The 72,089-nt window shown below is 38.2% G+C and overlaps 3 protein-coding genes and 1 non-coding gene across 10 annotated transcripts; 3 read left to right on the top strand and 1 right to left on the bottom strand.

Moving 5' to 3' along the window:
• Positions 1-12,305: 12,305 nt before the first annotated feature.
• On the top strand, positions 12,306-21,576 carry LOC131323686 (probable trehalose-phosphate phosphatase C). Of its 3 annotated transcripts, none has more exons than XM_058355542.1 (10): positions 12,306-12,465; positions 18,592-18,693; positions 18,949-19,089; positions 19,268-19,339; positions 19,437-19,562; positions 19,779-19,835; positions 19,930-20,031; positions 20,178-20,255; positions 20,386-20,526; positions 21,051-21,576. In XM_058355542.1, the coding sequence occupies exons 2-10, from the start codon at positions 18,625-18,627 to the stop codon at positions 21,327-21,329; spliced, it is 1,065 nt and encodes a 354-aa protein (XP_058211525.1). In that variant the 5' UTR covers positions 12,306-12,465; positions 18,592-18,624; the 3' UTR covers positions 21,330-21,576. The 3 variants fall into 3 exon arrangements, with proteins under 3 accessions (XP_058211525.1, XP_058211522.1, XP_058211517.1); XM_058355539.1 differs by having other exon boundaries at positions 12,370-12,465; positions 18,596-18,693; XM_058355534.1 differs by having other exon boundaries at positions 12,386-12,468; positions 18,613-18,693.
• Positions 21,577-36,273: 14,697 nt separating this feature from the next.
• LOC131325624 (DEAD-box ATP-dependent RNA helicase 31-like) lies at positions 36,274-44,036 on the top strand. The gene is made up of 10 exons (XM_058357963.1): positions 36,274-37,495; positions 38,177-38,283; positions 38,928-38,983; positions 39,219-39,443; positions 40,573-40,779; positions 40,886-40,972; positions 41,080-41,175; positions 41,704-41,919; positions 42,217-42,399; positions 43,695-44,036. The coding sequence occupies exons 1-10, from the start codon at positions 36,408-36,410 to the stop codon at positions 43,920-43,922; spliced, it is 2,493 nt and encodes an 830-aa protein (XP_058213946.1). The 5' UTR covers positions 36,274-36,407; the 3' UTR covers positions 43,923-44,036.
• A 1,169-nt stretch (positions 44,037-45,205) lies between these two features.
• On the bottom strand, positions 45,206-61,651 carry LOC131317130 (uncharacterized). 5 transcript variants are annotated; one of them, XM_058346701.1, is made up of 9 exons: positions 60,910-61,650; positions 59,794-59,982; positions 56,669-56,761; positions 56,378-56,560; positions 56,177-56,279; positions 55,885-56,070; positions 50,347-52,631; positions 47,092-47,663; positions 45,206-45,829 (listed from the first exon to the last, which is right to left on the bottom strand). In XM_058346701.1, the coding sequence occupies exons 1-9, from the start codon at positions 61,120-61,122 to the stop codon at positions 45,733-45,735; spliced, it is 3,921 nt and encodes a 1,306-aa protein (XP_058202684.1). In that variant the 5' UTR covers positions 61,123-61,650; the 3' UTR covers positions 45,206-45,732. The 5 variants fall into 5 exon arrangements, with proteins under 5 accessions (XP_058202684.1, XP_058202696.1, XP_058202701.1 ...); XM_058346713.1 differs by having other exon boundaries at positions 59,794-59,918; positions 60,910-61,071; XM_058346718.1 differs by lacking the exon at positions 60,910-61,650 and adding an exon at positions 58,593-58,732 and having other exon boundaries at positions 59,794-59,930.
• On the top strand, positions 57,314-57,420 carry LOC131308767 (small nucleolar RNA snoR100). The gene has a single exon (XR_009194566.1). It is a non-coding gene; the product is annotated as a small nucleolar RNA snoR100 (small nucleolar RNA).
• Positions 61,652-72,089: the final 10,438 nt, after the last annotated feature.

The following is a 72,089-nucleotide window of genomic DNA, read 5'->3' as shown; positions in this document are numbered from 1 at the left end:
AGAATATAATGATATAAAGGATAGCTATTCGATGTAACGTGAAGCACGTATTGTAAAGGTTGATATCTTTGAAACCTGAAGCTGGGAATAAAATGTGTGATTAGATATACGGGGTCTCTAGAACCCGGAATGAGAATTGGATGTACGGGGTCATGATCACCCGGAATGTAAATTGGGTATACGGGGTCCTAATGCCCGGAATGTCTTTTGATTGATATCGTAATGTGACGATGTGAAGGATTTCTTGTGTGCCCATCAAGGATCCATAGGGAACTTATGAGATACTAAGAGGTTGGAACGTAACCATATGAGGTGGATGTGTGAAGATCGAAAGATGAGTAAAAAGAAATTCAAAGGACAAAATAGGTTAATTGACAAGAGTGAAGTGTTCGTTTACGTTCTGAATTTCTAATATAGTTCTTGTGTCTTATCCATGCTCCTTTGTTATCCGAAAGTCTATGTTTCATCGGCATCTTTCATCTCATTTGCATATAGAGTTTGCGTAGACTTTTCTACTGGGCTAGTGTAGCTCAGACCTTATAGTATTTTCAGGTGCTAACCTGAATCAGTAGCTTGCATGACTGAAACACTTGAAGTGTGGACATACCCTTTTTTTGAAAGCTACTCGACGGAGTTACCTAGTCATCTTTGAAAATTTATTTTGAAAGATGTATTTGAAACTTAAGTTGTGATTCTTTTGATTAAGGAATATTTGTAAACTCTTAACTCTCTTGACACTTGATACTTAAGTTAATTTGGGCCGTTGAGCCAATGATGTAATATTTTGGGAACTATTGGACTTTGAAATGCAATTACGGAAATGGGAATACTGGACTCTTTTGGGTATCGTACGAAATAATTGTGAGATCTTATTTATGAAAATCATTTGTAATTATGTTAAAAATTGAGGACGTGACAACTTGGTATCAGAGCGTCTAGGTTTGAATACTTTGAGACCGTGGGGAGACTTTAGTCTCATGGGTTCAAAATCATAGCAAAATTTTTACATGATATGTGTGCTTGCATTAAGGAGTCAGTACATTGGCATTACATCGCATTTACGATAATGTAGATTGTCAAAGCATGGTTGGCTTGTGTTGGGAAAGTCGGACGTTTAGTCTCACGATGGAGTCGTGGTTGTTATTGTTGATAGTTGTTGTCGTTGATTGTGTTATGTTTTCAATCCTTGTAGCGCGATGCCTTCGAGACGTGAGAATAACCTTGCTAGGGAGATTGTAGCAGCACTCGCAGAGTCGAATCTTCTGAACCCAGCACTTAGGGCTAACACGAATGACTGTGCCATGGAAGTAATGAGGGCATTCCATCGTATGAAACCACCAGAGTTTGATGGGGAGAGTAGCGATCCTCTTGTGGCCGACCATTGGCTTGCACAAGTTCGTAAAATCTTTAACGCTCTTAGGATTACTGAAGATGACCTACGAGTGAGTATTGTGGCCATTCAACTTACTGGCGAGGCGAATGAGTGGTGGGAATCGGTTTTAGGAGCAAGAAGAGACGCTAGGAGAATGGCAAGGGCGGTTAATCGAATAAATGAACCTGATGTAGAGAACCTGACTTGGGCTGAGTTTGAAGAACTCTTCGAGAATCAATATTTTCCAGAAACGTATCGTGAGCAACTTAGAGAACAATTTGAGAAACTAGAACAAGGTAATATGGCCGTCTCCGAATATGCTACGAAATTTCAGTCTTTGTCCCGTTTTGCGCCGGAATTAGTGGCGTCAGAGGAAAGGAAATGTAGGCATTTTGAGAAGGGATTACACCCATACATTAAGTTGTTGGTGGTGAGCCAGCGCATTGGAAGGTTTTCTGAGATTGTCGAATGTGCAAGGAGTGTTGAGAATCCAGTGGGTGCACAGGGAGAACTGAAAGTGTGGGAACCTAAGCAACCGACCTCTAGTGCAAGTTTGCCTTCGGGAAGTTCTGGGAGTCAAGGGAGGAAGAGACAACGGGAACCACCTCAATCATTTCACGTTCAGCAGAGTTTTGGACCACCTACTTCATCGGGAAGTCATGGAGTTTCTATCAAACAGCAAATAGTGTGCCATCGGTGTGGTCAGTCAGGTCACTTTCGTGCTCAGTGTTCGCAACAACAGAAGACATGTTTCATTTGCGGTGTACCTGATCATCTTGCGAGAAGATGCCCTCAAAAAGTAGGAGAGCATAGTGGGCCTAATTCAGTGAGACCAGGGCAGAGTCTAGTTCGACATCACTCCCAATTCCAGTCTACTTCGGGTCAAGGGTCACGCGTTGAGCGAGGATTGAGTCTTACCATTTCTCAAACTCCAGAGACACCAGATGTGTGGGGTAATTTCTCCTCTCTTGTTTAATCCTTTGCTAGGATTCTTTTAATTTGGGAACATATCATCTTTCCGTGGTTTGCATCTTTTTTTGACTTGAATTTGAACACCGAGGATTCCTAGACCATTCTCATTTGTTGAGTAACACCTCCAGATAGTATTAGCCGAGACTATGAGTTGGTTGTTTCAGGTTGTCGTTTTGTCTATGATCTCAGTGTCTTTCGTGAGGCGAGGTTATGTCGAGCGTGTCTTCATCCGAGTTTTTTTTCTTTCACCGCTCTTTTCTCTATGGTTTAGTTGAACCTTGATTGAAATTGTATATGAGCAAGTTATCCATGAAGTCGTTTATTCATTGGCTTAAATAGATTTTGACATCTGCATCTATTACCACACGATCCTTTCAAGTGCTACTCTGTGCTATACGAATCCTTGTTATGAAATACCATGTGGTGTACCTACTATTGATTTTGAATTGACCGTTGTTGAAATCCATGAGCACTTCTCATCTCTTATTCTCGTTCTACTCTTGATGCTATGGTTCATGGTATAAGATCTCGCTAGTAAATCTGGGATTTCGTTACTATGGTTACAAATTTTCTTAATTCGTAGTTGCTATTCACTTGATCTCTGTTGTTACAGCCTCTATCAATTAAAGCTAAGTTAGTATTGATGTCTTCAACGACATCGCATCCTTTTGTGTTGTCAAATTCAAATCTTGTTGCGATTGTGGCCTCTTTCGGGAGTTTAAAAAAAAAAAAAAAAGGTTTCTGAAGTACATGGTTTGACCTATATTGCTTCATTACGGCTTAGTAAGCGTATTACACCATCTGATATGGGATAAAGTTGGTTGTGCATCTGGTTGTCGTACCGTTAAATGTTGACCTTGTTGCCATTGTTGCCTATTTTGGCATCACAATTTGTTGTGACTCCTCAACTTTAAAGTTACATGATTTGAACTTTCTTTTGCTTCGCATCGGTTTGCGCGTTTAGACTTCATTGATTGGCCTGGATTCCATCGTTGCAGCCTCTGGTCTATTTATTGAAAATTGCTACTCTATTCAAGTTCTTGTGTCTTAACACTCACTTATTGGAGACAATTTTTTGGTGACCTATTGGTTGATATTGATTTATAGTTGTTGTTCGATTCAAATTCACTTGTTGTAGTTGGTCTCTGTGATGTTCAGATTTGTAGCCTTCGTGGTAGTCCCTTGACTCTGAAAGCATCAAACTCATTCTATATTGCTCAATTTCACTCTGTTAGAAGTTTTGCTTATCCTTGGTATTGGACACATTGTCGATCTTGCATCAGATCGTTTACTTAGTGAGCTGTCCTGTTGCTATGTGTTTGTCCTCAGTATTGAAATCTATCATTTGCAAGAGATTGTTCATAAACTCATCTGGCTTGTAGAGCAATAAGAAGGTTATGATCGGTTATTTCTATGTTCCTCGGTACGTTGAGTTGGTTGTTTAGCGAATTTAAGGATTTCATGTGTTCCTTGGATTCCGGATGCCTCGTCCCCATTCTTTAAGTCCTTGATCAGTGTTGTCTGAGTCTTGAAGCTCACTGTTTCGTTTGAGATAACCGAAGGACGATGTTAACCGTTGTTGATACCCATTTGTCATTCGAAGTGGGAGGACGTATTTTGTAAAGTATCGCCGCGTTGAGGTTAGTTTCGTTGAGGCAGAAAAAGGAGGAGCTTTTATCGTTTGAAGAATACGTTATGTATCGGATACGGTGCGTGTCTTTCGGATACCCAAGCGACAACCGACGAAATCCAGTTGGAAGAGGCGATTGATCACCGCCCATTCCAGATGGAAGTCTCGGAAAATCAACTGGACTATCAGGTATTCTTGATGCATTTTAATACATAGGTATTGAGGAAGTATGAAACGAATCTATTGCATGTGTTAGAGAGGTCCGAAATTGAGTTAGAAGCCGACGTGTCCTAAGGTGAGAATCCGACACGTATCCTAGATTTGTGTAGCCAAGTTTTGAGAGACAACACGATACGATTAGTATGAGTTTACATGGGAAAAGGGGGACGAAGTTCAAAGGAGATATCCACCTTCGTTTTAGTTGATTGATGTGAGTATGACGTAGCACTTTCATGATTATTGAACCGTTGCATATGTAAGTTGTTGTGATTTTGTGTATCTATATGATACTTGGTAGCGTTGGACCTGGTTTGGCAAATTTCGGGACGAAATTTCTTTAAGGGGGGTAGAATGTAGAGACCCGTAAATTTCTTTATTAAATTTTAATATTTTATAAAGGGATAAGTGATGGTTTAATGCGAAAATGGTGGTTGTGGGTGAATGTGCAAGAATGTGGGAGATGTGGGTGTCGGTGTAATTTGGTGTATATATGTGTGTGTGTTTGTGTGTGGCAGGGGATTTATTTCCCCTCTCCACCTCTCGGTTTCTCACTCTCTCTCCCGATCTCTCTCTCTTGGCACCTTCTCCATCTCTCTCTCACTCTCACTCTCACTCAAAACCCAACAAATCAACTTCAACCCTTCATCAATCAACCTCAAATCCTTCACCTCTATGCGTATTGGAGCTTGAATCGCGTTGGTAGGAGCTCGGTGACCCGTAGTTGGCTTGGTTTGGAGTTTGAAGTTCTAGAGCTTGTTCAATCTCTTTGGTTTCGGCTTGGATACTCGAGGTAGGGAATTCTACCTCTCTTTATATGTTATTTGAGTGTGCTTGTATCATTTTTGAGCTTGTGTTGTTGGTTATTGAGATTGGATCGAAATCTGAAAATCCTGTCAAAAATCGTCTGGAAAACACTCTCCCTACCGGTAGGAACTTCTTACCTACCGGTAGGACAAGTAAAAACTTTTTCCCTCAACCAGCTCAAACGTACTGCAGCAGCTCAAAAGCTACTCAAACAAGTTCTACCGGTAGGTGGATGAATACGTTGAGCAGCCGGTAGGCCAAGTACAAAGTCGTTTCGCCGGTAGGTCAAGTACAAGTTCTACCGGTAGGTGGATGAATACGTTGAGCAGCTTGACCTACCGGTAGGCCAAGTACAAAGTCGTTTCGCCAGTAGGTCAAGTACAAAGTCGTTTCGTTCAAAATGTTGGCTATTCTGTTTGCAGTTTCTACCGGTAGAACTTCTTTACCTACCGGTAGTCAAGTGCCGAATTCTTCTCTTCTACCGGTAGGATTCAAGCACCTACCGGTAGGTGATTGAGCTGCTACAGTGTCTTTCAGCAGCTTTTCATACGTTCTTCCAAACCACTTTTTGGAGTCTTTCATCGACTCTACTGGGTTCGTTTACGCATCATTTCTAGTGTTTGGAGAATAATACATATCTCATACCTAAAAATCGTGTCCGATGGACTTGAATGAACTTAATGGGTTAATTATCACGGAAACTATGATCGACGGATTGACGTTAATGGATTACGGATAAAATGTGATATGTTACCGCCTAAAATGAACTGAAAACCGCAGTGAGTAGTTGATGCGTGGGGTATGGGTTTAACTTGAAGTGAAAGGTTAGTAGATTGCTTAAAGGGGAATTAATGACGGTTTACGGACATGTGAAGAATACAATGATATAAAGGATAGCTATTCGATGTAACGTGAAGCACGTATTGTAAAGGTTGATATCTTTGAAACCTGAAGCTGGGAATAAAACGTGTGATCAGATGTACGAGGTCTCGAGAACCCGGAACATGGATCGGATGTACGGGGTCTTAAGAACCTGGAATGAGAATCGGATATACGAGGTCCCTAGAACCCGGAATGAGAATTGGATGTACGGGGTCATGATCACCCGAAATGTAAATTGGGTATACGGGGTCCTAATGCCCGGAATGTCTTTTGATTGATATCATAATGTGACGATGTGAAGGATTTCTTGTGTGCCCATCAAGGATCCATAGGGAACTTATGAGATACTAAGAGGTTGGAACGTAACCATATGAGGTGGATGTGTGAAGATCGAAAGATGAGTAAAAAGGAATTCAAAGGACAAAGTAGGTTAATTGACAAGAGTGAAGTGTTCGTTTACGTTCTGAATTTCTAATATAGTTCTTGTGTCTTATCCATGCTCCTTTGTTATCCGAAAGTCTATGTTTCATCGGCATCTTTCATCTCATTTGCATATAGAGTTTGCGTAGACTTTTCTACTGAGCTAGTGTAGCTCAGACCTTATATTATTTTCAGGTGCTAACTCGAATCAGTAGCTTGCATGACTGAAACACTTGAAGTGTGGACATACCCTTTTTTTGAAAGCTACTCGACGGAGTTACCTAGTCATCTTTGAAAATTTATTTTGAAAGATGTATTTGAAACTTAATTTGTGATTCTTTTGATTAAGGAATATTTGTAAACTCTTAACTCTCTTGACACTTGATACTTAAGTTAATTTGGGCCGTTGAGCCAATGATGTAATATTTTGGGAACTATTGTACTTTGAAATGCAATTACGGAAATGGGAATACTGGACTCTTTTGGGTATCGTACGAAATAATTGTGAGATCTTATTTATGAAAATCATTAGTAATTATGTTAAAAATTGAGGACGTTACAAAAACATTGTATATAATATGCATACCGGCGATCTCTAAGAAATAAGACATGCAATCCATTTCAAACACCGCGCAAATTGGTAGCACCATCATACACTTGACATTGCAAATGTGAATGTTCATATTGTAACGAGTGAGGTCATCAGAAGTTTATTTCTTAAGAGTTAATGCAAGTCTTTAACATGCACAATATGAAAAAAAAACGCTCCCTTAAAAACTTTTGGACATCAATAAATCTCAAAACAAATAAAAAAAAAACGCTTAGATTTTTTTGTTGTTGTTCCCTTGTAATTTAAACCTAAAAGGGTACGATTGTAAGAACCAATATTTTATAAAATTTAAACACACAAGTAAGTGTTCTGCATCAATTAAATCAGTTAAAATCTAAATAAATCAGTCAATACTCTTCACTTAACAACATAAGAGCAAATCTAAGTACACCAATCAATGCTATGCATTTAAGAACATAACTAAAAAATTTAAACACACCAGCTAGTGCTCTGCATAATAAGAGAATACTTACGCATCTAGAGTCTATTGATTTGACGTACTTGAAAATCGATTTAAGAATATTGAGCACCTAAGTATATTTCATGAAATTCCTTGAGTCGATTAAACTAAGTTTTTAGCTCTAAACAATCAACAAGAACCCAACCTTGACGGTAGTAGAGAGGGAGAGAACGAGAGAAAATGTAGAAAAGAAAAAACCTAGGAGAGAGGGAAAGAACGTCTGTTTACAGAGAGGCTGAGAGAGCCGGGCCAAAATGGGTTAGTGGGATGAATTGGGGCAAAAGAAAAAATGAATTGGACTAAAATTATTCAGAATGAATTAAACTTTTACATATAATTTTTTTTTTTAGTTTCCGGGAAACCCCGTGGGCTATAGCCCACCTTAGCCATGCATAAGGTGGTTCCGCCCTTCAGAATACAGTGGTTACACCTTACATGGTGTCCAAAATGTGATAACGCAAATATGATTACCATATCTGAGTAAAAAAAAAAAATGATTACCACAGCGTTGCTCCACGCGTAAGATACCAACCGACAAGTTGTGAAAAGAGTAGGAAAAAATAAAGAAATAATGGTCCACATGCAGGGGTCGACGAAACTGCACAAAGTCTAAGGACTACGGCACTTTTTCCACCTCACGCCGTGTGGGACTCGGAAAGTCTAGGACCACGGCCACTTTTTCACCGCATGGTCACCCTATATCACGTGGGCCTCACAAAAATACAGAAAAATATTTATAAGTTTTAAAATAATTATTGAAGGGGCTCTGTAAAAAATTAATTTTAACGGATATCAATATTTATGTTTTTTGAATTTGTGAGGATGAACTATAGAACTGACGCTTTTCCAAACAAGTCATTGTTGAACGTAAACCTCCTCAAAAATTCCGTTCAACTTACCGTTATACCCAGAAATTTTAGAACAAAAAAAAACCTTCCTTCGTGAAATTCTTCCATCTGCCATTGAAGGTAATTAACCACATCGATTAAGCCATGCTTGTAAAATGGGTATTCTCGTATGATTGACTATTTTTGAATTTTGTATATATTTAATTTCTGTATCTATACCACTTGTTCTTCAAAATGAAAATAATTTTTGTTGTTGGCGAAAGTTAGTATGATTAGAATAGTTAGAATAGCACTTTAGAGGAGTTGAACTCATGACCATCTAAGTTTTGTTGTAAGAAAACAAGCAGATAAGATGCCTCGCATGCGGAAAACAATTTTTGTGTTTAATTAGTGGAAATTTGGAAAAGGACTATTGATTATAATTTGTTGTCTGTCATTTTTCGTTAGCACATTGAACTATATAAATCTATAGTATTTTAAGTTTCTGATTTCATCAACCCAACTCCTTCCAAACCAAGATCTTAATATGAAGTAAAATGCTCAATGGTATGCCTGCGATTACACAGTTTCATGAATAACTTATTCATGGCTCTTCCGTGAATATGTTATTCTTGCGTATACTTATTATTGTGGTATTCTTCCATCGGCCCAGCGGGGTGGTTGTAAAAGTCCAAGTACCCAATAGCAAACTTGAGTAGTCCGCTTAATTGGTATAGATCAGGGTTCAATTTTTGAAGCCAAGCCGCATGATAATTTCTCCTGAATTTCCTAATTCTAGTGCGAATGGCCTTGATGACAAGGGAGGAAATTTGTTGATGTGCGTGTAAGATGATCCGGACACTTTTGACCGTAAAAAAAAAAAAAAAAACTTGACTACAGTAGTACTATTTTGGGCAAAGTCCATCTTCATCCCCCGTGGTTTGGCTATATACGGATACACCCCCTATTGTTCATAAGTGTGTATATAACCCTCTATGGTTTTCAAAATGTGCGGATAGATCATCTGTCATCATGTTTTTCATCCATATTAACGGAGGTATATCTCACACGCCTCTAGAATCTATTTTGAGTTGTTCATAATGTATTAAATACAGAATATAGCATCTCGGTAAAAAAATTATATTGATCAGACATTAATAACCCAGTGATCTAATTTTTGCTAAATTCAAATTTAAAATTTTAATTTCATAATAAATTCGATTTGGCTATGAGGTTTTCAAAACCACAAAGGGTTATGTGCACATTTTTAAACCATAAAGGGTGTATCTACACATGACCAAATCATGTACATGGTGTGAAAGCGGAATTTGCCCTACTATTTTCTAACCCAAATAATATTACACACTGCTTTAGGTTTAGGGAACTTGACTCGCTAATAAATTCATTTGACTAGTAATTTTCTCCATGTAGTCATAGGTCTTGAAAAGTTGAAATCATTGACTAGATTCCTCCAAAAGACTCGAACCGCGTTATTTAGAACCCACCGCGAAAATTCTTCCGAAAGTTCACTCTACTAGAAGCCGGCCCCCTGTTTGGTTCCAGGTAAAGGCAATCGAAAAGACTACTGTAGTAATTTTACAAAACAATAAATTAAAATGAAAAGAGTATAATTAAGTTACTATGTTAGATTTATGATTGTTAAATTAGGAATATAGTAGTATCATATATAAACAGAAAAGCCATTGTTATTCACCTATTGGCAACGACATTTGCGGCTGTAAACACATCGAGTTGAATTGAGTATTGAGTTCTTTTAATTAGTTTCATTCGAACCTGAACCCTAGCCAACGTTAAAATGTATTCCAGTCTACATTTTTAGGAGCTGGTTCAACAAGCTATGTAAGAGCATCAGCAGTGTAATAAGCAAATATGAATAATCAAAACATGTCACATCAAATTTTGATTATCCATTTAAAGATTACTAAAGATAGTAATGTCAAATCTCACATTGGTTATTTTTTGCCCATAATCAAAACCAATAGGCCCTCCAAACTTTTTCCTTTCATTTCACGCATATTTTTTGAAAAAACGATTTTTGAAGGGAAAAAAAAACAGTTTATGTTAGAAACAGTAAAAAAAAAAGTTTTTCGAAACAAAAACAGTTTTTCAAAAAACACAATTTGTTCACTTAAAATTGTATTTACACAAATAGTTTTGAAAATTTAAAAACTATAAATACAGTTTTTTAAAAACAGATTTTGTGTAAAAAACAGTTTTCTATAAAAGAGTTTTGAAATTTCAAAAAAAGATTTTTGAAAAAACACACTTCATTTACTTATAGTTTTTAAAATTTTTGAAAAAATTGTTTTTTGTAAAAAAAAAAAAGCTTCTAAAAAAATCTGAAAGTTACAGTTTTTTTAAATTATTTTTTGAAAACATTGTTGAGAGAGAGAGAGAGAATATGGAAGAGAGAAGGTTTTTGTGTAATGTTAGTGTACTTGATTGAGTGATAAAATTTGGTTATTGACAAAATATTGCTAGCTTTGATTATTGAAGAGCCAAAATTTAATGAGTTGTTAAGAGGTTGCTAGGCTTGGTTATTCTAATGTGAGCACTTTTTTTTTTTATCAAATATTGCTAACTTTAACAATTTTTTATTTTGCTTATTCCATTGTGGATGCTCTAAGCTTAAGTAGCTTGGTTTGTCTTAATTACAACTTGTTGAGCTACTTGAAAAAATGACAACTCGATCTCCAAGTGTATTTAGTTTGAATTAATTATCATGATTCGAGGCAGTTTAACGAGTCCAACAAAATAACTTAAATAACAAACTTATCATGTCAATTTGAGTCGAGTACATTTCGAAGATTAACAATCGAACTTCATAATTAATTGAATTTCAAACTATACTTAATTACGTATGAAGTTGTTCTAAAATAACATTTTAATGAGCTAAATACATGTCAAACTTGAGTAACTTGCATGATTTATTACATTGTCCCGTAATTGGTTGCCACTTGCCACAAATATAAAGTTTGCTAGCTGCGACGCAAATAATACTCATAGAAGAAATAGATGATACAAGTGATAGTTGCTTATTTGGTTTTAGATAACATATATGCATGCACATTTTTTTTCCCCGAAATAATTTAACATGTCACAAAAGGGAAATGTTATAATTCAAAATGGTGGATTACTCAAGATTAATTTGCCGGTTCATTCAGCAATCTATATCAATTGCCTGAAACTCATTCACATTATTTGATTGTCAGTTTTGAGATAAATTTTTGAATAGGTTTGCGTATCTTTTCATCTTTAGTCAATTTTTTACTTTACTTTTTGTATAGAGGTACACATAATGCTATATACACCTAAGAAGTTAAACATAAATTGAAAATTCTATAAAAAAATCATTAAAGACGAAAAAACATGAATAATGAGTTACCAAAAATTTTTGGAGATAAAGACAAAAATAGAGCCACTTTTCAGGTCCTGAGCCTTGTTTTGGCTCAATAAGGTAAGTGACTTTTTTTTTCTTTATTCAATTTATTTATTTTTTGCATTTGTTTGTTTTGCATCAAACTTTTGTAACTTATTGATTCGTCTCAATGAGAAGAGTCGGAAAAGTAAAAAATTACGATCAAAACTATTAACTCTTTCATCATTCATGTTTTGAATAAAGTGGCTCAATATTTGTCTTTTATCTCCAAATTTTTTGAATAAAGTGACTCAATTTTTGTCTTTATGTTAAAATTTCACTTAACTTCTTTTTTTTTTTTTTTTGGGTCAAGCGGAAAATCGTTTCACTTAACTTATTGAACCATAATATAACAAGGCTCATTCTGGGCCCCAAAGGTGAGAGACTACGCCTAACCACAAACAAAGTGGAGTCGGAGAATGTTTTTGTGATGTTTTTAACAGTTTTGTGTAAACTGCAGAGTAATGAGGGGATTAGTTTGAAATTAATTATTTGAAACTGGAAGTGGAAAGATCCCTTGTAAAATCTACTCCTTCCCTCTCACGCACTCAAAACCTCTATATATATACCCCTTCCTCTTCCATCACTCTCCCCACTGCATGTATCTCTCTCTCTCTCTCTCTCTCTCTCTCTCTATCTCTCTCTCTCTCTCTCTCTCTCTCTCTCTCTCTCTCTCTCTATCTCTCTCTCTCTCTCTCTCTCTCTCTCTCCTTCTGCTTCCTAGCTCGAGAGGACTCTCTCTCTCTCTCTCTCTCTCCTAGCTCGAGAGGACTCCTATAATAGGTGAACAACGGAACAGACACGCATACAAGAGCAGCATCAAAATTACGGTAAGCCATTGTTAAACTTAATTATCGCGTAATTGCTCCTTCAAATGCACATTAACCGTCTACGTTACTGGACCAACCCCCCCTCCTCTCTCTCTCTCTCTCTCTCTCTCTCTCTCTCTCTCAGAAGCTTACATTTTCGGAGTTCGTCTGTTTCTGACTACTACACGCATTGTGCTCAATCTCAGATGTCCGGAGAGCTTATACTTATCTCGATTAACTATGGTACTAATCTCAGGGTTCATTAGGTGATGTTCATTTAAAACCGGAACAAAGTCTCGTACAGTAGCTTTGAACTTGATACTTAAAGACCGAACAAATTCTATTTAGGCTAAATTCTGGTTAACTTTTAGCATTATTTTTGGAGGTTGTCCTTATTAAAAAAAATTGATTTCATTAGTTTTGAGCTAAACTTTTGTAGATTATTGAATCGTTTCAAAGAGAATATTCGGAAAAGAAGCCAAGTTTAAGCCAAAGAAGCCAAGTTTTTTTTTACTTGTTTTTTTTCTTCTGAAAAATGGATATTTTTCAAAATATTTGGGTAAAACTAATTTTTTATTTTTTTTTACTTTTCCGATTCCTCTCATCTAGACGAATCAATAATTCATAAAAATTTGGCACAAAATTAACAAATGTGATTTTTAATAAGGACAAAACCTTCAAAAAAAAAATCCATAAAAGCTAAGGAGAACTCAACTGCGTTTCTCTAGGCTTTTTGAGTTTTTTCTTGTTTTGTCCGTGTTTAAATTTTTTTTCTAAATTTTTAGTTTTGCGTCAATTTTTTTTGACTTTTTGATTCGTCTTGTCAAAAGTCAAAAAAAAATTGGCGCAAAACGAACAAGCACGAAAAAAATTTAAAAAAGGACAAAATGTTTAACTTCTAGAAAAAGTTAAGTGGAACATGACAAGGCTTAAGTTAAACTTGAAAATTTTTTCTGTATTTGAATTTTTTTTGCATTTTTTAGTTTTGCGCCAAACTTTTTTGGGTTATTGATTCGTCTCGACAAGAGAAATCGGAAAAATAAAATTTTGACACTTTTGCCAAAATATTTTGAGAAATAACCAATTTTTAGCGCAAAAATGACAGACGAATCAATAACTCAAAAAAGTTTAGTGCAAAACTAAAAAATGCAAAAAAAAATTTAAATAATAATAAAATTTTCAGATTTAAGTTAAGTCCAAAAGAACGAAACCTTAAGTTGATTTAGAATTTGCGGTTTTTCCTCTAGAACTTGTTGCATTGGCTTTTCATTTGCTATGATTTTTTTTTTTTTTTGAACAGCTGCATTTATTTTTCCTCTAGAATACAAATTGGAAAATGATTTTGTCACTCTTTTTTTTTGGTTAACGTCACTCTCCTGTAAAATATACTTACAGGGTAATGACGTTAAAAAAAAAGGAATGGTAAAATCAGCGGTCTACAAATTACCCAACCGTGTACCGTCGCTCTTGAATCAATACCTTTTCTAGAAGAATCTTAAAACGGGTCAGTTCTCTTGGTCCAAGTCAGCGTTTTTCCTTAAAGATTCCGTGGCTGTACGGCAATCAGCAATTAGACTACCAAGAAGAGGAGGAGATTTGGTCCACTGAAACTGCAAGGACAATAATGCCCTTGCAATGTCATGCATATTACCAATTAGGGAGTCATAGAAGAGCATAGGTGGTGTTAATTTTAGGGGTGAGCAAAATATATCTCAAACAGTGAATCCAGTCCAAATCGAAAGGTTTTGTTCGGTTTTTTAGTAGTATGGTTTAAAAAAATTAGAAACCGTGTCATATGGTTTAGTTTGTGGATTCACTGTCATGATTATGGTTCTAAATTTATCCGAATTGTATAATACATTATATATATTTATAGTTATATATATATATATATATATATATATATATATTATTTAATTATAAATTCACCAAATAAATATGAGAGTCTTAGTCAACTACTTTCCTAATTTATTGATGCTATAAAATCCGCCGCAATATTTAGTTTTCCTTCCTTGGCAAGATGTTTAGTAGTTGGTAATCCTTAGTTGATTCATTTAGTGACTTACCAATATTTCATTTTCTTAGTTTAAGAGTTGAGACAATTCTTGGTATTCTATTTTTATTTATCTTCGTAATTTTATGTACTTTAAATATTTTTTGAAGATGATAGCTTAATTTAAAGCAAACCGTGGTTTAAAATCAAAACCGAACCGTATTTTAATGGTTTGGATTAGATATTGGTTTGATTCTTGATTTACTATAATACCAAACCCATCCGGATCATGCTCATCCCTAGTTAATTTCATGGTTCCGGTAAATAGTTTTTAAACACCCATGTGCCAAAGCCAAAATTTGGCATCAAGAATGGTGAAACCCTCTTCACCCTTGTGCTAAACTCAATGGCAAACTTTGACAACACCATTCTTGGTGCCAATTTTGGCAGAAAATGTGAACATCATCCAAACCATTTAATTTGCATCGAAAAAATGAGATGGGTTTAATTCAATGGTCTGGATTGAGATTGTGCTAAAATGGCACTAAACCGGTACAGCGACATTGCTATTTTCTTTTTGACAATATTGTAGCAAGTAAAAAAAATCACTTTAGCAATTCCACTTTGGCAGCAATGGGTGGACTTGCTCTTAGAGATTGTGATTGCTTTTGGGGGCCATAACTTAGGCGGAAGCCAATTAAGTGGTTGATTACGATTGGCCATTGTTTTACGGGGACACGTAAAACTAATCATAATCTCTCATAATTCCATGTAGAGAAAATGTCAGGCCGGTCCTACTTTTCACTTTCATAGCCGGCCAAGTCCTATATACGAATGTGTGTTTCCTTACAGATTCTGTGGGCGTAATTTTACAAATTTACCCCAATCCCCACCTCTATAAATACTTAAACCTAAACCTAATTATCTTCCTCTCCTCTTCCCAAAGATCCCCCTAGCCACCACTGCTGCCCCTTTGCTGCTGCCGCCCTTCCCTCCCACTTGCACCAACGACGGCACCGCCGTCGCCCCGATCTCCTCCTCATCCGCCACAATCTCCTCCTCATCCTTCGCCCCGATCTCCTCCGCAACCTGCTGCAACCGCGCCGCCACCATCCTCTCCTTCTACCGCCGCCGTGATCTCCTCCTCCTCCGCCCCGATCTCCTCCGCAACCCATGTCGAGCCCCCGGCCTCGCCTCCGTCCAGATCCAGATCTGGATCCGGATCTCCATCACCAGACGCCGCCACCATCCTCTCCTCCTGTCGCCACCACCTTCCTCTCCTCTTGTTACTGCAACCGCGCAACCACCATCCTTTCCTCCTATCGCCACCCTCCTTATTTTTATTTATTTTTGGTTCAGATATGTGTTTTGTGTATGGAGCATGTGATTTTTGTAAGTTGAGCATGTGAATTAACAGTTAACACTGCTACTTAACAATAAAAAATCAGCATTTAGGGTTTGGAGATTGAAAACACTGGTAATTAACAATTAAAATTTAGGGTTATGGGATAAAAACGCAGCTAATTAACAGTTAAAAATTAGAGTTAGGGGCTAAAAACACAGCTAACTAACAGTTAAAAATTAGAGTTAGGGGCTAAAAACACAGCTAATTAACAGTTAAAAATTAGGGCTTCATGGTTATGGGATTGAAAACACTGCTAATTAACAATTACAAAATTAGCAGTGTTTTTAAAGAGCTAAATATATAAATTTAAATTAAAAAACAAAAAACAAAAAGGGGAGGAAAAAGGAGAAGAGAGAGGATAGAGAGAGATGAAAGGGTATTCTTGAAAAAAATATATGGCCAAGACCTAGTCAGCTATGCATTCTTTTTTATTTATGCGCTAGGACTTGAAGGGAAGAAGTCCACTCCCATAGGACCGGCCAGGAAGAACACCTTCCATGGGTTATATAGGTTATTTCGCCCCGGCCCCACCCAGTTTTATATTTTGGAGTATATTTTACAAATTTTTTTTTATAAATATTGATAAAAACTTATAAAACTTAGGAACATAATTAAAAGTAAGATCAATTTTCATTTTGAGAACACTAAATTATGGTAAATGATACGAGGCAATAACGATTATGCATTTGCCAAATGATATGATAGCAACAATACTTGAGATTAATCCTTCAATTTATCAAAATCGTCCCATAGAAACTGGAATGAGTGGATTGAGTCTTGAAAAAATCGTCAAACCAAAATTTCATTAATATTTCGGCCCCCTCCGATTTTGATTCCTGGGCTCCGTCACTGGTCACTTAGATCTTATTTTGTTTTATACTTTTGGTACACTATTAGTCTATTACTTCTCTCATAGGCTCATTGCATCAACTTGAGAACATTGCGTTTTAAGTCTTTCATATTTTAACTCCATATTAATTAGGCGTACTTGGAGATAGTAGATCCAAAAGAGTAATAAGCGATATAGAAATGGAACAAAAGTGCCATTGAAAATGTTTGCCTTTTAGTAGGAGACACGCTTCAACTTCTTCCCATGCACCACAAATTGGATCAGGGGAATTGGTAGCTGTATTTGTGGCAAGGGATCATCCATCTCTAAAAGTTTCGTCTCCCATGCTCAGTTTTATGATATCGCGAAAGTCTTGAAAAAATGATTTTAAAGCACAATATTGACATTATTACCTTCGCTTTCTTAACCTTGAAGCACAAGCCCTATTTGTTGAGTATCCACTGTTGTGTTGAATTAATAGATTGTAGATAAACGATCACCATGACTGGTGTTCACTCGTTTGTGCTGAAGCATTTCAAAAATTTACTGCATACTGTTGGTATCTAAAAGCAGAAGAACCCAATTATCAATGAATATCATTTCTCGATGGTATTTATTTCTCCTACTAGAACAAAGTAGTAGATGTTTCAAGTAGATTAGGCCATATTTAGGCTTACAGAACCACAATTTGGACTTGCAGCCCTTCATAATCATATCTTGCTTAATTGTCTATATACTTGATGCTAGGTCTTAATCAAATGTACGTTCTTTTACTCAATGGGTCTTAATCAAATGACTAATTCTGGTAAAGGGAAAGGAAAATCAAATGGTTAAAGCCAGAAATTAAAGTTCATTGCCATTGCAAGACAGGTCATTTTTATATTAACTTAACATGACCTTTTACCTAAAACTAATGGGCGCATGTGTTTTGATTAAACTGTTAGTATATGTCAATAATGGTTATGGGCCAACTTGATTAGGGATCTGTCGTTGCATGTTCTGATGGTGATTTGTTTGGTAACAGCGTTGAAATTGCATGCTTTCTGCTAAGTAATGTGAGTAAATGTTACCATATTTTTGGGGCATGTTATCAATTTCTGTAGAAAACGTCATTAGGATCGATGGATGTCGTGAACTAGTCAACTAGCAAAAAACTCCGAATTTAAGAATTTTGTTGGATCACTATATCCATATCCATTTTAGTGTCCTGTTTGTGTAGGTGGTTCAGAACGAAAATGATGAACATTCAAATGAGAGCCAAGACCTTGTTAGAATCTTACGTATCGAGTCTATTGACAATTTAACCTCTCTCTCTCTCTCTCTCTCTCTCTCTCTCTCTCTCTCTCTCTCTCCCTATCATTTTGCTGATCATGTAATATGAAATGTAGTTGAATGCATCCTATGAAGCTACATAACTTGAACTAAATATGGAAAATTCCCTCTGTTGTGCATGTTGAAGCTGCAGGACAAACTAAAATTGTAGGATATTATACTTAGTTGACAACATAAGTTGTACGTGGTTAAATGTAACCAAAAGCGGTATCAATTAACAACCTTAGTTTAGATTTCAAACCCTGGCTCAAACCGGTATCAGCTGACTCGGTCCATATTAATGCAACAACGACAATCACACGTCGATTCATTGAATTTTGCCTCCGCAAAGCTGTGAGATTTGTTCTACTACGTCTTTATGGTGCTATGCAATCCTGTGTCAGCTGACTCGGTCCATATTAATGCAACTAGCATTTTTGCTTATCGTTTCTTTTTTTTTGAGTCACCAAGTACTTACCTCAACTACACTGCAAAAATAGTTTTACTTTAGCCCCCCTTCATTCAATTAATTTACAGCTGTTATTTGAGGCCTCCTTTCTAAAGAATGAGCTTTATCAACTTAAATTTAACAAGAAAAAGTTCTTACAGGCAGAAGTGTATTCTGTGCTTGATCGCTAAGTGATGGGATTGCCACAATTACCAACAACAGAGGATGAAAGTTCTGTTTTGGTTTCTTACGACTCATGGCTGGTAAGTTTTTCATATTGATGCGATTTGCCAGTCAATCCCGCAATTTACCAGCTAAATCTTGTGATTTATTTTATACGTGGTTAGTTGTCACCACCCGAACTACTACCACCATCTTGCTCTCCAACTTTGTAAATCTCATAATTTACTTTTGCGAATCGTGAACCAAGTTTTGCATATCCCTTTTTTTTTTGTTTGCTTTTTAAGGTCTATATTGATCCCAAGTTTTTTCTATTTGTCTATTTTGATGTCATACAGTTAAAACATCCTTCTGCCTTGGACACATTTAATCAAATGTTGAGCATCACGAGAGGGAAGAAGATAGTTGTATGTTTGGATTACGATGGAACTCTATCAAATATCGTGGACAACCCTGAAAAGGCTTTTATGACCGATAAGGTAAATATTAATTCCTCACAAAAACTTTGTACTAGTAGTCTTGGAAGTTTCTTTTCTACATGGTTTGTGTTTAGGGGTCAGTGTATCATGCAAGATCACAGATTCACAAACTACTCCTGTCCTGTAAAGAATTAAATGACGGTTTTGACCACATTAGCGAAAATTGTGTGAATTACAGATGCGTATGGTATTGCGTGAAGTTGCACGGCATTTTCCCACAGCAATTATAAGTGGAAGGGGAAGAGAGAAGGTAATTAGTTTTATAATCAAGAAACAAATCAGTTGTCGCAAAAGCAGTGTGTTGGTACGTGTGTGTATTTGTGCATCTCATTTCTTCCCTCCTGTAGGTGTCTGATTTCGTTGACTTGGACAATGTTTACTATGCCGGAAGCCACGGTTTGGACATAGCAGCTCCATTGCGGTCCCCAACCTATGGAGATCCCAAGCACCAAAGTAGAGCTCTTGACAGAAAGGTGGATTTCACTTCTTCACCCAATTGCATTTGGTGAAATTAGTTTCAAGTTCTTTTTTGTTGGAAAAACAGTGTCCCAAGAATTGTTTGCTTTGAGGCCGGAGGGTTTTTTTCTGGTTGCATCGAATTGAAATAAATTAACACGCTGGATAGCAACTCAAATCGACCAATTAGTACTCGAATTTCATTCCATAATATGGTTGGTTCGTATTTGTAGGGTAATGAAGTAGTTCTCTTCCAACCAGCAAAGAAGTACTTACCTGCTATAGAAAAGGTATAAACATTACCTGCATTTAAATGATACTACTAGTTGAACCTTGAGCATTTCAAGAGTTTCCTCACGACGGATGTATTTCGTTTGCTAATAGATTTTAAGTACGTTAAATGAGAAGACTAGAAGCATACAAGGCGTGATGATTGAAAACAACAAGTTCTGTGTTTCTGTACATTTCAGACACGTTCGAGATGAGGTACGTGTTATTGTTCATCTTCCCTAATGAAAAAGGAAGAGTCTTCTAGTCCACCATAGTACTAAAACATCCTTTTTTGAAACTCCCATTTATAAGTATTCCTATATGAGGGCATATAGCTAATGGGTGCAGACGTTCAAACGCAGGATTTTTGCACCCTTGAGAAGCTGGTAAATTCTGTCTTACAAGAATATGAAGAGTTTCGCATCTCCATAGGAAAAAAGGTAATTGTTTCTTGTTCTCCATGCTGCATTTAGTGTTCTTTCATATTTTGTTTAGAAGTCCTAAGATACAATGATTAATTTTCTTATTTCCACGATTCATCTTGATCTGTGTTTTTCCGTAATTTAACAGGTTTTTGAGATACGCCCGGATATGGAGTGGAATAAAGGTCATGCTCTAAATTATTTTATTGACACATTAGGGCTCGGCAGCTCCAACGATGTCCTTCCTTTGTACATTGGAGATGATAGAACTGATGAAGATGCATTTAAGGTACTAGTTTGATCTCAAAATTGCTTCATGAAAACTACAGAAGTAAAGGTTTCTCTTATTTTTTCCCCACAAGTCGTAATTCTTGATCAACCGAGGATCAATATTACTAGACTTTTGTTCGGCAACATACCAAGGCTGCAAGGCAGATGATTCATTCATTCTGCGTAGAAACAACCGTAAGAATATCATTGAGCAATATGCACAACAAATCAATCGATCAGCTGAATGCCATAAAACCGTCTCAGAGAATTTCATCGCAAAGCAAATCGACTTCAGTTCCCCAGTTAATCGTACTCGTATCATCTAGGTGTCCATGCAGATAAAATATCGGAAGGTGTGTCATGCCAAATAAAGAGAAAATTCACATCACCTAACCTTTGAAGTTGGAACCATTTTCTTAATCAAACTGCTTACTATTTAAGCATCAATTTTTACTTCTTTTTCGTCGTTTGAAGCTTTATCTTTTTCCTTTTTCACTGAAGTACTGATCAGTTTTATTTTCTTTTGTATTTGGTTGCTAACAGGCCATAAGAAATAGAGGAGAAGGTTTTCCAATTGTTGTTTCTTCCAGTCCAAAGGACACCGCGGCTTTATACTCTCTACGGAACCCATTGGAGGTCAATAAATTCTTGATAAATCTGGTTATGTGGAGGAAAAACTCTTCTTCCAGCAAGTCTTTATGTCAGAATTTAGAGGGGAAAACCCGAAAAGACTGGCTACTAACGCCTACAAGCTGCGCGGAGCAGAGGACATTCGACCCTTTATACTCGGTCGGAACGCGATACTGGGACTGTAAAACTTGATGTGTATATTTAACACATTCATACAAAGAGGAACATACAAAAAGTAAGAGGAGGAAATTAGAAGCGCAAGAGATTTGGAGAATATTGTTGAGCAAATTAATTGATTCCTTGTAAACATTTGTTTTTGTTATTGTTTTCGTTTTCCTTTTCTGTGACCCACCCAGTGTGAAGTTTTGTTAATGAGAGAAGATACAATTGGTAATATCATCAAGCGGATTTGAAGAGTATTTTAGAGAAATTTGAGTTACACCCTCTGTATTCATTTGGTACGTACATCTTGCCTTTGCACATTTGTGAAATGCCAACATGCATCAGTTTTTGCAATCACTGATTAGGTAAAATGGCAAACTTGTTGATTTTCTTTTGTTTCGTAATGTGATTTAAAAATGAGGAGGAACGACACATATGGTATACATTATACCTCTAGAAATCACAGCGGCGAAATTGAATTTTCACCGAAGTACTAATCAAACAAGAGCATTACTAGGGCATGTTCGGACCTAATTCATATAACGAGCGTGTGTGCAGAAAATACAAACTCTTTCGGAAAGAAAAAGGCATTCCCACTCACTAAAATTTGCGAGGGAACACATAACATAGAGCAAGAATAAAGGTACTACTGGAGGATCACGGTACTACTAGAAGCCTAGAGGGTCATGTAACCTAGGTCCGGACAAGGATAAGATTATTTGATTTTAAGAAAGAATTTCACGACTCAATAGAGACACACATACTTACTTTTAGAGTTATCTGATGCACATCACATACGTTGGTGTTCCAAATCCTTCTTTTACCTTATTTTTGTGGAGTTTTTTTTTTCATTTTATCCACCAAACTATGCACATTTTCTCTACTTAGTCTATAAACTATTAATTTGACGATTGCATCCCTTCAACTATCATACCGTTACCTACTTAGTTCAATAGATAACGGAATTTAGGAATTTTGATGGAAAATGTCATGTAAGGCCTCTTTGGGAGCCTGTAGAGTAGATATTTGATTATGAGAATTTTAGAGATAAAAATTAATTATAGCCCTTTAGGATAAAATTATCAGAAAAATAAGATCTTCGCACTGGTTTCAACAGATTAAAAATTAGAGCACTTAATTTTTTAACCTTATTTTTTAGTATATAAACCTTGTTAAAAAAGTAAGTGCTCAAATTTTTAATCTGTTTGGATTGTTGCGGAGATCTTATTTTTCTGATCATATTATTCTAAAGAGTCATGATTAATTTTTCTCTGTAGGGCTATCATAATTAAAAATCTATTTTTTATTTGGGACCCTTTAGAGCAGATACTTGATTATGAGAGCTTTATAAACAAAAATTAATTATAACCTCTTAGTATAAAATAATCAGAAAAATAAAATCATCACACCGGTTTACACAGAATGAAAATTAGAATGCTTAATTTTTAACCATAATTTTAATATATAAACAGTCTAAATTCTATATAAAGAACTAAATCTTTAAAAAAAAAAAATGTATCTGTCAATCTCTATAAAATGCCTCGCAAGATTCTGATATATGAACCTTGTAAAAAAAACGAAGTGCTCCAATTTTTAATCTATTTGAACCGATGCGAAGATCATATTTTTCTGATCATTTTATCCTAAAGGCCAAAGGGTCATAATTAATTTTTATCTCTAAGACTCTCATAATCAAGTATATGCTATACAAGGTCTCAAATAGGACCTTACGTGACATTTTCTGTTTAAATTTCTAATTTCCATTATCCATTGGACTAAGTAGGTAACAGTATGATAGTTGAGGAGATGAAATCGTCAAATTAATAGTTTAGGAACTAAGTAGAGAAAATATGCATAGTTTGGGGGATAAAAAGATATATAAAAAAAAAACTCTATTTTTGTGTGAGCTCTACACACTCTATATGTATGAATACCACATAATTGTGTGGTGGAAAAAAAGTTCGGAACACCGACATGTGATGTCCCGTGGCATGGCATAATTACTCCACGAACAGATACATAGGGATGGCAATCTCGACTGAACCAATGGGTATCCGAACAGTAACCGTTTTTTTTCCCCGAACCATAACCGAAAAATTCCTAGTTGGTGCAGATATGGTGGAAGTTGGAAGATAATCGAACGGGTTCTGTTCTGTTATAGTTGAGAAGATAACCGAACGGGTTCGGTACTGTTATAGTTGAGCTGATAATCGAAACAAACTGAAATAGGTTATTTACAAAAATACCCTTATATATATATATATATATATATATATATATATATATACACACACACACACACACACACACACACACACACTTCTACCACTTCCCCACTCGGCCACTCCTCTCCAGACTCCACATCAATTATACCTAGAGCACCAGAGAGGCACCTCCAGTCCTTTCTCCCCATTCTCAGTCTCCTTCTTCTCACTAAAGCCATAAGTATTTCTCCCTCTACGGTTTCAAAGTTCGACCTCCCCTTTCACCTCTTGACATCGATCTCCCTCTCTCACGCTTCAACAGAAAGGCGAAAGCCGCCAAAGCCAAGCCCGTCCCAAGCTGCCACCCAGAGTGGTGGCGCAAATCAATTGCATTGGTTGCCCCTTGTCTTCACTTCAACATTTTGGCCATTTCAACTTCAAATCTTAGATGTTTCAGTCGAACGATTATATTGGTTTGTAGGTATTGATTGATTGTTGGTTCTTCTGATTTTTTGCCTTTAACTGCAAATTGCATCTATTTTAGTTGTTAGCAGATGGGTTTATTGGATTTTGATTGATTAATTTGTTTGAAAGTCTATGGATCCTTCTCTTTATCTCCCTCTCTCTCTCTTCCTTGGAGATCCAGGTCTATGGATCCTTCTTTATAATTTTTTGGTGATTATTTGATGGGTTTTTTGGTTTGGGAATCTATGATGCGGTTATCCGTTCAGTTCGAGGAATACCCGAAACCCATTTGGATGTTAGAATTTGGGGCAGATCCGGGACCAAATCGGGTCGCCCATGTGAGCATGACCCGGTGACCCAAATATAAGAGGGTCATATCTCATCTTGGAGATAAGATAGGAGAAGTTGAAGTAATTCTAATCTCTTAGTATTAGAAGACTTCTAAAGCATCTAGGATGCTCTCTCTCTATTTATTTCCTTCGGGATGTTAATAAAGAATATACACAAGAATATAGAAAATAATATACACCAGAGATATACAAAAAGATTTAGAGTTTTGGGAAACTCTCTCTCTTTGATAGTTCTCTCTCTAACATTAAAGAGCAATCTGAGCTTTTGCATCGTGGAATAGAGAGTGGTACTCGATCCTCGTAGTATCACTCCATCGTAGGAATTTGTCACTGATTTGGTACATGATCAAGAGTTCGTAATTCATCCACACCAAGGTCAGGTTCGGTTAAAGTTTGCTAGGTAACCCGAACCATCTGCTTCCGCACTATGGTCCTATTTATCTTACATCAGTATCAGAGCCTTAGTTGGATGTTTTCGTGCTCTTTAGTACTTGATTAGCCAAATGTATCATGTTTTAGACGTACGTATTGACTGATTTTCATGTATGCTGGATATGGGTTCGAAAAATATGATTTTTCAAAAGTTCTCGAAATTGCTTCAAAATTTTACAGAACATAGTCCATAACATGTAGATCATATCTAGAAAGTTTCGTGTTGATTAGATAAACTATTTGTGAGAAAAATCAAACCCTAGTTGGTTTTTTCGAAACTTTGATTGGACAGAAGTTTTTCTGTGTTTTGATTCAGCATGCGGGACTTACATCTCAGCATAGCTCTTGTTTCTAGCTTTGCAACGGTATATTATAAGCGTAATTTGGAGTTACGGATCAAAAATTACGGCAGACCCTAGTTTGGACATGTTTTGAAGAACTCTAATTGGAGAAGATAAAGTGCAGATTCTGCAGATTTTCACTCTCAACCGTGAGAGAGTGAGATTCACTCCTCTCTTTATAGTCGTCGTATGGAAAACCTGAGAGTAGCCCTAAACTCGAAATTGAATTTCCTACGTTTCTGTGTATTTATTTTATTTTTCTAAAATAAAATTATTTTTCAAAATTTTAAATACAAGAAAAATGGAATTTTTGACTCGGTTTATGAGAGAGTGGGGATGCGTGCCTCCTCCGTTGGGAACCAAATCTTTTTTGTGGCATATTCTGCTACTGTTACCTATTGTTTAAGGTATGAGGTGTAGTATTCCAGTGAGCGTGATTTTTTATTCTATTTTTTCTATCCGTTGTTTATTCGGGAAAATTAGAATAAAATTTTGAAAAATTATAAATTTTCAGATTTAACCTCCTGGAATCAAAAACAATTTATAGGAGTGGTTGGTGTAATTTTTCAGTATGCGTTGTATTTTATTCTGTATTTTCTATCCGTTGATAATTTGGGAAAATTAGAATGAAAATCTGAAAAATTATAAATTTTTGGATTCAACCTCCTGGATTCAGTACCTATTCATTGGTGTAGGTTGTGTATTTTTCCAGTATATGTTGATATTATTTGGCATTTTCTTCTTGTTGTTTATTCTTGAAGAATTAGAATAAATCCTAAAAATTGACAATAATTGCATGTGAGCAACTGGAAATGTATAAAATATTGAAAACAACATGTTTTATATTTTGGATGATTTTACATGTTGTATGTGGCATGTTTGGATAATTTTTGGCATTGTTCAATGTTTAAATTATTCATTTTGATAGCATGAAAAATACTTTTTAATGCATAAATTGTGTTATGCACTATAATAAATTTGTTTCATTCTTGTGATATGCCATATCTAGTGTGAGGTTGTTTGGTAGAGAAAATATTTTGATATATTTTTTCTGAAAATTGAAATTTTGCGCATGAATTAAATTAAATTGTAATAATAAAATACTTAAAGGCGCAGGAGATGATTATAAGCTTTGCGAGTTTTTGATCTTGCGACATGTATGGTATTATTATTTTCTAATTTAGATTCTTGCTGCAAAATAATTCTGTGTTGCGTTGTTATTAATAATCTCATGCGCATTTTTGTGACAGAGTTGAAATGGAAGCTAAGAAAGTTGTAGCTGATTTGACCCAAGTAATTGAGAAATTGACAAGCGACAATTATAATGTTTGGCGTTATGAGATACATTTTCTCCTTAATGAGCTAGAGGTCTTAGAGACCCTCGACCATGAGATGGTTGAGCCAAAGCATAGTGACTCACCGCAATATCTTCGTGATCTTGAGGCCTTTGAAAAATAGTTCAAGAAAGATCAGTGTGCGCGACTTACTATGGTACGCAGCATGCTGCTTCATTTGCGTCAATATATGGAAATATGATTATCCCAAGCGTAGGGTAAATACGTCATTTGAAGCATAATAATCCGGAAGATCGGGATCGTACCCAAGGGAATAGTTAATACGGCTTGGATGGATTTGTAGATGTAAGCAAGGTTTTTGGCCTTTAGACAGCCAACTTTGTTTAACTTTATGTGGTGGAAATTAAAAGGCTAAATTAAACGGATAATTAACCAATGAAAAGGCAGGCTAGGTCTAAGAGATCCTAACAGCCACGACTCAAGTCAAATCACTCTTCTCATCCTACTACTCGGTTTGAGATACTCACTAAGGTTCTCAACCCGAAAGATATATGGTTCAATTACCAAGTTAGCTCTAGAATTTATTTGGCAAACACTTCGAGCGACAGAGCTCCATGCATCAAGTGTGGTAAGTAGGCTCGCTCTTACCTACACATGATCAATGAGGTTAACACCTTAGCAATTTGACAAACAAATCCGAACTACACATCGATTTCCGAACTAAAGATTCAAACTTTATGATGAGAAAAGCAAATTTAACTCAAGTCATGAGGTGCTAATCACCCCATGACCTAACCTTGAAAAACAACTCATTCACATCTAGAGACATAAAAACAAGCAAAAATCTAGCTAACATATTGAAATAGCAAAGCATGAAATAAACTAGAGATTATGATAGATCGGAAGATTGTCTACAACTTTAATGAAGGAAGAAATAACAACTAATTACTAAAGGAAATGAAGGTTTTAATCAAGAACAATGAAGAACACTAAGAAGATTGAGCAACAAGTAAAGAATATACTCTCTAGATCTAAAAAAATGCAATAAAAACTATCTCCCCCCCGGATATGATGACATAATGGGGTATTTATACTAGCCCATATTCGTCCACAAAATATCCCAAAGGACGCCCTAAAAATCCACTACATAGACATTCGGTATCGATACTAAGAAATGGAGTATCGATACCGGATCACTTTCTTCCATTTTTTTGCTAAGTCGCAGCAAACGAATCAGTATCGATACTAAGAAACCATGTATCGATACCCGATGACAATTGGCAGATCCCAGACGTTTTGTTTTTAAATGGTATCGATACTAAGAAATGGAGTATCGATACCGCCTTCAAATGCTTGGGCTTTTCAGCTTCCGGCCTCCGGCTTGGCTTCCCACATCCTTGGTCACCCGTCGGGTCTTCAACGCTTGATTCTTTAGCCCCCGATGGCTTCATTGCTTTGTCACCTTTGAGTTTTGGACGCCTCCGGCTTGCTTTAGGCTTTAAGACTCCCTTATTATGCTGTTTACCTACAAAATAAGGTAAACATACCCTACGTGCGATATTAACTAAAAAGCTCGATTAACTAAATATAAAACGATAAAACTGAGGACTTAAGCACCAAGAATAAGCATTATTGGGTGCTTATCACACCCCCTACTTGAGCTTTGCCAGTCCCTAGCAAATTAAAACTAAAAGAAATTATTTTAACTAACCAATCCTTCTGGCAAAACTTAAAATACATGCTCTCATATATTTTCAACTAAGCAAGAGTTTGCAAACCTAATCATTCATTGCATTCTACAAATTGCAGCTGAAAACTTGATTAAGCGACTAAGTGCAAAGCGAGTGATAAGCAAGCTGAAAAGACTCGTATCCAAAAATGAGAGGGGATACGGCTCACAACAATACGATTCATAAAACTAGCAACCATATCCCGCAAAAGTGGGAAGAAAGGCGATGATGAAAAGCAAAATCATGCTATCTTATGGAAAGCACTTATTGAATGGAAATTTAACTAATTAACTGAAAATTCGAACAACGGAAAGGAAAACATGGCACAACTAAATATGCTAACTATAACGCATTGAATCACAAATGGAACAACCACGCATTCAAGATCAACTAAGGACTTTTATTAGCATATATTGACTGAGGTTAGCAAGAGAAAGGGAAACTTTGCAAAAGTGTCGGCGGCCTATACTAGTTTGGTCAACTACCCAATTGGCCGATGACATACCCCTAACTAACCATGAGCAAGTTATCCTACTAGACTCGATTACTGACATACTAGCTACTAAGCAAAACATGAACTAAACAAAATCCACCGACTCAATTAAACGAAATTAAACCTAAGGATAGAATGGAAGGCATGTCAACCCTTCGAGACCCCGACCAAGTTGGGGGATTTCTAATTGAGACCTTCGGCCTCCGGGTGTTACTTTCTTCTCTTCTTTCCATCTCCCTCTCAATCCTCTCTATCATTCCAATCCAGCTCATTACCCCCGAAGTTGTCACTATCCTCCTCTTCGACAATTGGAGGCGGGACGTATGGTTCATTAGTAGTCCCTTCTGCTCGTCGAGTTAGTCATTCCAAATGGTGATCCATGTGGGCTTGTCTCCTAGCCATCTCCCGATGCTCCTTTTTGCCCTTCCTTAGGCTTCCAATGATTGAGACGCCTTGGCAAAACAACTTCTTGTACCAAGTAGGCTTCGGTGCACTCCGGGCCGGCATAGAGGTCAAGTAGGTCCCGCCAGGAAAATTCCTTGGCCCTCGAGATTGGGATGTGTTCCTTGTCAAAATGCTATTATTTATCACCCCCAGCTCAAGCTTTGTCTTCTCCGCATACTTTTGCCCGGTCACCCCATATTTCCTACAAATCTTCGTGATCAGGTACGGCTGTGGCATTCTTGTCTGCAAAGCAGCCACTGTCTTGAACTCAATAATCTGCTCAAAAATATACTCCACCCAATCGGCTTTCAAATCCTGCTGCGCAAAAGCAAAGAGCAACTCCCCTTCTTCCCCACTTGGTTTATTCTCAGTTCCCTGGGGGTTGATGTTGAAGTGCACAAATTGGTTCAAAAGCTTGTACTCTGGTTTGAACTTGCTGGGCACGTGGGGATCTTCGACATCAGCGGGGTTGATATACAAACCCTAGGCTATGTCATAGGCCGTAGCAAAATCCTCCCTCGGGTAATTAATTTCATGGGCGGCCGGGCATTGGTAATTTAAAGCAGCAGCAATCTCATACCTATTCACTAACATCTCAACCCGTCCAACCCGGGACGCTGCAACAGCATCCTGTTCTCGCTCAGTACCCACCTCTAGGATTTTCATATTCTTATAAAACTCAGCTACTAATGCTCTATTATAACCAAGGTTTTCACTGAAGAAGTATGGCAAGTCTTGTGCCTTGATAGCCCGAATAACCCAGTGGTCCGCCCCAAAACAAGCCACATCCACATGGCACTCATTCTTTGCAGTCCTTTTCTTCATGGATTCCTTCCACTTCTTTTGTCTATCCCGTCGGACTTCCTCTGATGTACGCTTCCTTCGCACCCCAATGGTCGCACCCTGTTGAATCGGTTGATCCATCATCTCCTCCTCCTCGACGAATTGATTGAGGATCTCATCGTCCTTTTCGATTTCGGGTTGGTGAGAGGAGGAGGCCGCATGTTTACCTTTTTGAGCGGTTTTCTTGATTTTAGGCATGGTAGAGGTTAGGGTTTTCAAATTTGGGGGTTTTTTAGAGTGGGGGAGTTGAAATAAATAGGTTCGTAGGAAGATATGGGTAGGGGAGTGGAGTATTTTGATAATGCAAGTGGAAAAGAGGAATATTTTGTAGAGAGAGAGAGAGACGTGGGTTCACCTTGGATTTTCCGAATTTGGGTTGATAAACCTTGAAAACCTTTTATTTGAGGCTTGAAACGTGTAGAAGAGGTGATTTGGTGAAGGTTTGGTGAAAGATTTATGAGATTTGATTGAGTTTTGAGTGTTTTTGGTGGGTTTTGAGGTTAGGGTTTCGGTGGTGTGGACGGCGGCTATGGCGGTTTAGAGAGAGAGAGGAGGTGAAAGTGATGAAGATCGGCCGTCGAAGTTGTTCATATTCTCCAGATTCTCATTCGGTATCGATACGGTGTTCTGAGTATCGATATCGGTTTGAAATGCCCTTTTCCTGTTGTCTTCTCCGTTTTGGAAATGGTATCGATACGACATTGCTGCGTATCGATACCGAGAGGTTTTCTCGGATTTCCAAAGTTGCCATCCCATTTTGCCAATGCCAATGCCCCTTTGCACCCAAAATATACCTGACGAACACTTGAGAAACACTCGGAGCCTTACAACTCAAAATTTTACCCGCTTTTGAAGCACCACACATCCATCCAAACATCTGGTTCCCTAAGGTTGATAGTCAGGTGAATGGGACTTGGCTTTATTCAAAAGAACAATGGGACTCATATGTGGTTTTATTTACACAAAGAATGCCTTGTATCCTCCTAAATGCGCAACAAATTCCATGACTATTTAACACACCAAGGCATGTCATGAGATTATTGTCCTAACGAGCATGCTAGAAATGAAATGTTGGGATATGGACAGTGCTTACTCAAAACTACACTTGACACCTAGACCGTTCAATCTAAAATCATGCATACAAGTCAAGAAGCACAAACTCTTAGATTATATAGAACTCTTACTAGCTAATTGATTACTCAAGGAGCATGTGTCAAGTTAAAAAGAAAGTTAAAAACCTATGACAAAAGGAAGGATTGCAAGTAAAAACTTTTATTAATCTTTTAAAATTTTTGAATTTTTCTCATTTTTAAATTTTAATTTTTCAAATTTTCCACAAAAATGAAACAAGCAGCGCATATCTAACCCCTCCCCCCAACTTAAAGCGATGCTATGCCCTCATAGCATGAAGAACACAAACAAAGAGAGGAAGAGCGAGCGAATGTACCTCCAAGGGGAATGTCAACCCCTAAATACCCCAACCAAGTTGGAGGATTTGATGTCAATGTCTTGCTTTGGCCAAATTTGATGCTTCCAGGGTTCACTCCTTCGGTTCTTCCAATTCAGAACCATAGCTAGTCACATAGGGTCATATCCAAGGCTTTATTGGACTAACAACTGCGGCTTTTAGCCGCACCCATGCTTAGAGCTTTTGAATGCCTCACTCACCCCGGCTTTAGGCCCAAACTACCAAGGCTGGTGTGGTAGCATGTTAACCCTGCAGAAGACTTAAGAGAAATGACTTTCCACAAGACAAATGACATTAGAACCACCAGCCCGTGTTATCCGGTTCCAAACCAAACAAAACATAAAAGACATAACATAAAGAAAACACATAGAAAGCACAAAGACATGTAAAACAAATGAAAGAAACACCACCCGATCATCACGCGATCAAACGAGTCATACTTTTCTTCACATTTCCTACCGGTGGGGTAAGAAATGGATGGCTATACTAGACCGTTGAGAGAGAGAGAGAGAGAGAGAAAGAGAGAGAGAGAGAGAGAGAGAGAGAGAGAGAATATGTTCAGCCACATGATGGTTTCGAATAGTTATCATGCCATTAAGAGCTCATATAATGAACATAGCACCCCATGCTACACTCTTTGCCAAGAATTGAACTCGACCATGCCACAAGATTAGGTACTTTGAGTAAAGCAATTGCTGAATTCGTTTTAAAAACTTAAGTTCTACCAAGTGCATAGCCCAAACAAAATCAATTTTCAAGTTGTTGACGAAATCTACAGTATAAGGATGATAAACCATAAGAAAATCGTCAACACCAAAAAAATCAATTAGTTCTATGATTGGTAACTTCTCAAGATTAGGCTCACATGCATCTTGTTTTTCTAACAAAGAGTATAAGGAATCTACCTCAGCATCCATTTTCTTAGCGGTGAGAAGTTTTTCCAACGGTTCTTCATAGTAGATGCCCGATGTGTCAAGCATGTCTATCTTGAGAGCAATGAGTAATTCCTCCGGGGAAGGATCAAGATACCGGAGATCGGAAGAGACAATTTTAGCGGTGAGGCATTTCTCCCCCGGATCATCACATAGAGGGGGATCCACAAAAGGAGCACTCTGAACCTCAGTTTCATCAATAGGCTCATCACTCCGTGTAGACTATGAAGAGCTGCCGCAATCTAAACTAATAGTTTCAACCAAGATATGCTGCTTAATTTCCTCTTCTATGGCATCCGAGTTAGAATCCTCAAAATTTTCAAACAACTCACAAAATTGGAGCTTTTGGGCTAATTTATCAAGGTAATCTCAACCATCTTCAGCATTTTCATCCAAGAATTCATCATTGGACATAAATCAACCTGACATGTCTTAGGATTTAAACCATGGCAAAAGATAGCCAGAAGACTGCCAAGCTCACAATTAAAACTTGACCAAAAGAATACGGAACATTTAAATCGCTCCCAATATTGCGAAAAAGACTCATTATCTTGTTGATAGAAATGAGATAGTTCTTGTAAAAGCATATGAGTCTCACATGAGGGAGTGAAAGTTTTGAAAAATTGTTCTGTAATCTCTTGCCATGTTGATCCTGGACTTAAAGAATAAAACCAATCTTGAGCACTATCACGCAAAAAAGTTGGGAATACTTGTAAAATCTCCCTTTCATCGCTAGCAAAAACTTTCTCAAGATCATCAATATGCGAAAATGGATTTTCTGAGGCCGAGCCATAAAATATAGGAAGTAACACTGAACAATCAAATTGTTTTGCATACCCCTTGTTACTCAAAGTAAACAAGCATACACAAACTACTAACTAATTAACTACTAGACTAGAGGGGCTATGTCGCCACATCATCTCAGCAACAAGATATGCGAGGGGTTATGCCACCACCTCGGCTTAGCAATGCAATCAACTAAAACAATTAACTAAACTAAACTAAACTACAATTAATAAAAACAGACTCAGTATTTAACTTAACTTCGTTACACCTCAGGTTATGATATGAAGATCGGTTAGAGGTATCCACTAAGCTAAATACGAGCTACCAAACATGCTACTAAACTACGAGACGAAAGCGAGATACTTACAGTGATTTGTTGAACCTCCAAGAAAGACATAATAAGATAATTCCCCGGCAACGGCACCAAAAATGCTTCATTTGTGTCAATATATGGAAATATGATCACCCCAAGCGTAGAGTAAATACGTCATTTGAAGCATAATAATCTGAAAGATCGGGATCGTACCCAAGGGAATAGTTAATACGGCTTGGATGGATTTGTAGATGTAAGCAAGGTTTTCAGCCTTTAGACAGCCAACTTTGTTTTACTTTATGTGTTGAAAATTAAAAGGCTAAATTAAACGGAGAATTAACTAATAAAAAGGCAGGGTAGGTCTAAGAGATCCTAACAACCACAACTCAAGTCAAATCACTCTTCTCATCCTACTACTCGGTTTGAGATACTCACTAAGGTTCTTAACCCGGAAGATATATGGTTCAATTACCAAGTTAGCTCTAGAATTTATTTGGCAAACACTTCGAGCGACAGAGCTCTAAGCATCATGTGTGGTAAGCAGGCTCGCTCTTACCTACACATGATCAAGGAGGTTAACACCTTAGTAATTTGACAAACAAACCCGAACTACACATCGATTTCCGAACCAAAGATTCAAATTTTATGATGAGAAAAGAAAATTTAACTCAGGTCATGAGGTGCTAATCATCCCATGACCTAACTTTGAAAAACTACTCACTCATATCTAGAGACATAAAAACAAGCAAAAATCTAGCTAACATATTGAAATAGCAAAGTATGAAATAAACTAGAGATTATGATAAAATGGAAGATTGTCTACAACTTTAATGAATGAAGAAATAACAAATAACAACTAATTACTAAAGGAAATGAAGGTTTTAATCGAGAACAATGAATAACACTAAGAAGATTGAGCAACAAGTAAAGAATATACTCTCTAGATCTAAAAAAATGCAATAAAAACTATCTCACCCCGAAAATGATGACATAATGGGGTATTTATGCTAGCCCATATTAGTCCACAAAATATCCCATAGGACGCCCTAAAAATCCACTACATAGACATTCGGTATCGATACTAAGAAATGGAGTATCGATACCGGATCACTTTCTTCCATTTTTTTGCTGAGTCGCCGCAAACGAATCAGTATTGATACTAAGAAATCTTGTATCAATACCCGATAACAATTGGCAGATCCCAGATGTTCTGTTTTTAAATGGTATCGATACTGAGAAACGGAGTATTGATACCGCCTTCAAATGCTTGGGCTTTTCAGCTTCCGGCGTCCGGCTTGGCTTCCCAAGTCCTTTGCCACCCGTCGGGTCTTCAACGCTTGATTCTTTAGCCCCTGATGGCTTCATTGCTTTGTCACCTTTGAGTTTTGGACGCCTTCAGCTTGCTTTAGGCTCTAAGACTCCCTTATTAAGCTATTTATCTACAAAATAAGGTAAGCATACCCTACGTGTGATATTAACTAAAAAACTCGATTAACTAAATATAAAACAATAAAATTGAGGACTTAAGCACCAAGAATAAGTATTATTGGGTGCTTATCACATGCATAACGATTTGATATGTGAATTTGATACTATGAGACTGTTCACAAGCTGTGGAAAGCTATCAAACAAAAATATGATATCGACTTCTTGACTAAGACGGTCTCAAACTTGAAATGTGATGATGAACATAAATCCGAGATCATGAAGGCTAAGCGCCAATAGGCAGCTGGGCCAAATGGTTCATGCATCATAGTTGAGATTGTCCCTCGCGGGTCTGAGTACCAACGAAGGAAGGCTAAACGCGCCCTTAAGAAGGAGCTACTATAGGCCTTAACCCTATTGGAAGGATTAAAGATACTTGGTTTGGTGTAACTAAATGAATTCAAGGTACATGAGACACTTTTATGGGCTGATGTCTCTATGCGGGCTCTTAAAGAGTTTCTAGCATAGAGCTCCCACTTGCAGATGCTTTAGCGATCGCACTGTTCATTAGCGCGTATGAGTATGCTTCTTAGTTTGGTAGATGGAAGAGAGATTGATACAACTTGTCATACCCATGCATGGACGAGTGGGAAATGTTGGAATTTGGGGCTGGTTTGGGACCAAATCGGGTCGCCCATGTGGGTATGACTCGGTGACCTAGATATTAGAGGGTCCTATCTCATCTTGGAGGTAAGATAGGAGAAGTTGATGTAATTATAATCTTTTAGGATTAGAAGACTTCTAAAGCATCTAGGATGCTCTCTATTTATTTCTTCCAGGATGTTCATAAAGAATATACACGAGAATATAGAAAATAATATACACTAGATATACAAAAAGATATAGAGTTCTGGAAAACTCTCTCTCTTCGATAGTTCTCTCTCTACCATTAAACAACAATCCGAGCTTTTGCACCTTGGAATAGAGGGTGATACTCGATCATCGTAGTATCACTCCATCACAGGAATTTGTCGATAATTTGGTACGTGATTGAGAGTTCGTAATCCATCCACATCAAAGTCTAGTTCGGTTAAAGTTTACAAGGTAATCCGAACCACCCGCTTTCGTATTATGGTCCTATTTATCTTACAATTCAATTATGGGATAACCAGCCTCAATCCGTTCAGTTATCGGGACGGATTCAGATACGTGGAGATTTTCAGGTATCAGGTACGGATATCTCAATATCTGCCCTGATCCGTCCCGTTGCCTACATGAGAGACTCGCACAACTTAAAACTCATCAGCGTCTTGCTCGGACAACGGTATCCAATCATTTTCTCGAAAAAAAAACAAAAAAACCTTTCAAAACGACGTCGTCTGCCAGCTCTGATCCACTGGTGACTGGTCTTCCCTTCACTCCTCCGCCGTCGCCTTAAACCCATTCTTGGAGGCTGGAGCTTAAACCCTATCCACACTCTCTCGCTCTCTCTCTCTCTCTCTCCCCTCCAAATTCGCCTCTCTCTCTCTCTCTCTCTCACACACACACACACACACACCACATATATAGTTGTATGCATAACCAATTATGCCTGTAAAGCTCCTCTCCGAACATCTCTTCACCCCTTCCCGTCCTCAAACCCATCTGTCCACCGTAAACCCTTACCGACATATCAAACCCTCATATCGGGCCATCCCCATTTTCACTCGGACCTTCCCTCACATGCTCAAACACCAATGTCTCTCCAATAAACTAGGGTCTCCACTTTTACTCACCCACCAACAACAGCGACCCAAAACCGGTCTGGTTAGGGCTTCGAAGGGCCTAATTGACGACGAAGCTGAACTCAGTGATTGGGTGAGCGAGTTGGCTTCCGACTCGGTCCTTTCTCGCGACAGTGGTAACGGCAGTAGTTCGAATAGAGGGAGGGGTAGGGATGAGAGAGGAGGTGCGAGAGGTAGGGTTTCCTCGGCAAATAGGAGGAGAGAGAGTGATTTGGGTCGGTATGAGAAGTCAGATGGGCATATGGGTAGGGAGTCTTTTGGGTCATTTTCTAGAGGTAAAGGACGGGGTGGTGGTGATGAAATGAAGGGGAGAAATGAGGGGTTTGTTTCGCTGGGGAGAGAGGAGGGTAGGGGACGAGTTAGGGGAATGGGTAGGGAGTCGTTCGGGTCGAATTCAAGGGGGACAGCGCGAAATGAGGGGTTTGTTTCGCCAAGGAGGGAGAATGACTGGCGAAGAGGGAGTGATTCAGGTGATTCTGGAATGTCGAATAGGCAAATGGGTAGGGATGCGTTGGGCTCGTCTGCTAGGAATTTGAGGGGGAATTCCCGGTTTGGTTCTGGATTAGAGGGGGGTTGGAAAATGCCTAAGACTGCTGGGAGAGGTTCTGAACTGGGGTATGGGCGAAAACGAGGGGGTGGCAGCGGAGAATTCAGCAATGGAGGGAAAATTTCGATAGAAGGCGGTGTTTTGATTGCAAAGGAGGGAAGAGTTGAGGAGGATGATGATGAGAAAAGGGGAGGGAATTTGAGGAAGAGCTTGGCTGATTTTATCAGTGAGGAGGATAGTGAAGGAGAAGAAGAAAAGGATATTGATGATGATGGGGATCTGTTTGCATCAAACAGGGTGCCTAGTTCACCTGAAACAAGTGACTCATACCTGAGTGAGACAAGGTTTTACTCAGAACATTCTAATTGTGGAATTTTTTCTCTTTTGGAAACCTTGTTTTGGGCAATCAAAAGTATTTTATCCTAAGATTGAAGGACAAAAGATTGGAGAAAGATAAGATTTGGCAGGGAAAACTTGAGTACAAAAATCGTAGAAACAGTGTTGATAAAACTAGTAGTGAGTGGAATTAGGATGAATTTTATGGGCTGCCAAAAGTTAATTCTTTTTATAGTTGGCAGAGGCAGAGCGTTGTTTGGTGCTTGCATCTTTGCATACCAAACAGGAAGGAAATTTTGAAGTAACTTTTGCACTTGCACGTGGAGATTAACAGTAAGAACGTAGTTGAACTGAATGAATTTGGAAGAGTTATAGGCAGTTGCTTTCCGAAGCACTGAAAAAGAAGAAGTATAGAACAGTTACACATGGAGCTGTAGGTATGCTGTTTGGTTGATTATGTGGGGCGACAAGAAGCATGTCTCTATATGTGACTGATGAAGATGAATAATAGAGTGTTAATCCAAGAAAATGAATTTGCTGAATTTGAAAAACAAAAAGCCACTATTGAGACGTAACCAAACCAAAACAAGTAGTTGAGGGTTGATGCTTTGTTCCTTAAATCTGAGTTTAGTTTCTCTTTGTTCTTTGCTTTTGGGTTCTGAATAGTTTACTGTGGTGAATGTCCTCAGGTTTGATCAATGTCCAGTTTCTCCCTTGTCATTAAGGGGAATAAAGGATGCTGGTTATGAGAGGATGACTGTGGTGCAAGAGGCAACACTGCCTGTTATTCTCGAAGGTTTGTCGCGATGCGTTTCATTTAGAACATGACTGGAATCTAAAATTTCCTCCCCTTTTATTTTTCAAATCATTCTCGCTGTTTTTAATCTGGAAGCAGCGGCTTTACCTTCTTCTTTTTTTGTTATATAGTAGCCAATATGGTTCACACTTACTCTTGCCAATTGCCTACTGTAGTACTGAAAATAAATTGGAGTACCGTAGTTCATGTCACAAAATATGGCATGAATTTATACCCGGACTATCTCAAGTTTTATCTACACCTTTAGTTGTCCTAAGATTTTAGAGATAGTTATATAGGATTGTGCTATCATAGCGGGTTGTCAAGAATCATAACCTCTGTTATGTGAATTGGGTTTCAACTAGCTTGTATGTGCATATGGCACGTGCCATACTGTATTGATTGTCACATAACTCTCAGGTGATATAGATTGTAAAGATAGTTATACTTTTTTCCACTTTGTGTTTTAGTCTTTGAACTGATCACAAGTTCATTCAAGAACCCACACATCCGTGCAATATCCTAATCCCTGATTTATGCTTGCTTCTATTTGCATGGTAGAGTCTGTAATTTTTCTGATAGTTACATTTTTTCGTAAAACATTTTCACTGTCAATGCCTGTTATAATCTATTTGCTTTTCTAGGTAAGGATGTTCTGGCCAAGGCAAAAACTGGCACTGGCAAAACTGTAGCATTTTTGGTAAAACATTCTATCATTTTTGTTTCATTGGGTGCATGTCGACTTTAGAATACAATTGTCTGCAGAAGCCCATTCTAGGTTTCGGGGATTTCATGCCTCCATGTTTTCTAATGACTAATGACAGAAGGAACTGTATACTAGTTGACTATCTCTTATTTTGATGGCCCCCATATATATTTATGCAAAAAAATGTTGGCAGACGCTATATAATTGCTTTAATTTTGTTACCTTTCAGCTTCCATCAATTGAACTAGTCGTTAAATCACCCCCCACTGGTCGTGATCAAAAGCTACCACCAATACTTGTACTTGTAATGTGCCCAACGCGAGAACTTGCAAGTCAAGCTGCTACAGAGGCTAAGAAATTGTTGAAGTACCATCCTTCTCTCGGCGTCCAAGTTGTAATAGGAGGAACAAGACTTGCTTTAGAACAGAAACGTATGCAAGCAAATCCTTGCCAGGTGAGCTTCTTGTCCTGCAAGAGATGCTGCATCATGCATTGGACTGATGTGCCCATTTTTTGTTCCAGCCGGAAGAGGAGATCCACCTAGCATACACTAAAGTAAATTTATGATCTCAAGAATGTTGTGGATCCCCAATAGTGGGATGATTAAAAATTGAAGATATTAATTGTGTTTGGGACCTTGGGTGAAAATGCCAGTTTTTTTTTTTTTTAAATTGAGAAGAACTAAAAGCTTACCTGTTTGTTTTGTCTATTTTAGCCCAAATAAACCTGGTAGAATAGTCCAATAGCTTAGCTAATAGTCAGCTCTTTTAACCCTCGTTCTTTCTCAAAAAAAAAAGAAAAAAGAAACCCAAAATGGCAGAACAAAATAGCTCCAAATTCCAATAGCTTAGCTTTTTGAGCTTGGCTCTGTTTAGCAAAAAAGCAAAAAAGACTGGTTTTTTAGATTTGCCAAACACTTTTGCATTGTGTTTCCAATGTTTTAAAGATCGGTTTTTGGCTTTTGACTTCTTGCTAAAAAAAAGCCAACTTAAAACAGTTATTTGGGCTAATTTGGCCACGCTCTTTTTTTCTTTTTGTTTTTTTGAGGAAGAAACAGGGCTACTGAAGCTCGCTTTTAACTGAGCTGTTCGGGCTGTTTAAAAAGAATTTTTGGCTGAAATAGAGAAGGCAAACATGTGAGGTTCTTAGTAACTAAAAATTTAAAAAAAAAAAACTAGCTTACCATTTCAGATGTCACTTCTACTCTAGGAGTCTTGGTACAACTCAACCAGCTCCATTTGTTATATTTCTTTCCCCCAACTTTCTTCTTTGGATGTCCCAAAATGCATGTCCACCCAGAAAAACTCGAGGCATAGAGCCTTTTTGTTTTCTAATTTACAGCTTTTACAGATGGTTAATGACTAATGACTAATGACTAATGAGTCCCTTTTTCATTTAATTTTGAGTGCATTAAATGCATGTCTCTCCAAGTCTCCTTAAAAAGTTGGAACTGCAAAAGGGACTTATATTGACGGGGTCATGGGGGAGTTTAAAAAATTTCACTGTTTGTATCATTGCATGTACTACAGCATGACCCAGTTGGTTGATTAACTTCACCTTATATTTTTTCACTTGTCACTAAGATTCTTGTAGCTACACCTGGAAGACTCAAAGATCATATCGAGAATACTGCAGGATTTGCAACTCGTCTTATGGGTGTGAAAGTTCTTGTCCTTGATGAAGCTGATCATTTGTTAGACATGGGATTCCGCAGAGACATTGAGAAGATCATAGATGCTGTACCTAAACAACGACAAACGCTTCTATTTTCTGCTACTGTTCCAGAAGAGGTTTTATTTGTTTTATTTGTTTTGTAGGTAGCATTCCCATTTTATCTCTCTGAAGAAAGTAGTAAAATAATAAACAGAAATTAAGTAGGTGCTATATCGTATGTAGGTCAAGCAAATCTGCCATATTGCTTTGAAAAGAGATCACGAGTTCATTAATACAGTAGAAGAAGGTAGCGAGCAGACTCACTCACAGGTTAGCAGAAGGCTCTCTGCATTTCCTTTCCAGGAAATTTTTTTTTTTTTTCTGTTACTTATCGATCTTCTTGCATCTCAAATCTGAATGATATTGGAGAATTTCAGGTCAGACAGTTGCATCTAGTTGCTCCTTTGGACCAGCAATTTTCGCTACTGTACGTTCTATTGAAAGAGCATATCGCTGAGGATGTTGATTACAAGGTAATGGGTAGAGTCTCCTCTCTCAAGTATCTTCTTCAAAGTTGTCATTAGACAATTGGAGTAATTTCAGATTTTTGTTAAGTATTTTGGAATTGCTTTGGCCCTCTTTGGTTTCCATTTAAAATAGAGGTTGGCACAACACTAAGAAACTGAGAATAAGAACACGTATATAGTATAAACCCTATTCATTTTTGGGTGGAAATAGTTTTAGCAGTTGGAAACATCTTATTGATGTTTCTGAAAACAATGGAAATCCAGAAACTGGTTGCCAACTGAATATTGGAAAGGAAAACAGAAAACAAAAAGAACGATGACAAGCTCTTTGCAAGTTCACAAGGTTGAACACTGTTTTAGGTGCCACAACATCATTCAAACCTATTCTACCTTTATCATTCCTGTTGTAAATTTTATAATAGGCTTCCATCTTGCAGTGAAATCGCTTTATATCTTTGAAACGTAATGATTCTTGTTCATCTTCCTGGTCTTCGTGATCTTTTTTATGCCTACCCTAAAGCATTGTTTTTGCAGGTTCTTGTATTTTGTACAACTGCAATGCTCACAAGACTTGTTGCTGACCTCCTCAGCAAGTTCAATCTGAACGTTCGAGAGATCCACTCTAGAAAGACCCAGACTTACAGAACCAGGGTCTCTGATGAATTTCGCAAGTCAAAGGGTCTTATTCTTGTCACTTCTGATGTTTCTGCTCGTGGTGTTGATTATCCCGACGTTACTCTTGTCATTCAGGTAAATTGCTGATGTGTGTTAATTTTTCTTTTCCCATGAAAGTTGAATATCATTCATCTTTGAATGAAGTTATGAGGTTTCTGTTTGAAGAGATTACATAAATTGCTCAATATACCTTTCAGTAGTTCCTCCACGCAACTAAAAAAGTGAGAATTTTAATTCCATCTTCCTTGAGGAGGCCTCTTATGCAGCTGGGCATTTCTTCATTCCAAATTTGTATATACAAGATTGTACATACGGAAAATGTTTTTTTTCCCGACTACCACTGTTTGAAGAAACCATATCTGCAATTTACAGGTGGGTTTGCCAGCTGGTAAAGAGCAGTACATACACCGACTTGGTAGAACTGGTCGGAAAGGCAAACAAGGCCAGGGCATATTGTTATTATCACCTTGGGAGGAATTCTTTTTGTCTACTGTTAAAGATTTGCCGATAACTAAAGCTTCAGAGCCTTTGGTTGATCCAGTGACAAGGAAAAAGGTCAGCATTAAACGGTTCATTTTACATCTTCCATAGCCTGTATTTGGAGCAAGGATTTGGGTAAGAAAAATGGAAAACAAAGTAGAAAATTAAAAGGATCCAACGGCTCACCACCTTTAGATCCTTCTACTTTTCTGTTTCCGTAGCCACATGCAAGCATACATTCATTTGGTTTTTAATATCAAGTGTACAATACACACCCATTGCTGTGAAAACCAAAGCTAAAAGCAAGCTAATTAGAAAAAATCTGTTTCATTGATTAATGATAAGCAAACAAAGAAATTGCATGTGTACAATGCGCAACTTTGACAAAACTTTACTGTGGAGAGTTGCAATTATCTTTTTTGTTTCTATTGGACTTGCAATTTATGTTAGGGCAAATTGAGTAGGACATACTATAAGGGTTTTTGCTATAACAATGACATAAATATTTTCCCATAAAGTCTGTAGGATACTCTGCCCAGGATTTACAAAAAAAAAAAAACCCTCCCAAGGTTGACCGGCGTTGACCAATTTTGACCAGCGTTGACCAAAGTTGACCGGCGTTGAAAGTGCCTAAAACTCTAGGGTACTCTATGAAAGTGCCTAAAACCTTAGGGTACCCTATATATGAAAGTGCCTAAAATCCTATGTTACCCTATGAAGGTGCCTAAACCGCTAAAACTCTATAATAGAAAAGTGCACCCTAGAACCCTATGAAAGTGCCTAAAACCCTTGGGTACCCTATAAAAGTGCAACAAGATCAAAAAATACGAAAAAAATACATTTTGTGTTAGCCAAAACAAGCCCTTGTTTCATTTAAGACAATTTAAATGAAAAAATATATATTTTGTGTTAGCCAAACAAGCTCTTGTCTCATTAAAGGCAATTTTGTCTTTTCACGGACTCTAGACTCTAAAATATTTTTATTAATGGACTCTACACATCACAGAAACTTAGGCTGGATTAAAGCTCCTATGGGGTTGTTTCATTTGGACTTTAGACTAATATGTTGTTCATGTTAACCCTCCCTAAATCCTTGCAATATCATCTTGTCATTGTATCCTCCCTTACATGTGCCGTATGGGAAATAGAAAGAACCGACATTAACTTTTGTGTTCGGATTAAGAAAAACATTTACTTTTGTATGTGTGTGGTCTCTTTGGAGTATCCGTGCTTCCTAAATCATTTCCCACGACTTATCTTTTAACTCTTTTGATGAAGAAGCCATATTGTTTCTTTTTGCAACTTCGCCTTTTGTTTTATACGAGTTCTTGAGTGAAATTTATGAATTACAATTACCTCATATAAAACAGGTAAAACAAGCATTGTTGCATGTGGAGATGAAAAACAAAGAAGCGGCATACCAGGCATGGCTCGGTTATTACAACTCCAACAAGGATGTAGGGCGGGACAAAAGCAGACTTGTGGAGCTTGCAAGTGAGTTCAGCCGTAGCATGGGGCTCAGCATCCCACCGGCAATTCCTAAGAACATTCTTGGCAAAATGGGCCTCAGAAACGTTCCTGGTTTGCGTTCTAAATAGATTTGCCGCTTTTTCTGGGCAATATGAGTTTTCTCATCTATGTTGATTTCCATTGACCATGATCTTGATTCGACCATGAAATGAAAGTTGCTTGAAATATTGCCTCTTCTACCATTTTGATGTTCTGTTTTCAAACAGAGTTTCTTGGAGTAAGGAGGTGGCATTGATTCTGTCATCAGGAATTTTTTTGGGGGGGCGGGGAAAAACCTTCATGATCTACTCTCTCCTTCCCAATTGTTTGCTCAGTAGTCTATTTTGAAATGTTTAAAAAATTTCCTGCTCTTAGATTAATCAAAGAAAGTGTGTGAATTTTCAAAAGTAAGCCCTCATGAATGTTTAAAAGTACTTTCTCAAAAAAAAAAATTGTTTAAAATTAATTTCTCAAAAAAAATGTTTAAAAGTAACTTCAAAAGTAGAGAATAAGGAGCAATGTTAGAAATCTAATCAAACATTAAAAGGAGATGTGCATTAAAAAAGGTATGCGCAAACATTATGAGACGAAATCTTGTAGAGAATTTAAGGTGTGGTTTGTCTTTGAGAGGACATATTGAAAAAAGTACTCCAAGTGATCGGCGTAGAGATGAGAATTATTAGAAATCATCTTTCTCGATTCTCAAATAAGATCAGAATTATTAGAAATCATCTTTCTCGATTCTCAAATAAGATCGTTATTTCTTTCCTTTTCTTGAAATGTGACTCCCAAAACCAAATTTGAATAGAGGTATGTGAACAAATAAGTTTTTGAACAGAGAAGTTACACTCCTTCACCACCCTCTGTTTTGCTGAGGCGTTCATGAATGCTCATGTTGAAATCAAAAAACGCTCATGCTAGAAAAATCAATTAAATCCTCAAATATGCCAAGTATACCGAGAAATCGTCTTTCATACTTACAATTAGATGGGTCCTTCACCGAATTTTAGGGTAGGATAACATCAATGAATTTCTGCTCCTGTTCTGAAAATTTACAACGTAGGCTTCATTTTCCAAGCCACCCTTATGTAATGCAAGAAAGTCTCGACAGGGAACTCAACATCATGGTAACAGTCATTCCATGGATCATCCACCCAGTGCTTAAATCTCATCCAGAATTATTAAGGCAAACAAAAACAAAGACAAGATGAAAGGGGCCATTTAGTTGCATGCAAACAACTTCCATACATATAATTTGTAACTTGCGGAGTCAAATTGCAAGTTGCTGATACCATATCCAGTGCATTTACTTATCAGAAAAAGTACCCATTGGATCCCAGATCAAATCCCTACTTCAATAAAATCTGAGATATGCACAATGACAATTAATCTTCATTATAAATGCGTGTTAATCCTAGGAAATAGCAATAGAGAAGCATCAAACTTTGTTTCAGAATGAAACGCTTTGTCATATATTTCATCTTTACAAAGGATATTGCTACATTTAACATCCTGAATGCTAAGAGCTAACCATACACTGTAAGTTTTTGAGTATTGAACTCTACGACAACTGTGTGAAGGTAAGTCCTGAAATTAATAGCTTTATAATGTGGTAACCTAACTAAATTCCAAACCCCCGAAGAGGATTTCACTATCAAATTCTAAGTTTTAAAAGGTAAATCTAAACCGATCCCGCTTCCCTTTTCCCGCCACGCTTCCGTATCCTTGGAAAAGGCTGTGGAGTAGATGATGGCAGTATAGTATACATACAAGCACTAATACAGCATAATGGTGAACATTTCACTATCAAAAATCTAAGCAACAAACCAGAACTCCCGAGTGTTTCCTTTTATGAGTGAAGAGAAAACAAAAGCGCTGGTAACAAGAGGTTTCCCCATTTCATAATCTCTCCCAAGTATCATGTTCTCCCTGGTTCGGAAATGCAAGAGGCGGAAAATCTTCATCTTTCAACTGATAATTCCTTTGGGCCACCGATCTGGCAAAATAATCAAACCCTCCTGTTAACATAATACATTGACAGCATCCTTCCAGCAAAATGATCAGCAATAGTTTTTGAGAAAATTGCCTAAAAACTTGAAGATGCAGAGTAAAGAAAATTTTGGAAAGAACTAGGTAACTACAATAAACATAGCCAGGACATTAAACATGCACTCTTTATTTTTATTTTTATCATATTAAACATGCACTTCATAGCTCGTTTTAACAAGCTCAGCTCTTTATCAAGGTCAATTACATCCATGTGTATTCTTCACTCAACCTAAGGTGATTTAGCCCATTGGTTAATTTTTTAAACCTGTACATACAAAAGAGCATCAGAGAACACAACAATTTGGGCTCCACACAATCTTAGTTCCGCCGATAAACCAAATCCAGGTTGTTGCAAAAATGGCACCTGGTGAATGAAAGCCCAGGTAAGGGCCTGGTAGTTACAATAGTTAGATCATAAGAATCATAACTATTTACATTCCCTCTGATAGCTAAACGGAGAGCTATGCGATGATAATCCTGGTAAAAAATCCTTAGCCTACCGACCAGTGGCGGATTTAGTGTTCACTGGGGGCCTGTGCCCCCACTCAACTTTCTACAATTATTGTTTAGTCCATGATTTTATGTCTTTCAATGAACCCCACTGACATTTTATAAATTCAACAGACTCATCTAGTGTGTCCCCCTACATTGCATTTTTGGTTTTAAATTCTCATATAAATAGATGTTACTTGTTATGTATCTTGGCTTTTATGTAAATATTGCTTTAATTTTTCTTTGTTTTTGTTTGGTACTTATTCTTTTGGTTTTTTCTTTTCTTTTGTTCTCGTATTCTAATTGCTAAGAGTTCTATAAAATCGAGTGCACCAAAAAAATTGTGGATTAGATTTTTAAGCAATGAGTACAAATTATTTCCAATTGAATTGATTAGTTGTTTTTATTTTGAACTTGAATGCTTTCAATTGATGTTACGAATGTAAAGATTAGTTGCCCCCACTCAATCAAAATTTTGGCTACGCCACTGCTACTGAGCAAGGGCAACTTTTCGGTAGTATCTAACTTTCCTAGAAGCTAGCCATGATTAATGCCCAACATTCAGAACTTCCAAATCACTTAAGAGTATTTCGGCTCACACCATATCGCCACTTTTGACATATTGCTGGAATGATACAGAGCAAGTCAAATAATGAAGGCACACTACTTGCAATTGTCACATAAATTGCCAATAGCTTTTAAAGGAAACAACATTACCGTTGAAAGTGGGGAGAAGATGGCTGATCTGGTGAAGACCATTGAGTGGAGCCCCCATGAAACCTTTGTTCCTCAAACAGTCCCCTGGATCGACTTCCCTCACTCGGCTGTGATTGTTCATTCAGTCTCGATAAACCCACTGGCCCAAGAGATCCAAACCCAAGCTGTTCACCATGGGAAACATAACTGACATTATGTTCCCATGGATATAGCATAACCATAGATGAAACATTTGGTCCATTTGGTGAAACTCCATTGGCGTTCATGGCTTGTAAAGGATACATGCCATATGCCACAGTGGGAGAACCACTCTGGTCGCAATTAGAGTGCAATGGGTCATTTTGGGACTGGTAGGAAGGAACTGAGTCATGTCTGTCTGAGCTGGCAGTCAACCGATCTATCCTTGAGTTTGACTTCTCTGTTTGGCTGCGACTGTGGCTGCTGCGCCCAGAAGCTCGTGATTTGGAGTTGATGTTCCAGTTCCCCTCCCTATAACCATGGTTGTCACTTCTATCAGCGTTGTAGTTTCCCTTTCTAGTACCTGATGAATGCCGGTCCCTAATTGGAACTTTCTGGGGAAAAAATCAGAATAGAAGGTCAAAATGAAGGTAGCAGTTCAAATCTTACGCAATCAAAAAAATTAAACAAGTTCACCTCTGTATTAACAAAGAATTGTCTATTTCTTCAATTTTATGGTAAAGTTGATTAGTGATATGAGTAGTGGGATAGGACAGTTATCCTACTTGGTAGGTTTATGACTGAGTTAATGTACATGTACATATGTGTGTGTGTGTGTGTACGTGTGTGTGTGTGTGTGTGAATAGTGAATATTATGCTGAATGAATGAAAAAGCAAGCTGTGTGTGTGCTGAAAACTCTGTTGGAGGTCCACCCCTCGAAGTGGGCATTTTATCTCCTGCATTTTATTTTTTGTTTACTAGACATTTCATATCAACCTCATTGCTAAAACAGACAAGTCTAAATGAAAGCAGATAAGTTAGCTTCTTGACCTATAAAATCAGCACAAAGTATGCATTGAAAAGAAAGTGGCCAAAACCATGCACTGAAAGGAAACAAACAAGTTGTAAGCAGATGTTACGCTTCACCGGACTTATATGATAGAAAATGAATAAAAATGTGGTAAGAGCAATTTCAATGGCCCTAGTCTGCATCTTAGACACTGCCACCAAAACACTTAACTAATAGCAAGCAGAGAGCAGAGACTTTGCTAGTATCCAAAACCCGGCCCACAATCGACTTCTGAATACAAGTAGATGGGCAAGCCTCATTTTTAATTCTCTCATACAAAATACCTGTCTTTATTTGTACTTACACAAAGACATGAGAAACTCACTTCAATACTAATGTAGAATTGCGCTCACCAATGAAGAATCACTCCAACAGGCAAATTCTCGTTAATAATAACTAGCATGCAAAAGCAACAAAAAGGCAGGAACATTAGTCATCTCTAACGTACCAAAGTTTCTAATTCATTCATTCACTTCATAATTTCCCAGTTTTCCAAACCACAGGCATGGCCTCTCAACATGATGCTGGCAAGCTGTCAATAATTGTGGCTGTGAATTTTAGTTTTAATGTTACTTTTTAAAGGGTAGTATAGTCTTTTGATCATATTAGGGTTTGCCAATAACCAAATCTTGAATCTTGTGATATTTACCAGTTGCAATACAATACTATTTGCCCCTCCTTAAATTGCTAACAATGGCCATCCATGACAACATAAACTGATAAAGGGGCATATCCTACTACAGCCTTGTCACTATATACAAGTTAACCAAACCAAACCAAACCGAGCATTATGTCCCAATCACTTGGGGTCGGCTACATGAATCATTTTCCTCCATTGAGCTCTGTCAAGGGCCACTTGTTCACACAAACCCATTATACTCATATCTTTGAGCACAACAGCATCTAATGTCAATTTAGGTCTACCCCTCCCCGTAGCATTGCTATTTGCTACCCAAAGCTATCATAACTGCTCTCTTAACTAATGCATCTCCCGGTTTACGGTAGACATGCCCAAACCACCTTAGCCTATTTTCCCTCAACTTCTCCTCTATAGGTGCTACACCTATCATCTCACGAACCGTTTCATTTCTAATCATGTCTCATCTAGTCTTACCACACATCCACCTCAACATTCTCATAGTACACCAGTAGCACTATTCTTAGCCTATTTTCCTTCTTGTCACATAGTACACCAGTAGCACTCATCTCTCCATCTCTACTAATAATTGAGCCTAAATACCTATAATGATCACTCTTTGGTATGTCCTAGTCTTGGATCATCACTCTTTCTTCATGCGCACTGCTGGTACCACTAAACTTGCACACCATATACTCAGTTTTACTCCTACTTATCCGAAAACCCTTTGACTCTAATGCTTCCCTCCAAATTTCTAGTTTTGTATTAACACCTTTAGCAGTTTCATACTTTCATCTACGAGGACAATGTCATCTACAAACATCATACACCATGGGATATCCTCCTGAAATTGTCTAGTCAATTCATCCATAACTAAGGCAAAGAGGTACGGGCTCAAGGCTGACCCTTGATACAATCCTACGGTGATTGAAAATTCACTTGTTTCCCCTACGGGTGATCTAATGGCAGTGATAGCACCTTCATACATGTCTCTAATCCCCTCGATATACCCTTTGGTCACTCCCCTTCTCTCCAGAACCCACCATATTGTCTCTAGGCACCCTATCATAAGTCTTTTTTACGTCTATGAAAACCATATGGAGATCCTTCTTCTTTGATCTTCCAGGCATGAATCCAAAAAATCTAGAACTGAAAAAAATCTAATCATCTCCCCATTGATAAGGGTTGCACAAGGTATATCACATAAGAACCACCCTCCCTGCAGCATTGCTTAGCATTGCACATATGACACTAAAACCACTAAATGGATGTTTGTCCACAAGTGCTCAATCATTTCAAGCAATCCAGTAAAATACTACATGAAATACCCCCGGATAAAACTGCAGTGTATTTACTGGAAACCTAGTCCATTCAGTGGGCTACAATAAGCACACAGGCCAACATGGGTGGTTGAATAACATGTACGATTTACAATCATCAAATACATAACATCTTTCTACTCCATGAGATAAGGAAAAAACGGTCTCTTTGTTGGTGAGAAGAAAACCTTCACAATACTCGTACATCAGAAAAATAAGCAACGACTAAAAAAATGACATAGAAATAGGACAACTTAAAGAACCATCTTACAGGACTCGGCAGATAGGTTCCCGTCCCACTCCGATGTCTCGGCACCTCATCAACATAGTGCTGATAGACATTGGGAGGTCTATTAGACACTGATGACTGGGGTTGAGTCGCAGGAACAAGCCGTGGGCCATAACTCATAAGCTGAGAGAAGTTCATGTTGGCTGACAGAGGTCTTCCAGGACCATTCCAGGGGTAGTGCCCTTGCATGTACACAGGTGGCAAAGCAAAAGGTGAAGGATATACCGAAGGCCCTCCATTGTACGGTGGGTCTTGATAAAACCGCCCATATTGCAAATTTTGCAAATGGCTAGCAAAATCACCATTAAGAATGTCGGACTTCTGCTTATTGAGAGTCTCAACCGAAGCAACCCCCCTCAAAGAATTGGTAGTATTCAGTTCCTCAGATGTATCAAAATTTTGACCAGAATTACTTCTATCCAGGTCATCTTCCCCACTAAAATGGCTTGTTGATGATGCATTAGAAGTTGCAGTCTCAGATGGAGCATTATATATAGGAAGCATGGTAAGGAATGGAACGGGTGGCCCTGTAGGATAAAATGTAAAGGGAACAGCCCCAGAATTATCCATTATTCTCTGCCGTGAACCATGACCTAAAAGCACTGGAGCAATGGGTATCATAGAGTCTGCTCCACTTGTCTGAGCTAGTTTGTGGCCATGCACACGAGAGCTTCTTTCTGCCATTTCGCTGCCCATAGTTAACAGTGGATATAAGTCCCTTTCATCCTCCTCAGGCTGAGGATCATGTTCTGACGCATTTTTACCTTTCCTGTATGATATAGATGGATCTGAAAGAGAGGCTGTTTTCTTCCCCCGTTTTGCCCTTGTTGACTTTGAGACATTTGCTGATGATCCATCCCACGAACTCTCTGAAGATGTTTTACTTCTGAGAGGACTACTGTGAGCTGAGGATGAGAACCTTGAACTTGTAATTCTGTCATCTATATAAACATCATTTCTGTAATCTTTATAGGATGAACTATCGCTTCTGTTATCATTTCTGCTAGAACCACTCAGCCTTTGAGATGAGGGAACAAAGTCAAAGCCCATTGAATCTGAATGCGGCTTATCTTCTGATTGAAGCATTTCATAATTTCCACCATCAAGCTCAAAGTCTCCAGCGGAGCCAACATTCTGGTCCTCCCAGAAATCAGGATCAGCCTCTTCAAGGTTAGATTCAGTACCCAATTGTTCATTGCCAGGTGTAATTATATCTCCAGAATTCGAGTTCAATCTAATGCCAGGGAAGTAAGGGGTTTGTGGTGGAGAAACCAAACCTCGAGGGAACTGCATATTGAGAAAAGAAGGATCAACCAAGGGAATATTTGGGGGATGCATTCCGGTCAAATTTCTCTGAGCATAACCCATTGAAGCTAGAATGGCAGGTGAGATTGGAAGACGAAGGTGAGATGAAGCAAAATTCGGCAGTAGATGAACTTGTCCATTAAGACTGTGAGCAGTAAAAGATGCCATCATGTTCACAAGATCCTGCTCTTCCTGTTGCATCCCTTGTGTCTCACTCACAGAAGAAAATTCCTCACCCATAGCACCCAAGCCTGAATCACCGTGGTAACTTGTTGAACTGCTCGAAGGTTCATCATTCATAGAATGAGCACTATGATTGACTAAAATTTCAGATTCAGGTTTCTTCCTTCTGTTATTATCCTGTCTTCCAGAGGTAGCCTCAAATTTTCCGCCTTCCGCTATTTTATTAGGCCTTCTTCGAGAAGAGGCATCACTATATGCCTCAGAAAGCTCAGGACTAGAGTGTGTCCTTGCAAAAAGGAACCTCCCCAGTGTGTCACTCTCCAAACGATCTGGTCTAGCACTCATCTGGCATTTATCGATGTACATACCTGAATTAGGACTAACTTCTTGTACAACCTTATGCGAAACCCTGAAGTTGTTCAGGTGGTTGTACCTCTTTTGGGTTGGAGTGAGAGTAGCTTCAGATGTAGATATGCTCTGCGAAGAATTACGTGAATGAGTATGGGCAACTTTGGTCTCATAACCGGAAGCATTCTCACTTATTCTTTCGACATTTGAATTGTTCTTTGGATTCTCACGCAGGTCATCAGAAGTTGACAATCTCAAGGGCAACAAATCAAGACTTGGTGCATCAGGGCGATTTCCGCTTCCATGTCTATCCCATGTATTCGTAAAGAACTGATTCACTTCATAAACAAGGTTGCCTTTGGGGCAGTCAAGTAATCTTGCCAGTCTTTTAGCTCCAAATGAAAAGGCACTCCTTATTCTAAAAAAATTACCTGGTAACATAACAAATTGGACCCAATGAAAATTGATGGAAATCAAGTAGTTCACACAAATTTAATCACTACCACGCTAAAGCATTTAGAACCTATACAACTGGTAATAATACAAGAAGAAATAGACACTACACACAGGCATCAATAAACACGTCATATATATTGCGTATGTTTCTGTATGTTTACTGAACATGCTTATTTGTTCATGTGTTCCCAACATAAACAGAAGGGAAAATGCAAACATGCATAAGATTACACGTTTTACACCCCACCATTCGCACGACTATAAATAAGACTTTCACCCTGGTTATCTTGAAAGAAACATTTAAGGTCATGTGGAATCTCAGAAGTAGTACATCAGAAGTATGTGGGCGCTAGGCTTATTTCTAATTATATAACGATATAGTGTAGCTTTAACAACTAAACCAGAAACTGTTCCACGGAATCATTAGACACTCTGTACATGCATCTCTATGTTTATACTCATGCTTGCTCAGTGCCACAAATAATATAGAGCAGTATATGCATAGGATTCCACTCTACCGTAACTGTCCTCTTCCTCAGGCAAGCAGTCAGCATGGTTTGACACGAATAAGTATGACTGAGTGAACCAATTAATTCTTGAATTAAGAAAAAGGTTACCGTCCTAATGGTTTGGCCTACTCGCCCTCTAGGCACAAACCAGTCCCTCCACTATTTCACCAGCCATCTCTGGAATTCAGCAACTCTTAGAAAGGGTTCTCAGCTGTCGGTTCTTCTTGATCCTTTATCTCAATCCGTGAAAAACTCCCTAATATCCTTGGTACACCTTCCCATCCTTGTGACTTTATCATCATCAAAGAATGCAGTTTCTCCCCTTGCCTCCCTTACGCTTACTCCACATTGAATGCAGATTCCCCCCAAACACACACACACACACACACAACTACACAAGTACATAATAATAATACAAGGATAAATAAATCAGCTTCCTACCCTACACGAACTTAGATCCCCCTTTTAACGCCTTCAACCAAAACCCTATACCCTGCTTTTTCAAAGCTTGTTTAAGTTTCTCGGTATCGGTCGCCAGATGTCACGGTTTCGGGGCGTATCAGTTGTAGTGTAACGGTATCAGTGACCGAAGGTGTGAATTTTTAAAATTTTGCACATAATAGAAAAAAATTACCGATATCTACATAATTTTCAGAATCTAATTATTGGGTTTTATAATGGTGTTTTGCTATATACTTTTGTACCTCATCACATACATTTCATATTTTTGTGTTAACTTTATGCAGTTCTGAAATTAATTTTATATGAAGTTATGTGTTCTAAATTGCTAGTGCTTCAATTTAATGTCATTCAGTATAATTTGACATCATTCCATGTCAAAAAGAATGATTAAGACACATACTATGCTAAATTATTATTACACATTACAGATCATGCAAATCTATTAGTCCAAAGTGTCTCACATGACACCAGATTAGCTACTAAAGTACTAATGGAAAAGCACGACATAAAATTCAGCACCAAAATGAGTGACGTGGATAATGATGTTTTTGACTCATTTTCCTTTAATTATGAAGAGAAAACACCTGCACATCAAAGATTTTGGGCATATTTCGTCCGTAACGGCCCGTATCGGACTGTTACCACCGTTATATCAGCCGATACCATTACTTACCACCGATACGTAAGCGACTTTCATTCACACTGCAATATTGGCCATATCGGGACTCAGTACCCATTACCCAACCAATAATGATGCGTACCGATGCATATCACTGTTATTTCAAACCATGCAATTCATCATTACCATAGTCTAAAAATGGCCCTTTGACATCAACTCCCCATTTCTATTTTCAACGTCTCTCTTCACCTTCACCTTCACAAGTTTTATACATCACACAGATCAGACAACCACAAACAATCTACACTATCCCGTGCCGTCCACCATCTTGCCGCATTCGTTGACATGGTCGCCAAAAGGAAAAAATTACAGAAACGCATACAACTAGCCAGATGTTCTTAAGGTAACCGTAACACTTTTGTGTTATTTAACTACGAAGTTTACAGAAGCAGTGTCCCCAAATATTCACCAGATCAGTTGAACAACAATCTGAACATTCAAGGAGCATTATCTTGTTGAAAAAACAAATAAGAATTGAGGAAGAAAATAGTAAGGGCAGGGGCAACCTTAGTTGCACGAAGTGAGTGCGGGGGCGGGGACGGGAGCAGGTGAGCAAAGTTACCTAGAAGCTCCTAAGGTTGGGAGCATCTATGTATATTTTTTTTATTTATAATATATACTTTAAAGCATGAATATAATTGATATATAGTTTCATTTATGGTATTGCTTCTTCTTCTTTCTCTCTCTTATTCATTTTAAGACTCAAAACACTAGCCAAAAATAATAATAATTAGGCTCACTTTTCACTGTTAACTGCTGTAATACATACATACACCCATAAAGAGAAGGAAAAGTGAGGAGTCTCATTTACTCCACTTGAAAGTATACGGTTACAATAGATGGCATTTGTGCCCCAAAAAAAAAACAAATGGCAATTTATGATTGGGCTAAAATTAGGTGACACCAGCTGCACCCCCACTGGATAAAAATTCTTGCAATTGGGTTTTGACTGTTTCCATCGTCTTCTCCCAAAGATTAAAAAACGCATCAGAAAAAAAAAAACCAGTACAGCAGAAATCGGAACAAATACGCAGAGTAGAACGAAGAACTTTGGATTGCTGCAATCGTAAGCTCTCATCTCCCTTAGGAGCGCGATCCCATCTCTAGGGGAACACGCTCCCCTTGTGTTTCTAACTCAGAAACGTGGAATCGCATTTCTTGCCTAGGAGCGCCTTCGATTAAGGTGTTTCCTGCAACTAAGGGGGCAACTTTCCTATTACACAACCTAAATGCACATACCATATTTTAGTTTCATTTTCGTTCCTTTTCCTTCTCTTTTCTATTTCAATAAAATGCACACTTAGAGAGACAACAATGCATTGAACAATCTAAGCAAGGAAACATAACTATTAACTACAAGTAATAAATAAGCAAGTTTCAAAGATGATATCCCAAAGCAAAGAATAAAACGAAAAGATAAGCATTAAAAAAAGTCAACTTCATACATGCTAAGATCCTAAGATGGCATTACCCAAGAAAAATAAGGAAAGTAATTGACAAAATACTTCATCAATCATCACCTATCAGGTAAGGAACTAATCTACAGCTCTATCAGGAGATAGTGCTTAAAAAGAATACCTCTACTGACACTGCGGCCAAGATTATTGTTTACGCGTAAAGGATCAATAACATTGAAATGCTTGGAAACGAAAGGTTGTGCCTGATTTTCTTGACCACCAGGTAAAATAGCATACGCAGAGCTACAAGCCTCAAGAAACAATTTGCCAGGTAGCAACTCCCCACTGTCCTTTCGGGGAGGTACCGCTGTAAAAGAATTGAAAATTAGAAAATAAATTTAATAGATCAGCCAAATATTCATACTGAGTAATTCAATTAAGGCATCATGCAACAAGCTCCTAGGAGTTATTACGAGTTACATCGGGCAGTGAACGAATGCGTACTGGACCCCACAGGCTAACACAAAAGTTTTCCCAGTCAAAGTTACTAAAGAACTCCAGAAAACGGTAAAGGACCTGTAATTGCAAAGAAAAACCTTCAGACTTTGCGGCAAAATAAACAGAGGAAAAAAAAAAGGAAAAAAAAGAAAAGAAAGCAAGATAACCACACCAACCTCAAGTGGTCCAGTAAAGGAATTATTGAAAACGTGAAATATGTAAAGAACCAATGTTTCCAGGGCATAAGTTGAGATAAGTCCATGGTGAGCACCCAGTATACGGCTCTCATAGAAACACCAAGCCTTAATTAATATGACGCTGCGCTTGAATAAATGATTCTGATTTATCAAACGATCAACCTACAGAAGAGAAATTGCAGTTCAATAAGGGCAACCTAACATCATCAGAGTTCACATAAACAAAAAGAGGGAAGATGTAATTTGAGAGTTTGGGGCAGGAAAACTCACCTTCTCCAGGAAACAAAGTGTGCATAGCCCACCAAGCTGGTTAAAAGATATGTCTACAACAATGTTTTCCACAAGACACTTTATAATCTTCACCTGTAATTAGATGAGGAAAAAAGATAATGACACCAATGCTCAAGGTTGTACAAAATTAGAATCCTTGATCAACAAAACAAAGATGCATCTATTGTCATTGTTGTTCAATGAATATCAAATCAGCCTAATAGGAAAAATTAGAAAATTATGGTCTTTATCCATCTTCTAGGGTTCAATCATCTTGAAAATGTTAGCGACTTTGTTTGTGTAGTGAATTCCAAGGATGATTGGGGCATTAGAAGTCTCGAGTGGCTTTTTACAGTGAAGTTCAGCATCGTCTGACTATGAAATCGATGTGCAGTCCTTAGTGTTAGTGTAAGGGCACCCTCAATTTGCAATCTAGGCGTTGGGGTCGAGTTCTACCCAAGATCATGTAATATGACATACTACCAAAGGCCTGGATTGGTAGGGTGCGTGCCCCAAGCGCAAGCAAGTGCTGTCGGGAGGTAAGGAGGTGATTGAAGTCCTACAATTTTGGGACATGAAAGTAACACGAGGGTAATACGCTCAATAGTTAAGTTTTGGGATTATTGTGCATATTGTCTGGACTATCAATGAAGGAAAAATGGTAATATGCACATAAATTGAATTGGGTCTCTAGGCCTGCCCTCTCTAATGCCATTTGGCTTTGATTTGGGGGTCAGTTCCATAGCAAAACAGGTATAGGAGGGTCATTGTTTTAGTGGTATTCTGAGAGCAGTCACTTTGTGCATATTGCTAAAGGTTAGTTCCGTCTCCAATCATTCCCCGCCCATACCCCCAATGATTGGGGACTACATGGGTTCTGTTGTTGTTGTTGTAGTTAAGTTTTGGGATTGAGTTCTACCCAAGATCATGCAATACAATATTAGAGCTGGACTACTCCAGGGACGGGTAGGTGCAAGTTGATGGTCTGCATGAGGCATGTGTTGCCGAGTAGTCACACATGCACGATATACACGATGCAAGGTGTGAAGTGAAGTCCCATATCATTTGGAAACAAAGTAATGCGTAATGTCCCATGGACCCATATCATTTAAATAGCTAGCTTTTGGTGTTGACTGTTGAGTACTACCAAAGACTGCAATAGTTTTAACCAATCACTGTTTTGAGGGTTTAAGATTTATTGTTGAGAGAGTGGACTTGCGAAGGAAAATTGTCGTTACTAAGGATGCAAAAGAGAGTGGACATACTAGACTATTTAGAGCATGTACACCAATGAAAATGTAAAAATGTTGATCAACAGTGCACTTTTTTTATTTTACCTACTCACATCTCTCTCAACACTACACCAATACTATCTATTTTACCTAACTCCAATTAAAAAATATATTTTTCACTCATTTTTTATTATCTTTATTGTTTAAAGAGAGGAGAAAGGAGGGAGGAGAGAGAGAAAGAAATAATAAAAAAAGAAAGGAGTATGAATAGTGCATAGGTAAAAATAGAGAACAACTATTCATAAATGCATTTTAGCTCATCTGTTGTAGACTATTTTTTTATGTTTCTCTTAGGTAAAATAGCAAAAAAATGTATTTAAGCTCATCTAGTGTACTTGCTCTTAGAAGGCTAGTTATCTAAAGATCTTGGAGTTTAGAAAGGAACAGGGAGAGATTGAAGCACTTTTCAGGTGAATCAAGAATTCTTGCTGGGTGGAGACAATAGTCTAACATTCTGTATAGGTAAACCATAAGGATCATACATCTTCACTATTCCTTTTTCAGCCTTTTACAATATCACGATAAGGTCAGTGAAAAACTTATGGTGAATTACAAGTGAGTTTTGAATTCTATAGACAAAAAAACAATAGATAGAAGCAACCGATAAATAGGTCCAACAAGCTTAGTACCACCTTCATTCAGGCATGTCATTTCCGATCAATCTGCGTGAAGTCTAGTGGATTCTGAAGGCAAGAGACAGTCCTAAGGTGGGTTTCCGAGGGGTGCCTTGAGTTTGTGGATTTGGCACGGTAGTTTCAAGCACAAGGAAACGCTGCACACAGATTTGGCAAGAGCTACTTATGCTATGGAGCGGATTTACCAAATCGTAAGAAACTCGTGTAGTTGGTCATTTACTCTGTTCTAAATGGCGGCCGCCGAGGCCGCCTAGGCGCCGCCTAGGCGCTTGGAGGTACCCTGCCGCCACGCCAATACCCCTTGGCGTTTGATTTGGAGCCCAGGGAGGTTTGGCGGTGTTTGGCGGCCGCCTAGGCGGCCTTGGCGGTCTTGGCGGCCTTGGCGGCCATGGCGGTCTCAGCGATTTGGCGCCCAGGGAGGTTTGGCGGCCGCCTAGGCGGTCTTGGCGGGGCTTGGCGGCATCATCAACGTCTTTGGAGGCCTTTGGCGGCCTAAAATGTATAGTATTAAACTAATGTAGATCAAGTTTTGGAAGGGTATGGAGGAGAAGAGTTAAAGAAAGGAGATGAACTTTTAACTTGGTATTAGGGATCTCCGATCTCGTTTATTTCTACTTATTGTCTTATTCAACTTATTTGCTAGTTGCTACTACTTAATTTCATTTGGGTTTGTACATTAAACTTTGCATTATGGTTATGTAGAACTTTGATCTTGTATTATGGATACATAGAATATAGTTTGATTGGATAATGGTTTGTTAAAAAAAAAAAAAAACGCCGAATTGCTTGGCGGCGCCTAGGCGGCCGCCTAGGCGGCTTGGCGCTTGGAGGTGGGTCTCCGCCCTACTAGCGCCAAGCGCCATTTAGAACATTGGTCATTTACAGCGCTTGAGCTTTTCGACTAGTCTTGTGGTTTTACCTGATTGGGGACCACAAGGGGGTAACGTTAGTATAACACTTGGGCTTGGATTTATTACTTGCTTCCAATTGAGTGCATGTAGCACTGGATTTAGTTTATTGAGATTTGTTTTGTGCAGAGTGCAATTCCTACTCAACAGCTACATAACTTGGAAAAGCATACGAGGATTTGGATTTTGGCAGCTTGGCAACTAGCTTAAGTATTTCTCATCCACTGATTCAATCACGGAGGGAGTGCCTCATATGTTAACCCAATAAAGGTTTGGAAAAAACAACGTACCTCTGCTTGAATGTACTGAACCTCCTTCACATGAAATTCGGCATTCTCCCTCTTTTCCTCAGTTTCCAACATATCGCAGACCTGATTAGCCCATGTGTCCTTCAAGTTTGGGTTATTGCTGAAGGCTGTTAAATCAATGTCTCCGTCAGGTAAATAGGTCTTGAGGGGTACAGACCCAAAAGGGAACACCTATAGATAGTTCAAACAACAATTATCCATAACAGATAATTGAAAAACATAATACATATACTTGTGGAAGAAACAAGTTGTACTAAATGCGAAACATATCTTCACGCATGCATACCCATAAACCTTGTGTTTTTATGTTATGTTTGATAGCCAGCCTATCTCTGGCATGGTTAGACTGTTTTGAAAATAGTTCTCTCCTTGTCTAACTACCGTACTACAGCAAATGGGGGATGTGGCAATCCCATGGTGGACAGGGGACGAAGGCTATTAGGGCTAGAAATTGGTCAGTCCCACTCCGTATCCCATTACCATGGGCGAAACGGTCAAAATTATGGCTGATACAGGCCGGTGGTACCAGTTATATTTTGTGCGAAATTTTGAAAAATTCACACCTACAGTCACTGATACCATTACGCTACAACTGATACACCCCGAAACCATGACATTGCAACTGATACCGCTATGGAGACCAATACCGACATTTTGAAGTTTGAACTATGCCCATGACAAGACAAACACTAGCACCCCCTTTGGGAAGCCCTTTCTCTTCAAATCTCACCATTTTAGGTGAGATTGGGTGAGAAAGGGGAATGGCCAATCAAAACATTTCTTCTTTGTACTTTTCTCTCCATTTCTCACCAAAATGTTCAATCCAAATGAGTAATTTCTCGAGAAACCACAACCCTTTCCTTTCTTTTTGCATGAAATCACTCCATCCAAAGGGGCTCTAGATATATAATGCCGGTTAACTCCAATCCCTACTCTTTGGCAAACCAATCCTGCTACCAAATATGCTTTATAAAAATAAATTGTACCACCATTGCATCCAATACTTTCTTTTCATGGCGAAAATATAAGCCGCCAAGGTTCTCACAGTAGTAAGCCAAGAAACATAAAACCATAAAAGAATATAAGTGAAGGCACCACCTGACATGGAAAACACTTCTCAACGAGTCGCTGCACGTAACCAGCCACAGCGATTCGCCGTTGTTCTGATGGTAGGTTGGGCTGAATGCGGGCAATTAGGTCCGCAGTTCTCTCCTCAGCTTTTAACCATCTCTCCGAACCGTCGACTCGGATCAACGGACCCGCGTCGGGCAAAAGACCATTTGGCTGCGCCCACTTCTCATGTTCGCCCATACAAGGCTGCTCGGTCACTAGAATCTGAAGCAACTATAACTACTTCCTACCCCCGAACAGAAGCGAACAGTATAAAAACAGAAACTTGAAATGGAGTAGATTTAAAGCAGGGGTTTATTTCGGTATGAATTTTTTCGGCAAATTATCGTTGGCAATAAAGGAAACTTAATCTCGAGCTGCGTTTAAGTTGGCCTGACAAACTTAAGCAACTTTACTTTCACCAATGTACAACATATACAATACTGCCATACAAAATCCTGATAATTTGATTAGTGATGAAGAAGAAATATGAAAGTACAACACAATAGTACCGACATATAAACCCTAAAAATGATACTGAAAAGGCTGTTGAGGTAAGTTTGGGGAAAGCCCGATTACCGGTTGATGAGATTAGCACAAAAACCCTAATTGAAGCAGGTACATGAATTGGAGAGAGAGAAAGAGAGGTGATCGTGGAATCAGGAGAGAAAATGAGGGTTTGATAGATGGTTATGTTTGGGTTGTGTGTGGGAATCAGGTTTCAGGGGGGAGACAGAGAGAGGATGAAGAAAAATTATTCAATGCCCGGACACTGTCATATGATGCTCCAAACTTCTTCTCAACTAGTATATATTTTCGTGAGATCCGAGATTTGTATAACAGCCCACAATAATATACCGTGGAAAAAGGTTTTGGAACATCATCTCATGGTACCTGAAGGGCACTGAAAAATCTCTCGGGAGAGGAGGGGTTTTTTCAAATGAATCACGGCAATGTGTGACAATTGACAAACAAACCCACCGAAAAATGTAGTAGGAGCAGTAGCAATCAATGGAATTCTTCTTTTTTTGGAACAATTATTGGAATTTCAATCAAATAAATACAGTAACCTTCATAGTCTGATCTGATGAAATGTTTTTATATTGGTAAATAAAAGGTAAATTTGTCTTTCCGATAATTAATTTTTGGTTCTCCTAACAAATTCACCGGGGCACAAGTTAAGGTGCAACAAATATAGAATATTTTTTAACATTTCCTAAAAGAAAGTCCAACAACAATTAATTTTCTTTTCCCTCCACTTCATTTTCTACTTGTTAATCTCTTTCTATTTCCCTCTCCCGCATTTTCCTTTTCCACTTCGTCTTCTAGTTTTGTCGTGGACCATTTTCTCCACTTCATCATACTCTAAGATTTATCAAGTACAGCATTAGCAAGTGACTAAAAACCAATCCAAGCATCTAACATAAAAATTAAATGATAAAAAAACACCAATAATTCTATAGGACCAACCCTCCCCCTACTGAAATCGTACCGACGGCTGCGCCGGGCCGTTTCCGGCCATCGGATGGCCGATCGAGCCGTCCAAAACTTCTAAAAAAAAAATACAAGGGGGCCTTGCGCGAGAATCAATAGCATCCGATGTGTGTAGGGGGGCCATGCACGAGGCCCCATCCCCCCCCCCCCCCCCCCCCCCCCCCCCCCCGTTTTTTTTTAAGAATTTTTGGACGGCTCAAATCGGCCGTCTGGTGGCCGGAAACGGCCCAGCCCGGCTGTCGGTACGATTTCAGTAGGGGGAGGGTCGGTACCTATAGCTCTCAAAAAATACCATGGCAAGACATAAATAAAAGGGCAAATTTCAGTTTGACGCCTCATGGTTTGGGCCGGGTGCGGATACACCCCTCCCCCTTTGAATATCATCACATAACACCCTGTGGTTTATGGACTGATGTGCACATCTAACTCTGTTAACAGAACTTGTAAAATGATTGTAATGCCCTTGTCTTCTTCCTCATCCCACCACTACCCCAGCTCTCTCCTCAACTCAGTCTGCTCCTCCGTTCCACACCACTGTCTCAATTTCTTGAATTCAACAGATCACTCTCTTCATCACCATCATCATCTCCTGACCCAACCCTTCAACGGGCAGCCATGGATTCCACCATTTTTTTTGTATTTTTCTAACCCAAATCGGTCAGTAGAAGGTACCAATCTTCAAACTCTAACCCAAACAAATACCATTCATTCAAAAGCCCTCTTCTCGATTCAAAAATTTAACAGTAGAAGCCATAATAACAACGAGACGCAGAATTCTTACACATCCTGTCCTGCCTTTCCACAGCTTTCTTGAGCTTCATCTCTAGAGTGATTATATATTCCATTTAGTCAGAAAAGAAAGGACTAACCGAACCAAAAAAGGTGAAGAGGATTCTCGAGCTGTTTTCTTTGAGCTTGAATCACTTCTCACGAGAGTGACAGTAAACAGAGACGGTGAAGAACATGATAGCGGAGCGGAATGTTGGTTTGATTTGATGGTGGATTCAGGGGTTATGTGACTGTTTGATAGTAGATGAAGGGATTGTGAGCAAAGGCGATGGCAAAGGGTTTCAATCGGTCAAATATAGTGGTTGGGGTTTAGTAATTAGCAGGGTTAATGGTCGAGTCGGTCGGCTTCAAGTTGACAACGAGAGAAATTATCTTTTTACCCGTACAGATGTTGCTGAGGGTTTCACAAATTAAGATTTGATTCCTGGTGGATGTTGGTCCATGGGGGTAAGGGTTTGGGTTTACACCAGTTTAGATGAAGAAGATAGAGGTGGGTAGGATGGCACTTGTGTAATTTTGGGATAGGTTAGGGTGTTTTGTTTTAAAATTATTGTCATACTCACAATCACTCTCAAAATAGGCGAGTGAATCACACCTCCCGGTAAATTAGATGGGAACTCTAACTGTGCATATCAGTCCACAAACCACGGGGTGTTATGTGGTGATATTCAAAGGGGGAGGGGTGTATCCGCACCCGGCCCAAACCACGAGGGGTCAAACTGAAATTTACCCTAAATAAAATGTGACATTTATAATTTAATTTTTTGCAAAATCCTACAAGAAAAAAAGTTCCTCTTATTGATCCAAAACAATTAGGTGATGTTTAAGAAAAGAAAAGAAAATACAGGATTCAAAAAGAGTCATCACCTAGTACTTCAACGAAAATATAGAATTCAAACAAGATGATGACCTTGTTGTATGCGTGGAACCCCCTATCGGTTAGTCATTTTATATTGGAAGATGTCACAGAGAGGGTTTGGTTTAGGGATTGTCCTAGTTAATTCCTAAACAAAGGTGATTCTTTAATCTACATCGGACTAATATGGACATATGAGAATAAAATATACAAATCAATTACATGAAATACTCATTGAATAATGTTTCCTTATGATATTTGTGCATATTCCATATTTATTATACCAAAATTTGTGAATATTCTATATATATCGCATGTTAACTTGTGCCCTTGTTTACATCCAAAAATATAACATCCAATAAGAAAATTACACGTGCACGAAACAGTGTGTAGACCAATCAAAACACGTTGTAATTATGCCTGAGATATAGAGAATCGAAGGGATTAATTACGATGTTCACTACAAGAAAAATTCAATTGGGTGACAAATGAAAATCGTCACAAATTGCATGTTTTTCGTCACAAATAATATAGGTGACGAAAAAAAATTTGTCGACTAAAGGTTGTCGAGGATTCCTACCTGGTGACGAAATCTATTTTTCGTCACCTATAGTGCCTTTTGATGACGAAATATTTTGTCACCAAAAAGTGAATAATTGGTGACGAAATTTTTTTCCTCACTTATTGTGCTTTTTGACGACAAAAAAATTCGTCACCGATGGGTCACATTGGTGACAAAATTTTTTGTCACTAATTTAAGAAATCGGTGACGAAATTTTTCGTTGCGAAAGATGTTTTCAAATGGGAAAAGAAATCCATCTTTCTTGCTCCTGCTGGGTTTCGAACCCGAGTCCCTTGAGTTTTTCGCGCAAGCTCCAACCAACTGCACTACGCACACTTTTTAGTAAATATTTGAAATATCTAATATATAACACATATGTTTAACATGAAAATATATTTCGAATGTAATTTTGGACCTTTAAACATTAAAATTAGCAATTTTGATAAACATGAAAGTTGTAGGCAATTGTGTTATTGTTCAAACCCAATTTGAATTATCTCAATCGGAGATTTTAGTAAAGAGTTATGTCCGAAATGCATTTAGTGACAAAGCGCAATTCATAAATTTCGTCACGAAAGGTACCCATTTGACAACGAAATATATTTTTTGTCGTTAAAAGCGTTAAAATGGTGACAAAATATTTCGTTACTAAATTGCTCACATTTGGCGACGAAATATATTTTTTGTCACCTAATGATTATCTTTGGCGACAAAAAATAATTTTGTCACCTTTTTTAAGTTTTCGGCGACGAAAAATGTATTTTATCGCCAAATGGGTACCTTTAGTGACGAAAATATTTTTTTCGTCGCTAAACAGGCATAATTGGTGACGAAATTATTTCGTCACGAAAGTTATCAAAATAGTGACAAATTTATTTTTTCGTCGCCAAATATACTCATTTAGTGACAAAATTAAATTTCGTCGCCACTTTTTCGTCACTAATTTTCATTTTTCTTGTAATGGTTATTTTAGTACTATACGGTATCATTTAGATTGGAAACGATCATGTTTGGTCACAAAGTGACAGATATTAAGATGATAATTAAGCAAAACCATCGAACGGTGTCATTAGACACTTGTTTCTCAAGAAGAATCAGTTATGTTTACCTATGATCATCTAAGCAACCCATTTCGAAGCACTAACTCATAATTGCACAAGAATAGAAACCCGCTATCCATGTGTTTAGCCACGATCTACAGCATCAACGTGGGAAGGAGAAGAGTTTTTTGAAGAGACCAAGTCAACAACAGTTCGAAGGCAGTTATAATCATTCTTGGAGGGAATTATGGCATTTCAAATCAAATTCAAACGAAGACTCAGACTCAGACATTCAAGCAAAACGTGGAGAGCAAGAGTCATAGACAGACCCTTTATTTAAAAATACAAGAAGAAAAGGAAGAAGAACCCCCGAACAAAAAATCATCATCTGACATCCCATACAAAAAATTAGTTATTCAAAGATCTAAAGTAGTTTAGGACTTGGGAATTAATATAGTTGTGGTTTAATATTTTGCAAGTTTGAAGACTTATTTGAATGTAAGCTTATTTTTGATTAAATTCAAGTCATCTTACATCGTTCTGTCTTGTTCTTGCTAAACGAATAATTGCATATAAGCTTGCTTTCGATTAGATTCAAGCGTGCTTATATTTCTATCTTGTTCTTGTCGAAGTCTTAAAAGTAATTATGTATAAATTTGCTTTTAATTAAACTCAAGCTTATTTATATTCAGTTATCTTTTCTGATTTCCTTATTTGAATCGTGTCGATTCAGTTTAATTGATCCCTTTAGAAAAATCCTCTTAATTGAGGTAATCAAACAGATAATCACAATTGCTTAATTAAGTTAGTTATTTTTGAGTTAATCTAAAAAGGATAATTTCTATTCTTTTTTGACATGCCTGCATACAATTATTTTGCCAAAAGTTCAGCAAATTTAGCACAAACGGCCCCGGGGGCATTAGTTAGTGTTTGCCATTAATTTTTTATAAGAGGAATTCATATTGCCTCAAATTCCTCTGCTCTATTAATAAGGCCATAAGTTGTGAGCACAACTAAAATAACCGTTGAGTTAAGTGCCATGATAATTTTCTGATGATTGGGCCAGAAGATTTCTTGACATTATAAGAGCATCCGCAATGATAATAATAAAAATCAATAATCAAATGTGTCACGTCAGCATTTGATTATTCATTTAGTCCATAATCAAACTTAACAACCTCTATCTCCACATTGGTTTTTTTTTTTTTTTTTTGCATCCCTAACAAAAAAAAACCCCACTATACACAATGTACATTTGTCCAATCACCAATGAGTTCCAATCACGCTTCTGACCACACCAAATTATTTGTCTCGATGAGACAATTCGGTGTTTTTGAGTTATTGAGTTTTGAGTTTGGTTATTGAGTTTTGGTTATTGGTAAAAGTTGTTAAGTTTGGTTATGGAATGAGTGGAATTTGGCTATTTGCTAAAGGACTTGTAACTTTGCTTATTACAATGTATGATATTTTTTGAGCATTGTTGTTAAAATTGCTTATTCACACATATTTGCTTATTACAATGGGGATGCTCTAAGCTTTTGGCGGGCTGTTTGGATGGGGGATTAGCCCCCGGATATAGCACGCGGCCGGATTGCAAATCCTTCCCTTCCTCTTCTCCGGTCTTTGGCTAGCAGAAAGGGAAGTTGGATTAGAGGCGACTCTGGATTACATATCTACTTGCGGGGGTGGATGTGGGTGGATTACTAATGACAGGGGTACCCCCCATCATTGGTTATGTGGCATTGTTGAAAGACCAGGTTGCCCTTTCATTTCCCATTCCTCGCGCCTTTTGCTCACATTTCTTCATCCCACAAACCAGATCGAGAAGAAGAGAGTGAAGAGAGGAGGAGGTCGTCGATTCTAACTCTGGTGACTCCCCCGCCGTACGTCGACAGTTCCAGCTCTCTACCTCGTCTTCCTCCTTTTTCCTCAGGTATTGTTTAAGGTCCATTGTTGTAGGGTTTGAACTGGTGGTGGTTTCGCGATTTGCACTCATTCTTGTTTCGCGATTTGGTTTTCGATTTAGCTTCAGATTTGTGCCCTAAATTTTCATATTTTAAACCTAAATCGCGAGTTGGTTTGCGTCCTAATTTGTGTCCTAATTTCTGAATTCATTGCTCAAATTTCACATTTGTGCCCTAATTTGATATTTGTGCCAAAATTTAAGAATTTCCCCAATTTGTGAGTTGTGCCCTAATTTCATATTTGCTCTAATTTTTGAGTTGTGCCCTAATTTCATATTTGTGCCCTAATTTCAGTTTTACCCTAATTTTTTAGTTGTGCCCTAATTTCATATTATCCCTAATTCAGTTGTGGCCTAATTTTTGAGTTAGCTATAAGATTTCAGATTTTGGCCTAGCTGTTGTAGATTAGTGGACTTGTTATGGCATGTCTTGGTTGATGTTTTCATGTGGGCAGTTTTCTGGGCATTTGACATGCTATTTTGTGGTCATTTTACATGCTATTTTTTGAGATCAAATGTTGCTATTTTTTGGGTAGTTAACATGCTATTTTTTTGGGTGGAATGCTGCTATTTTTTTTTAGATGACATGGTGCTATTTTGTTTGTAAAAGTTAGGTTATGGATGTTGTGGGCTATGAGAAGCAATTCTCTTCCAAAAGAGAAAGGGTGTTTGAAGAGCTAATGAAGCTTGACATGCAAATGGTTGATAGGTTTACTGTAAGCTTGAATGTGTGTGTGAGTGTGCAGTCCTATTTCTTGGTTGGTTTGTTAGGAGTTTTGCCAGTGGGTTATGCCTGGTTTCGTACAGTTTTGGTGAAGGTTTTTTTTTGTTGGTTTGTGGATGGTTTTTTCTGGTTTGTGAATGGTTTTTTTACAAGTTTTTTGGTGATTTTTTTGTTGGTTTTTGCTTGGTGTTTTGGCTGGTTTTTCGTGTGGTCATTTTGGATAGTTTTTTTTGCTGGTTTTTGGATGGTTTTTTGTAGGTTTTTGCAGGTTTTTGGGTGATTTTTTTGCTGGCTTCTACTTGGTTTTTTTGCAGGTTTCTGGTTGGTTTTGTTGGGAGTTTTGTTGCTGGGTTTTGGTTAGTTTTATTGCTGGTTTTGGTGAATGGCTATGATGATAATACAAATTCAAAGGCAAAACACTTGTCTTGGCAGGACAACTTATGAGGGCCAATGGTTTATCACCATTCGGCAACATAAATTATAGCCAAATGAGTGTCCAATGTGCCACTTAAGCAAATATCTGAGCCAAAGAAACCAAGCATTGATGCCATGGAGAGGTTTCAATTGCATGGAAATGAAAACCTTAGAATCAATTGTTGGGCTTGCTGATTTCAGGATTCATAGTGGATGAGGAAAACTGGAAAAGTTTAAGTCTTGTATAATTGAATGTAATCATATCAGCTAAAGCTTGTTGATTATGTACACTGTCATGCGATTTTGCATTGTAATAAAGCTTGTTGATTATGTACACAAATTTATTTTTCAAACATTTATTCAAACAACTACGATTTTCTTCAAGCATCCAACTTCAACCTCTGAAACGTACAAAACAATGGCTCCATTGATTAAAATGAAACCTATTTATAGAATTTTTTTGTATATGTTGGTTCGTTGCACCTATTACCCACATGGTTAAACTACCCTTCACATGATCCAACAACCATCTACCCCCCATTCAACCATGAAGATTTTTTTTAAAAAAAAAAATGTAATTTGTTTTTTAAAATCATTTTCATAATAATTGAATTGTTTTACAAATATTATATCACATAATCCGATTTTATTTAAAAAAATCAAAATAAAAATTAAGGTTTAAACATTTTAAAGATAAATTGATTTAATTTTATCCAAAATTTTTTTGATACACATGTATTTATTTTAATTATAATTAAATTAACCTATATTACCCATTAAATTAATAAACAGGGGGCAATAAAGTCATTTCACATCTTATCTCATCATATCTACCCTCCAAATCCCTCTTCTAAAATAACCATCCAAATACTGGATTACAAATCCACCATTCTTAGGAGGTGGGTCTACCCTCCTTACACATCCCCCCCTCCTTACATATCCACCCTCTTTATATATCCACTTAAAATCATATTTTTCATCCAAACGGGCCGTGGAGGCCTTAGCGCGCTATTCACATCCATAAAACGGTCAAATTTTGAATATTTTTTTGAAAGTTTATGCAAGATTTTAGGTATTTCAGTAGATTCCATGAATATGAAAGTACCCTTAAAATTCTCTCTATTTCTTCAAATTTGAGATATAGATAACATACTACAAAAATCAAATCTAGTGTTTGAATAATCGGGTGGGGTACACTATCAAAATAATGAACGCAATAGAAATAAGAACATCTCCCACCTCGACTTCGAATCCTACGTGGCAGTCCAATTAAGGCTGTAAACGAACCGAGCCGAGCTTAGTCAAGCTTGAGCTCGGCTCGAGCATTAACGAGCCAAGCCCTTATCGATCCCCAGCAGAGTCGCCACTGTGGGGAGCGCGCCCGAAAAAAAGGGTGGATTGATGAGCGCGCTTTTTTTGGCAGACGAGCGCTCAATGCAGAGTCGCTACTTGGGTTTGAAGGTCCGACACCCAAGGAACTGAACTTGAAACGCTCGCTGCGCTGTTTATTTTGAAAAAGGTAAAAGCACCAGTTCGTCATAACCATATCTGGGTTCGGGAGCCAGATTACGAGAGGGGAAGGGTTTTAAGGCATTGCTCTCGCTCAATCCGGAGATCAGTCTCTACTTAGACATTTGCGAAAACGTTTACGATTCTGTTTGATTAATCAATTCTTTAGCCAATTAGGGGCGGGAACAGTTTAATGGGGATTCTGTAACAGTTAGTAGGATGTGATTGAAAATATCATGGATGCAAAAAGCAATTAGTATAGGATGAAACCAGACCACTGTGGGAGTTTAAACAGTTTGGAAGGCTACTGTTTTGGAATGATGTGCGCAGGAAGAAACCAGCATGCACTTAACAAGTCACTGCATGTTGTTCACTCCTGCGCGTGCGACTCCAAGACACGCGCGCGACAGTGAGCTCAAACCCACAGCTCTTATTCTCAAACCCTCTTGGCTCTGGAAGGACCAGTGCACACCCAAGACAAACCAAGCAGTTATAAGCAGTTCTAGCATGCTGTTTAAAGGCTGAAAAAGCCCTACAAATTAACAAAACACCCCATAAATAGTGTGGGGACAAAATAATGGCCTAAAGCCAAGCTACCCATGCAAGGCCAGCCACTGGTCAGAGGCGCTCCGACGCGCGAGGGTGGCAGTCCGGCGCGTGATGGAGTCAGTCTGGCGCGCGAGGGTTGTGCCCTGGCACGAGGGGGACTGAACCAGACCAGTGCTTGGTTCACATGTTTCTGGGTTCTGGGACAGGTTCAGAATGATCCGATGGGTACTCCATAACAGCAGAAATGCAAATTATCTACAAACTAGCAGTTTTAACAAAGGAAAGCAGTAAACTGGTTATTTATATGCTCACAATGATCTATACAAAGTAAAACATAAAACAGAAGGACACCAATCCCCACGTGGACCATCGCACGGAGCAACAGAGTGTCGCGCGCGAGAGTGAGTCCGTCGCGCGCTGGTTCCTACCATGATGATTTTTGAAACATTGCCAGCTTTAGAACCAGGACTGGTATTGATTACCAGCCTTGGCCCTGCCAGCCCCCCTCGGGGATCAGAACAGAAAACAGTAGGTATGCTATACCTTTGAATTTTGAGTTTGAAAGGTGTTTGAGCTTTGAGGTTGAAAATAGGATTTGTGGTGTTTGTTTGAGTATTTTGAGGAATGTGAAATTGGATGAAAAGCACTAGAGCCTTTGTGCTTACTCTTTTGAATTTTTTGTAACCCCTTGAATGGAAGAACAATGGGTGTATAAATAGGGAGAGATTAGGTAAATCTGGTTGGTGCATGGAGAGGAGTTCAGCCAGTCCACGAGGCTGGCTAAGGTTTACTTGGTGGTTAAGCTTACCTACTGATAAAGGTGATGGGGACAGCTTGAACCATCGCGCACGGGAGTAAGTCTGGCGCGCGATGGTCAACGGTCAAGCTTTGATTGTTGACCACCACCTGGCTGTTTGACCAGCGCGCGCGGGAGTCAGTCTGGCATGCGATGGTGCGCCCCGGCGCGCGTCAATAAGGTTTTTGGCTTTTTTAGAAGTTGCTTAGGATTAGGTTAGGTTCAAAAGGGTGTTAAACACTCAAAGCTATAGATGGACAAAAACTGCCATGTGTAAATAGCAATATGTTGGTATAACAGCTTCACGTGCTTCTTGACCAAAAGCCTAGCTTCTCGTTGGAACCCTAATCTGCAAAATAGACAAGGGGTGAGTGCACCTTTGCCTCTCGTGGCAAAGGCCCTTCGATACCTAAGTTAGTATCACATACTAGCAGAAAACCTAAATATCAATAGGAAGTATCGTATGAATGCA

This window comes from Rhododendron vialii, chromosome 1a (assembly GCF_030253575.1).
Source record: "Rhododendron vialii isolate Sample 1 chromosome 1a, ASM3025357v1".
Lineage (NCBI taxonomy): Eukaryota > Viridiplantae > Streptophyta > Magnoliopsida > Ericales > Ericaceae > Rhododendron > Rhododendron vialii.
The sequence above is the reverse complement of the archived record's forward strand: the minus strand, read 5'-3'. Positions and strand labels throughout refer to the sequence as shown.

Bases quoted from the DNA above. Each gene is read 5' to 3' on its own strand.
- LOC131323686 (XM_058355542.1), top strand. From the start codon at position 18,625: ATGGGATTGCCACAATTACCAACAACAGAGGATGAAAGTTCTGTTTTG. The intron at 18,694-18,948 runs GTAAGTTTTTCA...GATGTCATACAG, and splicing joins TTTCTTACGACTCATGGCTG to TTAAAACATCCTTCTGCCTT. The intron at 19,090-19,267 runs GTAAATATTAAT...TGTGAATTACAG, and splicing joins AGGCTTTTATGACCGATAAG to ATGCGTATGGTATTGCGTGA.
- LOC131325624 (XM_058357963.1), top strand. From the start codon at position 36,408: ATGCCTGTAAAGCTCCTCTCCGAACATCTCTTCACCCCTTCCCGTCCT. The intron at 39,444-40,572 runs GTGAGCTTCTTG...CTTGTCACTAAG, and splicing joins TGCAAGCAAATCCTTGCCAG to ATTCTTGTAGCTACACCTGG. The intron at 40,780-40,885 runs GTTTTATTTGTT...TATCGTATGTAG, and splicing joins CTGCTACTGTTCCAGAAGAG to GTCAAGCAAATCTGCCATAT.
- LOC131317130 (XM_058346701.1), bottom strand. From the start codon at position 61,122: ATGGGCGAACATGAGAAGTGGGCGCAGCCAAATGGTCTTTTGCCCGAC. The intron at 59,983-60,909 runs GTGGTGCCTTCA...AACTATCTATAG, and splicing joins AGAAGTGTTTTCCATGTCAG to GTGTTCCCTTTTGGGTCTGT. The intron at 56,280-56,377 runs GTTGGTGTGGTT...TTGCAATTACAG, and splicing joins CCTTTACTGGACCACTTGAG to GTCCTTTACCGTTTTCTGGA.